Here is a 72,089-nt window from a genome sequence, read left to right as displayed (position 1 = left end):
TTGCACATCTCTAATTGTTAGGATGTTTTATCCAACCTATGTGCAGAGAGTCTCCTCAGCAATGCTATCCATTGTTTTTCTACTACTATCCTCAAGGGCCAAAGATAAAACCTCATCCCTGTTCCATATGAAGAGTATTTGAAATGGGATTGTGCTGGAACAACCTCAAAGTACATCGTGAGAGAGCAAATGCTACCAATCAAGACTTGTTTGGTTGTTTTGTTGAATGTCTAGCCTTAAACAAGTGATGGAGATGTTAAGTATGTCCAGATTCCTTTTTCCCTCCCAGAGAGTGAGTTGTTTAAAATTTACCAGCACGCCCCTGCTTGAAGACAAATATCGTGTTCCTTTCCTCTCTTCCTTCCCTCTAAGTTTTCTCTTTTCCAGGCACGCAGTCTCAGTTCCTTCTCTTATTCCTTGTTCATTATGGTCTCCTGTTCCCTCTTCTCTGAACCCATTCCAGCTTGTCAGTATATTTCTTAAAATGTGACACCTGAACTCAATACCCCAGATGTGTTCCAACTAAGGCAGAGGACAATGGAACCCTAATATCCCTTGCTCTGAACACTATAGTTCTCCAAAGGCACATTAAAAACGAATATCACATTAGTTTTCTGAATTGCTATAATTATACTGCTAACTTTGAACTGGCTGTACACTAATACCCCTAAATTTTTTTGACTTGAGCTGTTGCTTAGCCACACCTTCCACTTGGTTACCTGCATATTTCATTTTCTCCTTTTAGCATGTGAGCAAATATTTAATTCTTAGTGTGTTCCTTTAATTTGGTATGTGTGTGTATACCGATGGTTTTATGTGCCCAGATATAATGGGATAGATGTGGTTTCTTTTTACTTCCTTTCTGGCTTGCCAAGTATCGTAAACTCTTGATTAGATTGTAAATTACATGGAGACAAACTTTCTTCATTTTTGCCTAGCACAGTTCTTGGTCCATAGTAAGATTCAAGAAAAGATTATGAATGGGAATCATACTTGTTCCATCTTGTATCTCCCACAGCACTTGGCATATAGCCCTTCAGTTTGCTGAATAAATTACAAGTGTATATAACTAATTTCAGTACGTAATTATTTTGAATCTGAAGATATTTTTTGTTTGATAGAATCCAACAGCAAGCTGACTACTATGCCAGTGTTGGTAAAGTGAAATTCACTTTCCCTTTGGCATCCATTATAAAATCAGAGATGCATTCCAAAGGGAAAAATTCTGTAACAGTTTAGGATGAAAATTTATATATGAGAAAGTTATTGAGATAGTGAATGGCCTCATATCACGCCTGATATTATAATGCCCTAGAAATAGTGCATTATGGGAGTTGTACTTCCTACTCATCGATTAATGTTTCCTTTGAAGCATTTTTACCAATTTTAAGATCATTCTTCCACCATCAGCCAAGTGCCTGAATGATAAGAATTTCTTTTATACCCAAATATTCCTGGATTCCACACTCACAGCTACCATAAATTTGTAGCTGTCTTCCTTTAGGGTTAGTTGTAGAGGGTTACTGGAGGGGACTGCAATGTGACACTTTTCCAGTAGGTATAACTAGCTAATTCATGATTTATTCCATCCTCAAAATTCTTTAAGTTTGAGGTTTTGAGCCCTATCAGGTGAACCATAAAATGAAGTTAATGCCAACTTTAATCAACTCTTCTTCTCAATACTAAGAAGTAAGGGGCTGATATTCATTAAGCAAATATTCTTACTGGGCACTTACCCAGCAGTATGCCACTGGGGATAGAAAAAGCTTGTATAGTCTATATCTGCCCTTAAGGATCTTCCAAGCCATAGCCATAGGAAAAGTTAATTATAGGCTCATAAGACTTAGTGCTAGAAGTGACCTCAGGGATACAAGAGTTAAATTATACTATAGGAACAGCATATAGTAAGAGCCAAATACATATACACACAAATAGATGTATATATGTGTATGTATAGTAAGAGTACTTCAGGTAACAAATGCTATAAGATCAGAAGAGGCAAATAGCACTGTGTTTAGAGTGTGGGTTAGAGTGGTTTTAGTGTGGCCAGGGAAAACTTTGTGGAGAAGAAGGGACTTGTATATGAAGAAAGGTCCTTCTCTCCTGTGAATAGAAGAGTGATTTTTTTCACTCTTCTTTCACTTGAGTCTTAGATCAATGTCAGAAGGCAGGGGGATGGGTGAGAGAAGTGAGGAGGGAAGTATGGAAAGAAGCCTGACAGTGAAGATTCAGTGTTTTGATTGGGAGGGAGGGGGAATTGTGATGGTGGCAATCACCTTGGCAACCTAGTGATCTTTGTTATCTAATAACAGCTCAACTTTGATCCACTGGTTGGGCAATCCTAGTATAAATAGTGTTGGGTTTAAAAAAAAAAATTCTAGGTATGTATATATGTATACATATATACATGTGTGTATGTACATATGTGTATTATAATAACATATAATATTATATACAATTATATGTTGTATGTAATATAAGAAAAATTTATATACACTCATATCTATATGTATGTGTTTTCGACTTTTCTAAATTGGGTCCATCTGTGTCAGGTGTTTCATTTTTTTTTTTTTACTGTACTGTGTACAGTCCTGTTTTCCAGGCTCTAGCTGACAGTTTTTCTGTTCTTGCACAAATACACATATATACACACACAGGTGGCAAGCTCTTTCAGGTCTTGGCGGTAGGCATGGGGGGGGGAATCCCCCTAGATGCAAGTGAAATCTGACTTACCCTCTCTAGGTGAGGAAGAACAAAAGTCTAACAGGAGCTAAGGGCTTCAGAAGGGCCTACAAACAACTTCCTGAGCCCTTACCACAATCTCTCAGCTCCCCAACTCTGTTCCTACTCCTTCCTAAATGATCCTTTCCAGTCAATGCAGAAACTCACTGGGTTTAGATTGTGCTCAGAAATGATGTCATTTCAACAAGAATCTCTAACCAAATGGGTCTTTGGGAAGAATCATATAGGGAGAAAGAACCATAGAAGACCTGGAGAAGGACAAGGAATCTGTATTCCTCGAAGTGGTCAAAATAATACCTTGTCCATAGTAGGCATTCTATAAGTATTAAATCAATATCAGTCTGTTAAAACAAATGTGGTACAATGGAAAACCATAACATAAAACCCTAGAAAACCATAATAATAACAGACCATTTTAACATTGAAAACAATTAAAATCCATGAGTAGATGAATGTGAAAAAGCTATTGAAAATACTCGTGTTAAAAATATAAGAAAGCATAAGAATAAATGTGTCTTTCCTTGATACAATAAGCAGTATCTATTTAACCATCAAGTTGAATTATGTGTAAAGGAGAAATGCCAGAAGCCTTTCCAATAAAATCAGGGGCAAAGCAAAGGTATACTTCCTTGATAATAGTTCTAGAAATGCTAGCCAAAGCAATGACGTAACAAAAAGAAATTGAAAGATGAAACATAGGAAAAGAACAAACAAAATTATCACTATTTGCAAATACTATAATGCTTTACTTAAAGAACCCTATAGATTCAACCAAAAATTGAAATAGTCACTTCAGTAAAGTAGCAAAACAAACCTACAAAAGTTATCAGCATTTCTTTGTATTACAAATGAAACCTAGCAGGAGATAAAAAGAGGAAGTGTATTCAAAATAACTATAAATATATATAAAATATCTGGATGTTAACTTTTCAAGACACATTTAGGACTTATAAAAATACAACTATAAAACCATTCTACCAAAAAATAAAAGAAGATATAATTGGAGAAATTAATCCTTCTGATTGAGATATGCAAATGTAATTAAAATGATACTGCCTTCATTAATTTACAGATTAGTTTCATGCCAACAAACCACCAAGGTGTTACTTAGACAAAATCCATCTAGAGGAATAATAATTGGTCAAGAATCTCAAGAGAAATAAGGGGGAAAGGTAAAAAATTGAGGAGGTCTAGTGCATCAGATTTTAAACTGTACGCAACCAGTTATTAAAATTATTCAGCACTGGTTAAAAAATAGGGTAATTGATCAATTGAATTATTATATACACAAAACATAAAAATAGTCAAATGAAGTGATCTGATAAACCCAAGTATACAAACTCTGGGTATAGACTCCCTGTTAAGACAAAACTTCTGGGGAGAAAACAAGAAAAGAAATCTGGCAGAAGTTAGGTTATATCACTGCCTTATGTCATATACCACATAAATTCCAAATGGAGAAATACCTAAATGTAAAAATCACATGAATGAAAAATTCATTTAAAAAGCATGTATCGGGGCGGTTAGGTGGCACAGTGGATTAAGCACCGGCCCTGGATTCAGGAGTACCTGAGTTCAAATCCGGCCTCAGACACTTGACACTTACCAGCTGTGTGACCCTGGGCAAGTCACTTAACCCCCATTGCCCCACAAAAAAAAAAAAAAAGCATGTATTAAGCACTTCCTATGTTGTAGACAGTATGCCAAATGTTGGGAATACAAATATAAACAAGTGATAGGCTCTGACTCCTTGGAGTTCAGATTTTAAAGGATTAAGATACCACATAGAAGAGAGCTAGAAATGCAAATGGTTGCTGGTAGAATAGGGATGCATGTAGAATGCTATGACATAATTTGGAAAACGGTCAAGAAGCATACTCAAAACACTGTTGCTATTTGTCCTTTGTTTGAAGAGGATCAGTGACATACAGGGTGATGATGCTTTGATGGATGAGTGAATTAGATTTAAGCGAGGCAGATTGCACAAAGTCATCAGCTTCACTCTCTCTTCTGGAGTCATCGAAAACCAGTGCAAGACAAAAGGCATGGCAAGCTGATGATTGCCCAGGATTCAGCGGATGGCCTTGGGGTCTTCAATGCCTGATCAAGCTGTAAAGTGCTCCACAGTGCTTGCTTGTAGCTTTCATGGGCTTTGGAGGGAGTCTCCACATGCTTGGGGTAGACATCTCTCTAACTCATCAACAGGATTGTAGCCCCATTGGCTACCCTCCATAAAGGTTTCTCACATAAGAAATGCAAGCTATTACAAGTCAAATGAAAAAAAATCTTCCAAATCATTAATAATTAGAAAAATGCAAACTCAAATCCAGAGGTTCATTTCACAACCATCAGATTGGCAAAATGACAAAAGCAGAATATAACAATTGTTTGAGGATTGTGGGAGAACAAGCACTATTAAAGCACTGTTGATAGAGTTATGAATTGGTTCAACCATCCTGAAAACTATTTGGGACTATACCAAGCAAAAAGGGTCACTAAAGTACACACCATTTGCTCATTAATACTACTGTGAGGCAGCTTTGTCACTATTCTGTTAATGATATAGTACACATATGTATATGTGAGTATATGTACATATGGATGTAATTACACATAAATGTATAGAATTATGCATATGTATATTAAGCTTGTCTAAGTCAGTCACTTACTATTGTGACAGACTCTAGGCAAATGCTAGGACTACAAATATAAACAACAGATAGAAGAAAGAGATAGAGAAATGGAGATATTTTTAAAACTAAGTTCTGGAGTGGGGGGGAGAGGGAAAAAAGAAATTTACCTGATAATTTGTTGTATATTTGAAGGGAACAGCAAGTTGTAGTATAGCAGATTTGCAGTTTCACGTGCAATCAACTTTTTTATTGTACCCATACTATGGAAATGCCAGTTTTATTCGGTAACTTAAAAATAAAATTTTATAATGGAAAAAATAAAAACTGCCAAAAGATTAAAATAAACTAAGTTCTAGGGTTATGGACTGGATATAAGTGGAGAAACGCAAAGTGGGGCAGAAGTGGCAAGCCCTGCCGATCCACAATGAATTTATCAATTAATTTTGCTCAAAAGCCTACAATGGTTCCCCATTATTCTACCCAGTAAAATGAGGAAATTGGAATAGATGACCACTAAGGTTTCTTTCCAGACTTAAAACTATGACATCTGATTATTGTTGTTAGTTAGAGTCCATCGTTTTATTCTGACCGACCCAACCCCTTTGACCTCATCTGTGCTTGTTATCTTGGACCTTTTATCTGGGTGCTCTCCAAGCCACAGTGTGAGTTCAGGAAATGAGGTCGGTGGCCTTTGAACCTGTTTCTTATGGTCTTCTGGGCTTGATGTACAGTCCACATTTTGATTAACCAGAATGCTCAGGAAATGGGTGGTGGCAGTGGATTCTGGTGAATTGAGTTTTCTGAGTAGATTTGAGGGTTTATTGAAAACGTGCCTTGTTTAATCTCTGTAGGATATAAAGCCTAAATTACATTTAACCTGGAGAATAAAAATTCTTCTGCAATTTTTGGTGCTAACCCACCTTTTAAGCATCATGTTATTCTCCTTCGACGCTTTTTACTCTAGTCATCTGGATTGCTGAACATACCTGGGGATTTCCCATCTCCCTGTCTTTGATGTATGATCCTGGCATGTCCTTCCCCTAGAGTTCTGCCCCACCAATTCCTACTCCTTCTTCAAGGCCCAGTTCAAATTCTACTTCCTTTATAAAATCTTCCCTGATTTTCCCAAGCCAGGAATAAATTCTTTCTCCCCTGATGCTCTGGAGTATTTTGTTTGTAAGGGATTGCTAAATTTTTGCATTCTACCTTGTATTATATTTTTTTGTATAATGTTATCTTATTTCCGTTACTAGAATATAGCCTCCCTGAGGGCAGGGGGTGGTACCTGTTTCATCTTTGCATCTCCCACAGAGCCTAGCACATAGTAAGTATTTAATAAATATTTTTTAAATGAACAAAAGAATGAATAACAGGAGAGGAAAAAAACATCAAATAAATATGATTTAAATGCATGGTTGAGTGTAACAAATAGAAGCAAAACTCTCAGATAATTCATTTTCTTCCCTCTGCTTTTTAGAAGAACTGAACAAATCATAAGATATGACATCAGGCTGAGTATTTTCCTTAATGATAAATCAGTCAACAAACAATTATAAGTGATGTACTCTGCACCAAGCACTGATAATACAATACAAGCACAAAAGAGAGACAATCCTTGCCCTTAGGGATTTATATACGACTATGGAAGATAACATAAAACAGAGCTAAAAAGAGGAGAAGGGGAAGGTAACCCAGCTCAAGTACATGATGTTAAGTTCAGAAGAGTACAGCCTGGTGGGAAATGAAGAGTTGGCTGGCCTGGGCACCCCCTATTAAATGGAGGTTCTGGGAGAAGCCTTCTATCCTCCAATCAGAGGGCAGAGAGGAGGGTACTTCCAGGTTCCAGGGCTCACACATAGTAATATATTATAGCAGATATAATGTTATTCACATAATGGTGATAGATTAATTTTCAAGGTTCACAAAAACGCTTTCCCCTCTTGACATCCCTGTGAGGTAGGCTTTATTAATCCCATTTTATAGATGAGAAGCCTGAGGTTTAGAGAAGTTAAGTGGTTGGAAGGAAGATCACTAGGTGCAGAATGTGGATTTGCATCCAAGTATTCGGATTCTGATTAAGCAACTAGATGGAGCAGTGGATTGAAAACTGGCCTGGAATCAGAGACATCCGAGGTGCAGATCCTGCTTCAGACACTAACTAGCTGTGTGATTCTGGGCATTTAAACGATTTGCCTTCTCCTCTCTCCTTCCCTTCCTGCTTCACTTCCCTCCCTCCCTTCCTCCCTCCTTCCCTTCCTTCCTCCCTCCCTCCTTTCCTTCCTTCCTTCCTTCCTTCCTTCCTTCCTTCCTTCCTTCCTTCCTTCCTTCCTTCCTTCCTTCCTTCCTTCCTTCCTTCCTTCCTTCCTTCCTTCCTTCCCTCCATCCTTCATCTTTCACATCCACAGGACTGCACAATGATCATTAATTTCCCTGCAGACTGGCAAAACCATCAATCATCAGCTCTACCAGGACACAATGATGCCCAATAGTCTCATCTGACTCAGGATAGTAAGGAGCTCAACATTTCAGAAGGGTTTTTCATCATGGTTGAAAACAAAGCAGCTTTTCGGTGAACCCTCAATTACTCAGAAATTTTAATTTCTAGAACCTTCTACCACCTCCCCTTTCCTAAGTATCCTGGCTAACAGAGGTTTGACTATAGCATAGAATTAAACCAAACCATAAGAAATAGGTTCAACCCCCACTAACTTCACTTCCTAAATTAACAATGCTAGGAGATCCCTCAATAAAAAGGCCCAAGATAGCTAGCACAGATAAACCAAAGCAGCTGGCTGGGATAAGGTGGCAGCCTCTCTTCAACAATAATAACATTAGATACGGGTCATAGATTTAGAGGCTAATCCAACCCTCCCCTTTTAGACAAGGATACTCAGGCTCAGAGAGGGCTTTGTCACATTGCTTTCAGAAGAGCTTGCATTAACGAAGCTCTTATCACATTATCTCATTTGATCTTCACAACAATTTTGTGAGGAGGGGAGAGTTAGAATAAGTATTTCTTATTAAGCACCAATTAAATGCCAGGCATTGTGCTAAGTACTTTATAAAGATCATCTCATTTGATGCTCATAACAATACTGAGAGGAGGTGCTAGTAGTATACCCATTTTGCAGTTGAGAAATTGAGGCAGAGGTTAAGTGACTTCCCTAAGGACACACAGCTAGTAAGTGCCTGAGACCAGATTTGAACTCAGGTCTTCCTGATTGCAGACTGCAGGCCTGGCACTCTCTAGTAGCCTACTTCTGGTAGTAAAATGTGAAATGTTCTTTGCTGTGGTTGTTCAATCAATTCAGTCATTGAGACTCCATTTGGGGTTTTCTTGGCAAAGATTTTCTTGGCCATTTCCTTCTCCAGCTTCATTTTACAGATGAGGAAACTGAGCAAAGAGGGTGAAGTGACTTACCCAGGTGACACAGCTAGATAATAAATCTGTGGCCAGATTGTTTGTAAATGTTTGTAGCCAGACCTGTGAACTCAGGTCTTTCTGACTCCAGGCTAGGCACTTTTTTTTTTTTTACTGTGCCACCTAGCTAAGATAAGAATAAATATCTTTATCCCTATTTTTATAGATGAAGATATTGAGGGTCAGAGAGATAAAGTGACTTGCTTGAAGAAAGGGGGCCAGGGCTCAAATCCTGGTGTCCTGGAAAGCAGCCAAAACAAGCCCTGACCCAGGAATCAAGCAGCCTTGATTCCTGTCAATTCCATCCCTAATTCCCTTTGTAACTGTGAGCAAGTTATTTAGAGGCATCACAGTAAAGTGGAAAGAGCACTGATTCTTTCAGACAACTAGGATTCAAATCCACCTTTGACACTCCAAGCCACTTAAATAACTCGGGACTCAGTTTCCTCATTTGTAAAATGAGGGAATTGGACCAGACAGCCTCCAAATCACCTTTCCAGTTTCAAATGTATGAGACTATAAGGCATTCCCCCTCTTGGAGCCCTAGTGTCTTCTGTAAAATAAGGGTTCAATTTAGATTACTGCTAGTGCCTTCTGGCTCCAACATTCTATTATAATCTCCAAGTCCAGGAGAGTTCCACCGGTATTGAATGAAGTCTAGGGCCACTCCTGTCAGATATGTTCCCCTCTTCTATTGGGTGCAGACATACAAATCTCTAACACCTCTTCTCCTCTTTTAATAATATAGGATTGGGGGGCAACTAGGTGGTGCAGTGGATAGAGCACCGGCCCTGGATTCAGGAGGACCTGAGTTCAAATCTGATCTCAGACACTGACACTACTAGCTGTGTGCCCCTGGGCAAGTCACTTAACCCCAATTGCCTCACCAAAAAAAAAATATTATATATATGTATATATATATATATATATACACATATATTATACATATACATACATACATACCACACACACACACACACACACATATATATATATATATATATATATATATATATATATATATATATAATGATTGCTTGTAGAAGATCAACATCTCTGGCTATTTCCATTTCTGGGATGGTTGTCCTTTAGACAAGCCTATATGATGGACACCTGGTCCTAAGAAAGAGCCTCAAACAGAACCTTGGACCCTCCCCAAGAGGGAGCTTCTGGGAAGAATTCCTTGGGGCTCATTGCCAGAGAGAAGCTATTCCCCGACCATAATTTCAACTGTAGCCAAAAGAAAGCACCTGGTTTTCTTCTCTTTTTTGATAAGGCCCTAGCATCAAGGCTGACACTTGGAAAGTTTCCTGGACTGTGCTCCGGCCTCTACTGTAGCTGATGGAATCCACTTGCATTAGCAGCCACACCTATTTTTTTTTTTTACCACTTCCCCTTTCATGGTTTAGAGTTAATCTGAAAGAATGATTTCTAAACAAAAAAGGAAGGGCACTGAAAAGATGCTCCCACACATTGGGGGCAAGAATAGAACAGAGAGTAGGTGGTGCTTCTGTATATACACATACATGGGCATGTGGATATGCATGGCACAGATGCATTTATGTGTTGCCGAGGGCTTCCTGTCAAGCACAGGTGTCCTTGAATGGGTTTGTCCATGAGGTTTGCATTAGTTCGCATCCATATATGGAGTGTCCCAAGGGTCCCAGTGCCATGATAAGCTTTAATTGGCTTTTAGCAAGCCATTAAAGCTTTGAGCTGCAATAGGCCTTTTGGACACTATGTGTTTGTGTATGTGTGCATGCATGTACTCTTGCATTCACATAGGCTTGTGTAGAAAATCTAACTTTGTGTGTGTCAGATCTCGTCTTTGATGGCAAGCACCTTAGTAAAGGGAAAGAAGTAGTAGACTTAGAGTTAAGGGCGAGATGGGTTTCAAATTCTTCCTCTAACACATAATAACTGGGTGACCAGGGCAAGACTTTTAAGCCTGATGCCTCATTTTCCCTCTCTGTAAAGTGAGAACAATAATAAACATAATGCCTATTTTGAGAGAAATGGAGAGAGAGAAAGAGAGAGCAAAAGAGAGGGAGAGCGAGAGAGAGAGAGAACAAAGAGCAAAGGCTAACCAGAGAATTAGGAAGACCTGTATTCAAGTTCTTCCTCTAACATATCTAGCTGTGTGATCCTGGACAAGTTGATTACCTTGTCAGAAGGCCCGTAACTCTCCAAGGTGTTAAATTACAGTTGAGTTGATGATCAGCATGAGTAGAGGGAGTTCCCCACTGGACTTCCCCCCCTTCCCAGGAAACCACAGGTCTGGAACAACAATAGTACCTACCTCACAGGGTTGTTGTGAGGTTCAAATGAGATAATGTTCATAAAAGTATTTGTAAACAATCGAAAATGCCATCTAAATGTCAGCTCTTATTTCTAGGATTTGAATCTGCTTGCAGAGTCGGCTGGATGAAGTCATGTGGTCATATGTTGTCTGTGGGGTTAAGGCAGTCTTGCTAATGGTGCAGATTTTGTGCTGAGGAGGAGGGGAGGAGGATTGGGGTGGAGGCCACTGGACCTACAGGGTCCAGGTGTGCATTGCCCACTTGGGCAGATGAGCCATCAGCTACTACATTGCACACCTGTCCCTGGGTCAGAAATAGCTACTTTCCTTCAAGGTCTCCTTTCCTGGGAAGGATCAAAGTCCAAGAGTGGAGAAAGGGAGAGGTAGGTCACCTCTCTCACAACTGGGATGCATTACTTGGCAGCGAAAAATCCACCAAGGCAAGCGATCAAGGGATTCTGGGAGGATGGCAGAACATGCCCCAGAGCTGACAACACCACAGTCCACCTGGACAAGCCTGGGGTGAGCTCACTGACAGGGGCTGCCCTTTCTAACTCTTCTCCCTGGGGCTGGGGCTGTCTGTCATCCCCCTTGGATTGTGACTTGACGGCAGTAGCTAGTCATCTATATGATGACATGTCTCTGTTGCTTGGTGAGATGAATTTCATGAAAAGTACATCCCAGGATCCCCATAAGAGGGAATCTGTGACAAAGGTAGACCAGGCCAAACTAAGCTAACCTTAAGAATTTTATATATTTGAACCAGATCTTTCATTTCCTAGGTGTAGAGAGTTATAAAGAAGGAACTTAAATTACCAGTACAGGCCTGCACCAATGTAGAGAAGGGCTTAGGTCAATCTATGCTAAAATACTGTGTAAATGACTTTAGCTACCGGGCACACCCGGAGACTAGAGAGCCAAGGGACCAGCACTTTTCAAACTGATTTCACATTGGTTTGTATAAATAGGAAATTACGCTTCACTAATCTACTAGAGTAATTTGAAAGGGTGAGAAACAACAACAACAGAACAAAAGGAAACCAGGAGATGCGATCTATTTTCTGAAAACTTGCCAATAGCCTCTGACAAGATTGAGCCAAAAACTTTAATATTTGTTCATATTTGATTTATCAAAGAAAGGGAATTGGTAAAAGTCAGAGACAAAAGAGAGGGAAGAAACCATGGGTACTCTTCTGATAAAGAAATAGCTAAGTGTTGATGGAGGAAAGTGTACAAAATGTTGCCCCAATGTACTCATCTTTCAACTTATATGGGATGACTTTTGGTCAGGAAAGAGTTAACAGAATTCCCCTCTTTCTGATCCCATCTCTCTACTCAAAGATCCTTAGATACTTCTGTCCTCCAGGCCTCTGGTTCAGGACAGAGAAAGTCTCCCTCTTTCAACAAGCCAGGGGCACAGGGCAGAGTTGTCATTCCTTGTCACAGCATACAGAATCCTGGGTTACCAAAAGCCTCAGACATTGAATAGACAGGAGAAGGCCTTCCACCGACTTCTAGTAGATCCTCCATTACCTGAGGAGAACACCCCCAGGGAGATGGAGATGCCAAATCTCAAGTAGCTTTCTCTAGTGAGAGGAGAAACAAATCCATTTAAAGGCTAGGAAATAGAGACTCCCAAAAGAAAGAGACTTAAAGTCATCCATAGAAACGTTTGTGGAGAAGAGCTGTTAAGAGACCTCTGAATAAAATCCAGAATGAGTGCTGCTTCTGAAGTCAAGAGCACCTGGGCTCAAATTCACCTCAAGCTTACCATTTGTGTGACCTTGAACGAGACATTCATTCTCCCTGGGCCTCAGTTTCCCCTCTGTAAAATGAGGAGATTGGACTGGACGGCTTCTGAGGTTCCTTCCAACTCTATTCTTGTGATCCTTTGGCCACTTTCAGTCAATTCCCAGAAAGATCTTATTGATGTCTGCCAAAGGAAGGGAGGAGCATGAGACCAAAGACAGGGGCCTCTGTAGAGTCTGGGGTGTTTTGGGCAAAGCCCAGGGGGACTCGGTTTATTTCAAATGAATCTGCTCAATGCCTGGTAATAATTTGGGCTCTAGAGAAATATTGGCTAACCGAATTATTCTCTTGTTCTGAGCCAACTTCCCTATTTGAGTCTGTTAAAGCTGGGGGTGGAAAGTGCCTTCCTGTAATGAAAGGGTTAACCACTGAAACTCCCAGTCATTTGGAGTCTTTGACAGCCGCATTTCAGTGGCTCCCAGGGCATTTTAGGGGCCTTCCCCCCCCCTCCATTTACTCTGCACCTTCCTATATCACTCTGTCTCTTTTTGCCCACTTCCTAATTCCATCCCTCCTCTCTCCTCCCTTTCCTTCATCCCCTCAGTCTTTTTTCTTCTCCTTTCTTGTTCTCTCTTGAGATATTTTCTCTTTGCTCTTCCCCATCATGTTTTCTTTCTTTCCCAGGTGCACCCACCCCTGCCTTGGTTTTCCTTCATTATTTTCACTCCCCCTCCTTTCATTTCCTCAGTTGTTAGGTGTCCCTGGCTTATGAGGTAATGAGTGGCCTTGGAGAGGGCTCACAGAACAACCTGGGAGAACCTTTCCAAATTTGCACTCCATTTTATTTCTTTAGGTCCAGATGTTGAAAGATAAACCACCTGTCCCTTCCAGCTGCCCAGTCTGAGCCTGGTGATGTTGGGCAAAGGTATGGAGAAGGTTGCAGTGGGGTCATCCTTTATGGCCCCTAGAGAGCCCAGTTGATGCTAATCTCTACTGGGTGTCTCCGAAGCTTCCTTGGTCAGATTTGCAGTCCTGAAACCCCTCAGGGACATCCTTCCCTGGCTCATCATTCCTACTCTTTAAATGAACACCACAAACCTTTAAAATGAGGGCCCTGAGCCACCTCGGTATAGGAATCCCTTATTAGAGCATTCTGGACAGGTTCTGATTTATATACTTCCAATGAAAGAAAATGGCGGAGTGGAGGGAATGATAGACTTTAAGTCTGGAAGATCTAGATTCAAATCCTGATCCTGCCCCTTACTAGCCATGTGACCATGAGCAAATTGCCTGAACTGTTGTGGACGTCAGGCTGGTCATCTGTAAAACAGGAGGAATAACAATGGCTATAGCGCCCACCCCACGGAGTTGGTGTGAGGTTCAAATGCTCTAATGTTTGTCAAGTGCTTGATGAACTTTAAAGGACTATATGTGCTCGACAGAAAATTCTTGTTCCCCTGGCCTTAGGCCAGGCCTTACAGGTCACCTTTAACTCCCCCTCCCCTCCAGGGCCTCTCAGCCCCCAATTTCACTCTAAGGCAGGCTAATATTTGCAAACCTTAATTTCAACCCCCCAGGGCCCCTTGAGCCTTTGCCCAGTCTGTTATTTTGCAGAATTTCTCTTACAACCGCCCACTCTCTAGTTCTTCTTATTACTCCTGTCCCTGAGTGGGAGCTGACTCACAAGGGGGGTGAGGGGGGGAATTTTAAGTTGTTTGAAAACTTTTACCAGAAAATTAGGTGTTTCGTGTAGCTCTTGTTTATAAAAAGAACCTTCCCCAAAAAGTCATTAAGAATTCACATGTGTGTGGAAAGAGTTAATAGGTTGACTAGTAGGGACCTTCTAAGGCTGGAGAGGAGCCAGTCTCTCTACTCACACCTTGTATGTCTTGTTCAAATAGAGCAGGTCGTTGCAGAAGCTCCACTGAGATTCCTAAAATCCTCGACCAAAAAAGCATCTTAGAGGTTCTGTGGTCCAGTCTCTTCATTTTACACATGAGAAAGCTGAGGGACCCACAGAGATGAAGCAATTTGTTTAAGACCACAGAGTTAGCTGGACAGATGAGAAGCCAGGGCTCCCAGCTCCCAGTTCAGGGTGCTTTCCCCAAGCACATGCTGCCTTGATCTTGCTCATCCCTTGGGTGCCAAGGAAGACAGGATCCTAAGCAAATACAGATTAGTTTCTCCAAAAGTTTGTGATTTGGTAGGAGATTGGGAGACTGATTTTTTTAAGAGTCCTATCAGAACATCTCTCCATCTTGCCGGCTAAGGGCATAGCCTCGCCTCTTTTACCTGAACTCACATGAGGACTTATTAAATATTAGAACCAGAGTGAACAAGGGATTGGGGCTTTGAAATTTAGAGGAAATTATTTCCCTTTTCCCACTCCCCCCATCCCTATCAGCTGATTTTGTCTTAATGACTTCTGTTATTTTGATGATGTGGATTACAAATTTGATTTGAGGGTATCCCTTCTGCTTGCCCCAGGGAGCAAAATTGTGAGTTGACACCGATTAGAGCTAGGAAGTACTCCACAGATCATTCAACAGGTCTCGGAGTGAAATCAAAGCCAAGGTAATACATTTCTTCGAGCTCCCTGAGGGCTGGGAACATTGCTGTGATTTGTAAATATTCACCACCACTATAAGCTGAAATTTGGAAGGGAACCCAACTGACTGACACCCTGTACCAGAGAACTGAATTAACAGGCTATAACCTGCTTACTCGCTGTCTAGGATATTGCAAGGTTATCTAGTAAAGATATTGAGGTTTTGACCAGAACTCAAAACTAGAGCTGACAGTGATTTGGAATTTCAGAGTTGGAAGTATCCTTAAAAATCATCTATTCCAATTCCCTGACCTGATGCAAGAAATTCTTCCACAACCTCCAGACTATGCTTGAATATTTCCAGTAACAGGGTGTTCACTCCTTCCCCAAACATACCATTCCATGGTTGGACAACTCTAATTGTTAGAATAACCTTCCTCAATTGAACTAGGATCAACCTCCTCCTTGTACCTTCCACCCATTGATTCTCATCCTCCCTCTTGCTACTATGCAGAACAAATCTATTCCCTTTTCTATGCAATAGCCTTTCAAATATTTGCCTTGCCTAAGCCTTCTCTTCTCTATCGAAGCATTCCCATTTGGACCAGATAAGAAGTGCTGGGAGGGCCTATTCTCATGTAAATTTTACACCTGGCACACATGCAGCCCTATCTGTGGACTACAGAGTGACCCTGGCTGTGTAATTCTGAATGTAGAACCACAAGGTCCTACTCTTGACCCCCCCCCACCGCCAACTCCCATCCCCCATTTCCAGGAAGAGATCCCAAGCAACTTTTGCATAGCAAAATTCAGACAGTAAATTTTGATGATTTGCAGAGGGGAGAGAGGAGAATGGCAATCCTCTCTTTGCCAACTACTTCCCCACCCTATCAAACCTCATCCCACCTTTTAGTGGATTTGGGGTAAAGGTGGAAGGAGGCTACTGGCTTCACTGAGATCTAGACTCATGGTGGGCTTGGAAGGTTCTCAAATAAGATAGAGTAACAATGACCCATGTTCTGCCTCAACAGATTGATGGATAAATACCCGAAGTGAGGGAAGGACAAACCTTCAGGTAGGTAGCTGCCGTGTTAGAAAGGAAGTCAGGTCTCTCGGAGGATCTGAATTTCCTGCATGAAGTACTCATCTGACCAGTAGACAATTTGAAGCTATATACATCCCCTAGCACAGTGCCTGGTAAATTAATATGCTAAAAGAAATACTTGTTGGATCAGATTGAATTTTCAGAGGACAAGTGGGCTTGGAAGCCTCTGCACTTCCTGGAAGGATATATTAGCAAAATAGTGAGAGGAAATAATCTTGGCAGCTATGTGGCACCAGTAGATAGAACTCTGGGCTTGGAATCAGAAAGACTCATTCCATGATTCAAATCCAGCCTCAGGACATGTAGAGCTGTGCCTAAATGGGTAAAAATTTACCTGGAGGGGAAACTAGGTGGTGAAGTGGATAAAGTACCAGTCCTAGATTCAAGAGGACCTGAGTTCAAATCCGGCCTCAGACACTTGATACTTACTAGCTGTGTGACCCTGGGCAAGTCACTTAATCCTCATTGCCCCACCAAAACAAAACAAAAAAAATACCTGGAGAAGGAAATGGCAAACCATTCCAGTATCTTTGCCAAGAAAACTCCAAAATGGGGTCACAAAGAGTTGGATATGACTGGAACAACAACAAGGGGCAGTCTCAGAAAAAGAAATCCAAAAAGCCATCAATGAACTCCCCAAGAATAAAACCCCAGGGCCAGACAGATTTACAAGAAAATTCTACCCAACATTCAAAGAACAATGCCAATATTACGTAAACTTTACAAAGATAAGAAAAGAAGAGATCTTAACAAATTTCTTCTATAATGCAAATATGGTCTTAATACCTAAGCAGGGAGGGTCAGAACAGAGAAAGAAAATGATAGACAAATATCCTTAATGACATTGATGCCAAAATTTAAAATAAAATCTTAGCAAAGAGGCTACATCATGTTAAAATATTGTGCACTTTGAACAGGTTGGCGTTCTGCCAGGAATGTAGAGTGGTTTCAATATTTGGAAAATTGTAAATATAATAGACCATAATTAATATGACCTATTGTTCTATGGCCTATGGCTAGATCTTGTTGACATAATAAGATCAATAAAACCACATGATTGTACCAATTGTGGAAAGCTTTTTAAGAAAATACAACACCCATTTCTGTTCAAAAGAAACACTAGAAAGTAATGGAACAAAAGTACTTTTACTTAACACGGTCATAAGTATTTCCCTAAAACCAAAAACCAGCATTATGTATGATAGAGATAAAGTAGAGGCCTTTCTGAAATGATGAGGAACTGATGGCATCTATCTTTGGTTATAGTGGAAGATGACTGGCTTAATCAATCAAATCAACAAGCATTGACAAATGCTGTATACCAGATACTATGCTAGGCGCCAGGGATAAAAAACAAAAATGAAACAATTCTTGCCTTCAAGGAGCTTACATTCTGTTGGGAAGAACAACATGTGCAAATATTTTTTGTTGAGTTTTTTTGTAGTCTTGCCCAACTCTTTGTGACCCCTTTTGGGTTTTTCTTGGCAAAGATACTAGAGTGTTTTACCATTTCCTTCTCCAGATCATTTTATAGATGAGGAAACTGAGGCAAACAGGGTAAAGTAACTTGCCCAAGGTCCCAGAGCTAGTAAGTGTCTGAGGCTGAATTTTAATTCAGGAAGATGTCTTCCTAATTCAATACCCCATTGTCTATCCACTGTGCCACCATCTAAATATTAGTACATGTAAAATATACAGAAAGTAAGTATACAAGATGATTTTGGTGGGAGTAAGCTGTAACACCTAGAGGGCTCATGCACGAGGTAGTGCTTTGATGAAAACTAGGAATTCCCAGAGGCAGAACTGAGGAGGATGTACATTCCAGGCATGGCAGACAGCCTGTGGAAAGGCAGAGATCAGAGATGGAACGCTGCATGTTTGGAACAGTGAGAAAGACAATTTGTCTGGGTCATAGCCCATTGTAAAGGGAAGTAATTTGTAACAAATTTGGAAAGGTAGGATGGAATTGGGCCGTAAAGGTTTTTAAAGATCAAAAAGAGGAATTTTAAAATGTTTTCCAGAGCAGGAACCACTACAGCCTACTGAGCAGAGATATGATACAGTAGACCAATGCTTTAGGAATATTACTTTGACAGTTGAGAGAATGGATTGGAGACAGAAGAGATTGGAAGCAGGAAGACCAACGAAGAGATGGCTGCAAAAATCCAGCAAGAGGTGATGATGGTCTGCACTAGAGCAGTGGCTGTTTTGAATATGGAGAAGGAACCTTTGGGAAATTATAGGGCTGACAACTAAATGGAGATGTGAGGTGGAGAGTGAGGAGTCAAGTGTCCATCGATCCATCAATTAACCAAGTATTTACTAGTATCTACCATGTCCTGTAACTATGGCAATCCCTGGAATACAAATACAAAGAAAGATGGCTCTGCTTGGGTAACTTGGGTAACTGGAGAGGTAGTGGTGTCTTTGAAAGAAATCAGGAGTTAGGAAGATGGGTGGATTTGAGTTAAAGATGACCAGTTCTCTCTTGAATTTGAGATGCCTGTGGGACATAAGAGTAGAAATGTACATAAGCAGGAGACAGGTCAGAGCTGGATATATAGATTTGGAAATCATCTGCATAGAGATGATCACTGAATCATGGGAAGCTGATAATTCAGAGAGAAGAGAGACAGAGACAGCCAGACAGAGAGATGGAGAAAGAAACAGAGAGATAGAGACAGAGAAAAAACTAGGACAGAGGTAGGGGGGCAAGAGATGGATACTGATTTCAGTCAAAGAACCCTGAGAAGTGGTCAGGCAAGGAGAGAAGAGATCATGAGAAAGCAATGTCACAAGAACCCAGAGAGGAGAAAATATCCAGGAGGAGAGAGTGGTCAACATTGCCAAATACTGCAGGCAGTCAGAAGGATGACCCCAAACTTTTCTCTCCCCTTCCAGCCTCATTTCTCGTCCTTCACCATTCCAGTCCATATTCCCATAGTAGTCATTGGGACCTGGGGGAGCGCTAGTCCAACTCATTTTACTCACGAGGTTCCTGAGTCTGCAAAAAGGTGAAATACTGGACCCCAGGCCATACAAGATGAAAGTCGCAGACTCAAAACTCCAACCCATTTCCTCTGACTCCAGATCTAGCACCCTACTTGCCCCCAGCCTCAGTCTGCTTCGATGCCCAACTTCAAGGCATGTATTCCACCTTGTCCCCTCAAACCCTCAGCTACTTCATGATAACTCATTCATTCTGAAAGTGCCGGCTGAGGCATTTGGAGAGGGATGTTTTGACACAATGAACTCCTTGGGAGTTAGGCCTGATTCATGGAGAGAAAAAAACTTATGGCCTGATCTTAGAAAGCTTTGATGAGTGGGGAGAATATGTAGGAGAACCCTGTGGTGGATGAGCCTTAAGTCATAAGCCCATTGACTGCAGGAATACTACTGAGGCATCAGTGTACCTGTGGCTTTGTGCATGGATGGTGTGCGTGTGAAGACAATGAGAATGAAGAGGAAAAAGATGAGCTCAGGCAGAACCGCAGGGGAGAGGGTGTACCATACAGAAGGCAGCTCCATCCCACCTCTCCAGGCTCTAAGCATTTCAGCTCCAAATGGGATGTTTATCAGGAGTGGGTAGCCATGTATCCTACATCTCTTGGATACAGCACCTATATCCCTTAGATCCCTACTAATACCTCAGCTTGACAGAGTGGAGCTTTTGGGAAGTAAGTGTTCAAGGGGAATTTATCTTCCTAAAATCAAGATGACCCTGGTTCTTACGTTAGTAACCTTTCTAGTGCTTATCTGGAGAACAGGGCTTAGACTGGTAGTGATATCCTCTCCCTCACCCCCACCCCCACCAAAAGCCCAGTGTTCCAATAAAGAAAAGGTTAATTACAGGGTCTTGGATGAAGTCATAAGTCTTCTGCCTACCCTCTCCCAAACCCAAGTAATTCCCAGTGCTGTTTTTTAAAAAAAAAAAAAACACCTATTATTTGGGGGCAGCTTAGGTGGCTAGTGGATAGAGCACTGGCCCTGGAGTCAGGAGGACCTGAGTTCAAATCTGGCCTCAGACACTTGACACTTACTTAGCAGTATGACCCTGGGCAAGTCACTTAACCCCAATTGCCTCACGCAAAAAAATATTATTAAAATTATTATTTTAATATCAAAATCGATTCTCCATGTCACCTTCCTGACATCGAACCCCCCCTTTGAGAGAAAGAAAAGTAATATCAAATGACAAGCAGGTCATATAGCACAGGCAACATCATGTACCCATAGATCCCCGCCTCTCTATTGAGAGAATGTTTCATTTTCTCTTTCCCAGAACCAAGATGGACATTTATCAGAGTTGGCTACATTTTAATGTCTTTCTAGACAATTATTTTAATCATTATGTACATTGTTCTCTTGGTTCTGCTTTCCTTGATTATTATCAGTTCACACCAAATCTTCTCATGGTTTCTTTGAATTCGTCAATGCTTTACTGCCTTGATGTTCTTGCTGCACCTGAACCCCTCACTTGGTAGCCAGGGTTCTTTCAGATACAGATCTTTAGGTAATCAAAGCATAGTGCCGATTTGGGACAAAAGGTCTTATTGGCAAGACTCTCATAGGGAAAGGGTAGGGATTTTCCCCATGCTGCTGTCCCATAGCTGCCCCAGATTCAAGAATACCTAGGCATTATGCTCTAGTGGCACAGTAGATATAGAGGAGTACCAGGCCAGGAGTCAGGAAGACTCATTTTCCTCAGTTCAAATCTGGCCTGGGACATGTACTAGCTGTGTGACCCTGGGGCATGTCATTTAACCCTGTTTACCTCAGTTTTCTTCATGAGTAAAAAAATGAGCTGGAGAAGAAAATGTCGAACCACTCTAGTATCTTTGTCAAGAAAACCCTAAATGAGGTCACCAAGAGTCAGACATGACTGAAACAACACAACAACAATATTCAGATCCTGATGCTGCAGCCAGGAAAAAACAAACAAACAAACAAACAAACAACTGAGGATGAGGAGGAAGAGGAGGATATAAGTCAAGAGTACCGGCTCAGAATCAGAAGGCCTGGATTGCAATTTCAGCTCCTTCTACTTCTTACCTGTGTGACCTCAGGCAAGTCAATTTCTTTGAGTCTCAGTTTCCTCCTGGTATAGTAAAGGATTTGGATTACAGCATCTCAGAGACCTGTTCGGGCACCATAATCCCATGATCCTATGAAAAGGAAGTCTAGAAGGCTCCAGAGAAAGTGGTGGACCTTTTCCCCGCCCCAGCCCCCCCAATCCACCTCTCCCCTCCAACCAAACCACCATCAACACCCTGCAGTGCCAAGGAGGCTGGAAACAGCACAGGCAGCCTCAAGTTTTCAGTCCTTCAGAAAAAGATTGGCAGCTTGGGGAGGGTGGAATGCGAATTATGTCATTTTCTCCGGGGGAATGAACTTTCTTCGTAAAAACTAGGGGGGAAAGCGAATCTGTTTGGGGCTCGCTTGGAGCAACCGCTTTGGCCGTCCTTTACTCCCCAAGAGCTACACTGAGGAATTCACTCTTCCCCTCCCTTTCTCCAAAGCGCTGTTGCATTTCCAGACAAGTGCGCAGCTGCGCTGAGCTGTGACAACTCACTCCCGATGAAGCCCGCAGCTGTTTGGATTTCGACCCTGGAATCCGAGGAGGTGTTTGGAACACTGGGGAGCGCTCTGTCTTCCCCTGCAGCCAAGAAGGGCTGTCTGAGCGAGGCTCGAGCCGAGCTTTCTTCTCTATCCATTGATACACCTCTGTTCGATTCAAGAAAACGCACATTAAGCCCTGGTTTAGTGGATTACATAACCTCCCAGGGCTCGTGCAACTTTCTTAGTAAGTTTCAGAGGAAGGTACAAACACCTACTATCCATAGAGTTTCCTCACCTGGAAGTTCCCTCCACCAATGAAATCGCCTGTCCGTGCCTAGTCCAATCACTCTCCCTATCCCTGGCCTGTTATTGAAGTCTAGTCCTAAAACAAAAATCCAAAGTCCCTGATCTCAGAGGGATTATATTCTTCTCAAGAATATAACACATATGATTGTACATATATAACCTCTATCAGATTGCTTTCTGTCTTGGGGAGAGGGGAGGGAGAAAAATTTGGAACTCAAAATCTTACAAAAACAAATGTTGAAACTATCTTTACATGTAACTGGGGGTGGAGAAAGCATACTATTAAGGTTCGAAAAATTATCTCTATATGTAACATGTTCATCTTATAACATTGTGCTACAATTAAACAAAAAAGAATATAGCACATACACAAAGTGAGAATATCCACAATGGCAACTGAAGAGGATGCAAATCAGGGAAGGCCTGAATGGTTTTATCCTCCAGCCTGCTGTCTGGCAGAAAGGTAGCCCAATGGAAGACTGGCTATGAACCCCCTGCCCCTCACTCTCCTTTCTGAGAAAGTCCTCTTGTCCTTCAGCGCTCCCTGTTCTTCCTTTACCCTAACTAAGGTGACCCTGACTGTGACAGGGTTGGGGGTGTGGAGATACTTCAAACTACAAGTTAGATGAGACACTTACAAGCACTTCTGGGCCTCCCAGAGAAAGGAGGTTTGTTGTTGTTTTTTGTTGTTGTTGACTGTCTTCAGTAGTGTCTGACTGTGACCCCATTTAGGGTTTTCTTGGCAAGATACTAGAGTGTTTGCCACTCTAGTTAATTTTTTTTAACAGCTGAGGAAACTGAGGCAAACAGGGTTAAGTGACTAGCCCGGGGTCACATAGCTAGCAAGTATCTGAGGACAGATTTGAACTCAGGAAATGAGTCTTCCAGACTACAGGCCCTGGACTCTAGCCACTGTGCTACCGAGCTGGCAAAGAAGGAGGCTACTGGACTCAAAAGAAAAAGTGAGACCCAGAGAGCATAATCTTAGTAAATCATTCTCTCTGGGCCTCACTTTCTCCTGTAACTTTAAAGAGTCCCTTCTGGCTCCAAGATCCCATCAGGCAGCATGATGTATTGGGAAAGGGCTGGATTTAGAATCGGGGACCTGCATTCAAATTCTGACTCTGTTACTACTTGTGGTAATCAGAAGATTACTTCCTCATTTATGAAATGAAGGAGTGGATTAGACCTCTTCCACGTGTAAGATCCAAACTCTTTAGGGAAAGGGATGGGCAGACCCCACTATTCTCTGCCCCACTGCACCCCCATCCTCACTCCCCAAACAAGAGCTGTTCCTTTAAACCCAAATTCCTCTTTGCTAACACCAAAAGACTGAATCTGAATCTGTCTCTCCTCCCTGGGACAACTATTGACCCCTTGCCTCAGAACAGGACCCTTTTAGACCAGTTGGTTGGGGGGGAGGGGGTAGAAAGGGAAGCTCAGAGAGGGGGGTGATGGGGAGGTGGAAAGGGGCTGCTGCCCTCCCCCCTTCCCTCCCTTCTTCTCTCTGGAAAGTTTCCCAGGCCCCCCAGCCCCATCACAACTAACCCTCTCCCTTTCTGATGTAAGCCGATATTTTAATTCTCTTACAAGGAATGGTGTTTAGAGGAATGACTTAACTGGATTACTCCATCTTCTGTAATAACTTGGCCCCACTCCGATGCTATTCCTAGATGTGACGCTGGCTGCTTTGATTCTCATTCTCTCTCTCTCTCTCTCTCTCTCCTCTCTCTCTCTCTCATCTCTCTCTCTCTCTCTCTCTCTCTCTCTCTCTCTCTCTCTCTCTCTCTCAACCGAGAAATTACAGCCATGTGTATGACTGGCTCAGTCCCACCTCCGTTCTCTGCCGCCACACACCCCACACCTGGGGGCATTCTGGGAAATGTAGTCTGGTCCCAGCTCTGCTGGCTAGAGCCCATCTAGCCTGGCCAGAGTACACTGATTGCCCTTGCCGGGAAGATAGCAAGAGATGGAAGGAAGAGTGGGAAGGAAGGGAAAGTAGTGGGGGAAAGAGTGTCAGCTTTAGGGTTATAGGTCTGTAATTCAAAACCCAGCTACCTGTACCCATTGCTACCTGGGTGACTTTGGTCAGAGTGCTGATAGAGATTATTAATGAATAATTCTATGTTCTCTTCTACCTCCAAATTGGTGATTCTATGAAGGGTGGCCCAGGGTACATAGAAAGGGTAATAGGGGGTGGGAGAGAAACCACTAATTATTTAAAGGATGCAGATGTAATAGAATTTATAACTGGAAGGGAACCATCCAAGTCAAGCCAATAAGCAATTAATTAAGGACCTACTATGTGCCAGGTACTGTGCTAAGCTGTGGAGAGACAAAGAAAGCCTCCCCCCCCCACCCAAATGCCTTCTCCAGTGATTTTCCATGCCTCCATTAACATGGAGCTTTCAAAGGATTTGGAACTGAAAGAGACCTTAGAAATTGAGTTCAAGCCCCTATTTTGCAGAGGCAGATGGGGAAACTGAGTCCCAAAGAAGGGAAGTTACCTCGCCAAGGATTACACAGATAGTAAGTAGAAAAGTCAGGATTAAAATTCTGAGTGGAGAATAGATTGGAGTGAGGAGAGAGTTGAGATAGAAAGACCCATCAGCAGGCTATTGCAATAGTCCAGGTGTCAGATGATAAGGGCCTGCACCAGGGTGGTGGCAGAGTCAGGAGAGAGAAGGGGCATGGTGAAGAGATTGAAATAGCCAGAGTGTTAAAAGAGGAAGGAGAGAAAAGTGGAAGGCAGGTCTTATAAAATCATTAAGATTTAGAAGTGAAAGGGATAACCTAAACATCACCTAGCCCAACACTCTCATTTTACAGTTTAGGAAACTGAGGCCCATCTCTGACAACTTATAAAATGTGTAGAGGATTTTACGCTTAGAATTTGTTTATTCGACACAAATCCTGTGTGAATGCCTCCAAAAGAGGACTGTGGTTATACAGCAGAGATCACAGGATGTTAGAGCTGGGGAAATACCTTAGAGACTCTCTAATACGACTCCTTCATTTGGCTGGGGAGGAAATCGAGGTTCAGAAAAAGGAAGCCAAGGCCACATAACTAGTTGGTCACCACCCATAGCGTTTGACTAGTCCTAGAGGCGTAAGCTCAGGCATGTTGGGGGAATTGAGGGAAGGCAGGAGACAGTCTGCTCTAGTGGGCTCTAGTCACACCAGGAGACAGGGATGTCTGTCTCTGGAGCAGTGGGTTCTAGAGCCCAGGGAGAGGCAGGAGGTAGCAGCCGCGGGAAGGGGGCAAGACCTTCGTGGGGCAAAGCTCTATCGTCCCTCTCTCCTTACAGCTCTGCTCGGTCTTGACCCCTTTCTACCACACCACACTACATATTATGGGCAAATGAATCCTCAGAATTTTGCCTTCAGGACAAGTAGTAGAAGGGTTGATCCGGAATACTGTAGTGCCACAGGCCTTTCCTCCCATCCCCCAGGGCAATTGATGACCCTCTCTGTGACTCTCAGAGGGCCAGAAGCTGGGGGTGCCCCCCTCCCCCCGCAAGGAAGAGTTGGGGGTAGGATGGGGTGAGAGAGGCTAACCCTGCAAAGCAGATTTGGAATCCTGAAGGAACCCAGGTCAAAGCATCATTGGCCCCCATTCACCCCCAAACTTATGGCACATTGAGAACATTAGATTTCCAAATCCCGTTTTATCCTAGCTCTGCTATGTTTTAATTACGTGACTTTGGACATGTTTTTCCGGGATGCAATCTCCCCATCTGTGAAATGAAGGGGTTAAACTGTATGATCTCTAAGATCCCTCCCAGTTCTAAATACTAGAGAGATTTGGAAGATCACAGCAACTGGGGAATAGGGATGCCAGCTGGGAGAAGATTTTGAGGCAAGCTCTCCATGAAATCTCTGTGCTGATTGCATTGCACAGTGAGAAGCTGCCACAGGGGGTTAGTGTTGCAAACCTATTTTGAGATGTTCACTCAAAAATATCAAGTTGATTTGCATGGAATTTACCAGTAATGAGAACCTTTTAGGTCAGAATGAATTAGAAAGTCCAGCCATCAGCCCGTGTTCCAGGGTTGAACTTTTAACAGCTACTCAAATAAATATATTAACATTAGACTATTAGAACTTGAAGGGACCCAAAAAGGTCATCTAATACAATCCATTTCCTAATGCAATCCATTTTACAGATGAAGAAACTGAGGCAGAGAGTAGCTAGGTAACTTCCACTAGAGCGTAGTGGGAAAAGCACAGAATTTGATGCCAAAGGACCTGGGCTCAGATGCTGGATCTAGTGCTTACAACATTTGTAACAAATTTGTAAATTGTTTGCCTTCCTTCTCCAAGTCTCATTTTCCCTAACCATAAAATGAGGAGGTTGTACTAGATGACCAATGTGGCATCAAAGGACTCCAAATTCAGGATCACAGACTAGTAAATTGAGGTGTTGGAACTAAGGTCTCCAGACCCGCCCCCCTACCCCCCAGTTGTTTAATAGTAGTAAAGTCAACAGGTATTTGTTAAGCAGTAGTATGTGTTGGGCATTATGTGAAGAACTGGAATACAAATAAATTTAAGTAGAAAAAAAGACAATCCCTGTCCTCAAGGTGCTTACATTCTTTTTGTTTTTTGTTTTTAGTGAGGCAATTGGGGTTAAGTGACTTGCCCAGGGTCACACAGCTAGTAAGTGTTAAGTGTCTGAGGCCGGATTTGAACTCAGGTACTCCTGACTCCAGGGCTGGTGCTCTATCCACTGCGCCATCTAGCTGCCCCTAGGTGCTTACATTCTAATCAGGAAGACAACATAAAAAAGGAGGGTGAGAGAGAAGGGCATGGGGGAGAGTCTGAAAATTTCAGGAAAGGAAGCCAGAGAAGAATGAAGATTTGGCTGGCCTGGATACTTTCCTTAAAATGGAATAGACAGTAAGGTCTTTGAGGTCACAGACTGTTTTGTTTATGTCTTTGTATAGTGTGTGTGTGTGTGTGTGTGTGTGTGTGTGTGTGTGTGTGTAAGAAAATCTAGTATGTTAGTTAAGCATTGTCTTAGCATTTGCTTAACAAATGTTTGCTGAATTGAGTTGAATTCTGACTTTTGGACTAGTGTGTTGGGATATAAATTCATATCTTCTGGCTCTTTCCAGCACATTTATTTCTTCCCCTCAGTGACTGCTCTTACCCTTCCATATTTTTTTTGTTTCGGTTTTTTGGGTTTTTTTGTGAGGCAAATTGGGGTAAGTGACTTGCCCAGGGTCACACAGCTAGTAAGTGTTAAGTGCCTGAGGCCGGATTTGAACTCAGGTACTCCTGACTCCAGGGCCAGTGCTCTATCTGCCATCTAGCTGCCCCTCTTACCCTTCCATATTCATTACCAATGCTCCATTCTTCTTCATCCCTGGAAACAAAATGGAGGAAAATCTCTTTCTATCGAAGGATCAAAGCTCAGCAGGAGGGGGATCAGGTAGAGAGAAACAGGGGGACCCCGAAGGCAGCGGGGGTGGTGCTGGGGAAGTAGATCAGGAAATACAAAGAGTCCAGTGCAGCCTGCAGACTTCCCTGGTGATGAGGCTGGTTTCACAACCCTGGATTGTGAATTCTCTGTCGGGAAGTTGTGCAGCCTCAGTGATCTGGGCCTCACCCCTCTGCCCCTGCCCCTACCCTTTACCAAGTCCCCAAGGGCCACGAGATATTCTTGCAGCTTTAAAAACAACAACAAGCCCCCAAAAAGTCATTCGAACCCATGAGCCAATTTTTTCCCATTCCTGAGAGCTGATGCCTTCTATTCAGGGACTTAATTGTTTTCCATGAGCTGCAAATGCCTCCCGAAACTTGCCTTTCCTGGAGAGCGAGGGGACAGGCACACTGGGAGGGGCTGTTCAAAATATTTCCCTGGTTCCCTTTCTCCTTTGAAAAGAAAGTCCCGAGGGCCACTGGCAAACAAGCAGGGCCTGGGAACAAAGCCGCCTGGGGCTGGAAACTAGGCTTCCAAGTTCTATTTCCAGAGCACATTGGGTACTGAAGTGCAAGAAAAACATAGCTTCCGATCCTCCTCCCTGCAACGATTTCTTCCACTTCTCTTTTTCAGTCTGGGAATTGGGGTAGTTGGTGAAGCTTGAAATCCTTGCCTTTGGCATGGAAAACCAGTATAGATGGCTCTGCAGGAGGATCTCCAAGCACTAAATAGATAGGTATTACTATTCTCTTCTTCTTTTTTTGGGGTTTGTTTTTTTGTTTTTAGTGAGGCAATTGGGGTTAAGTGACTTGCCCAGGGTCACACAGCTAATTAAGTGTTAAGTGTCTGAGGCCTAATTTGAACTCAGGTACTCCTGACTCCAGGGCCAGTGCTCTATCTGCTGAGCCATCTAGCTGCCCCTACTATTCTCTGCTTAACAGTTTCCTAGAGACGGGGAAAGAGACAAGGGAAAGCATGATAGCCTAGAAGGCAAGAGTTTAGGGTTCGAGTCTCCACTCTGCCAAGTGCTGACTTTGAAATGTTGGGCAATAGGAGACTGGACAGCATGGTCTCTAAAGTCTCTACTAACTCTTGAGCTTATGATCGTAAGTCACTTCAACACTCAGCCTCAGTTTCCTCATATGGACAGTGACTGCTGTAGTAGTACTGTGTAGTGGAGAGGACTAGTTTCAAATTTTAGTTTTGCCACTACCTACCTATGTGACCTAACCTCTCTGAGCCTTAGTTTCCCCATCTGAAAAATGAGGTTATTGATATGATCTCTCATATCCCTTCCAGATCTGTGATTCTGTGGTTAGATCATCTTTGAGGTCCTTCCCTTCTCTAAAATAATGTCTTTCTCACCACTATTCAGTGGTAGAAACCAGGATAGGAGGTGACCGCAGGGACTTACCAGGACCATCAGCACTGTGGTGAGCAGAACCCAGGCCTGATTCTCAGACGGCAGAGCAGACTGTGCCTCCTTTCATCCACATTTATGAACCGAATGTAAAGTCGGAAGACCTGTGTTTGAGCCATGCCTCTGCTCCCTACTGCCCTCGTGACTTAGCTAAATCACACAAATACTCTAGATGCCATATTCTTCATTGTAGAACGGGGATGACCACACTTGTGCTAACAATCTTACCAGCAGCAATGAAGAGAAGAAAGCACTTTGTGGACCATAAAATGCTGTGTAAATAGGTAAGCTTTTGTTAGCTTTGTCTCCTCTAGGAACTTTTCTTAGTTCTTGACAACCCCTATACCTCTCTTGCCTCCAGGGAGGTGAAAGCACTCCTCCCTCCTGCTGTGATTTGTTTGAGTGATGGCAGAAGTCGGACACTGAATCCTAGAGCTGCCAACCTGCAACTTGTCCAAGGGGATGTACAGTCATAAGTTCTTTCACCAAAGAATTTATACACAGTAGATCCTTAACACCTACTGTACTGTGCTCTAAAGAAGACATTCTTAGAAATCCCACCAAACCAGTGCCTCCGTTCTTCTGTCTTTGGGTGTCCCGGATGTGACCAATATCTATAGTCTCTCTGTCTCTTCAAAGATGTCAAACCGTTATTACTATCAGAATGATATGACAACACAACAAACATTTATTAAGCCTCGACTGCTTTCAGAGCATCATGCTGAGCACTGGGGTAAATACAAACTTTAGGCAAGACCCTGCTCCTACCCGAATGGAGTTCCCAGTCTGGTAGAGGGATAATCCACAAATCTAGATAACTGTAATATACACGAATAGATTATATGTGCATCAGAGAGGTACAAAACAAAATGCTATGTGAGGTCTATAGAGGAAACCCATGTTTCACATTTGAGGGAGTGTTTAAAGGATGATGATAATAGTGAGAATAATTCTTAATAAGACATAAAGAGACAGCATATTTCTTCTCTTAGTGTAAATAATGGTAGTGCAAATTAGAGCACTAATAGGAGAAGGAAATGGTCATATGCCAACACCTATCCAAATGCTTTGCACCTACACAGTAGGGCATTCCAACAAATATTTGTGGATGATAATAAGCTTCAAGACTTCTACTTGGTTGGCTTGTTGTTCTGGAAAGGTTTCCCAGACTCGATTTTTAGAGCTAGAAGAGCTCTACTCCAAACCAAATCATGTTTCAGATACATTTAGTTCAGTTTAACAGCATTTATTAAGCACGTACTCTGAGCAAGTGAGGAGCCAAGGATTTTTGTATTCTCTTTGGGGTGGGGGACAATATATTCACAGAGACATAAATACAAAACAGACATAGGAAGAATTCAGAATAATTGGGGCAGTCATTAGTAACTAAAGGGGTCATGATAGGTTTTCTTTAGGAGCAGGTTTTAATGAATTAGATCTATGATGCTCAGGTGAGGAGGGAGTGAATTCCAGGCCTAGGAGGACAACCTGTGCAAAGGCAGAGATGAGAAATGAAATACATGTTTGAGGACTAGCAGTAACACTATGGCTAAGCATGTTATGAGGTGCTATTGCAATCTTACTAATGAAACTGTTCACCTCAAAGTTGACTTGCCAAATATATAGCAAATGCCTACTTATGCAGGACAATGTTTTGGGGCTTGCGGGGTGGGGATGGGGAGTGGGATACAAAGCTTAGGTAATAACAGGATAATACATACAACTTAATTCGGGTAGATCTATGATCTTATGTAGGTACCCTTTGCACTACCACAGATTGCAACCCATCCATGCCCCTCCATCCTGTAAGATTCTTCTTGCCCATGTTCAGTCCTAAGTTCACGATAGAGGGGCCCACCCACATGCTTGGGCTTTTCTTTACATTGAAGTGATGCCAATAGAGCTGTAACTTTCCACAGTGGGCACTTGTTAAGTACACGTGGCATTTCTCTGTGTTTGGTGGGACTTGGTCAGAGCTGTGGGCAACTACTTCTCCAAGGGAAAAGTAGAATCCGCTTTTCTGAGAATCTCAAAACATTTAAAGAATTAGGGCCCTCCCTAGCTTTGCAGACGGGGAAATTGAGGCACAAAGTGGCAATGGGAATTGCCCTTAGACATCGCCTCAGTCTCCTATGGATGGCCATTGTAGGAGTCTTGGCTCTGGCTCTGGTCCTTATTTAAGGAGGTGAATGAGAAAGGGAAGCTTGAACTACAACTCCCAGAGTTCTCTGGGCACAGAGGGTGGGTCTCAGCCCTGAAGGTACAGCAGGACTGGCCAACTAGAGTCCATAAGGCGGGGCCCGTGCCCGGACTCCTGTGCTAGGGGGGCGGGGCTTGCCAACGAGGCTGGCCCAGAGGGTGACTCGTTGCTGGGTCAGTTGCGCTCCGGAGTTGGTGGGTCACATGGAAGTGGAGCAGAGCGGGCACTGATCTGAGCCGAAAAGAGCCGAACCGATTCCGGTCATGGGTAAGTGGAGCGTCTCTTCTCCCTGAAACCCATCACAACTTCCCAGAGGGTGACCACCAAGCCTTCGGTCCGGAGTGGAGAAGAGGGAGAAAGTTTTCAGTCCGAAAAGTTTGGTGTAACTACACTTTTTATGGGTGTTGGTTCGGGGTGTGGAGAGAGAAGCGGACTTTGGGGAGTGTGTGTGTGTGTGGGGGGGCTGGACTGTGCCCCCGCTACCACGTGTCGTGTCCTGTTTTTGGAGCCCGGAGAGGAGAGAAGAGACATCCTTTGATCTGAAGTTGCGGGTGGTGGGGCTTATCTCAGCCTAGATTCTGGGCTACTTTCCCTCTGAGCTGGCCCACAGTTTTTGGTCTCTCGGGGGTATATCTAGCCAGGGACTGTGCGCTACCCTATTTCTCATCAGGCAGGCACAGTGAGAGGCGTGTGTGTGTGTGTGTGTGTGTGTGTGTGTGTGTGTGTGTGTGGTGTGTGTGCACGCGCGCGTGCGCGCGCCCGTACGCGAGTGTGTGCGGGTGTGCCCTTCCTTTCAAACAAAAGAAAAAAAGAAAGAAAAAAACTGGCAGCGAGGGGCTTCCCAGGCATTTATCTTGAAACTTTTTTTTTTCTGTCTCTCTACTGAAATTTACCAAGTACTGTACGATTCTGTCATCCCACTTCCTGCTGCGGTTTGAATCTCTAGCTGTTCTCAGCTAATTTGTTGTGACAGCTGTCAGCAACAGTTTCTCTGCCCCTTCTACCCCTATCTCTTCTAACCCCCCCACCTCTTCCCTCCCCCCCCAACTCTTCCCCCCACCCCTCCCCCGTCCCCATCCTCTCCTTCTCTTCTTCCTTCTCTCCCCATTCCTCTTCAAGCTCTGCCTACTCAGAAATCCCCACCGTTCCCCAGGGCACGAGAAGGGTTAAAGGGACTTCTTGCAGGGCGCACGCACGCATGATGCCGTTTCCACTGCAACGGGTCATTTCCTGAAAGTGACTCTGCGTGTGTTTTTTAAGAACTTGCTCAATACACTTTGAAGAATCCACTGTGCTTTCCTCAGCCAAGAAGTGTGCTGACCTTTTTGGCAATCACCATCTTTTCGCTCTCCATTCCTCCCCCCAGCCCCCCTTCTCTTTGAAGGCCTGGCCATCCCTGGAGAGGAGTTAATGCCATTTTCACTGCTGGCTTTAACTCACACGCATCCCTGCAAGGCTAAGATGCCGTCGAGGGACCGACCCGGGAGCAAGAGGAGGGAGGAAGGGGGTACAGGGCAGGAAAAGAAAAGGAACAAAGACACACTGAGAGAGGATGTTTTGATTCGAGTTTAAGTTCACCTGAGATTGAGCGATCACTGTTACGGAATCTAAATATACTATCTCTGCTGGCAGGGTCCGGAGCTGTAGCGGAGCCAAGTGGCTGGAACGCCAACTCAGCGCCCGCCGCCGCTGGGGGGCTGGAAGGGAACGAATTCATTCAGTGTCTCGTCCTTTAGCGGCTCGGGACTGGGGGAGTCCGACAGACTCCGGGCTGGGAGCGCAGGCAGTGGGAGCCAGGGTCCGGGCCGGGTCAGAGAGGAAAGGAAGGAGGGTCGCTCTCCTCCTTTCTCCCCCTTTCCTTTCCCCCTCCGCGTCCGGCCAGGCGCCGGGCTGGCACGGGTTTGCGGCAGTTCTTTGTTTTCTTGTCCCGGCGCCAGAGTTTCCCCAGCCGAGAGGAGCCAAGGGGAGGAGGAGAGGGGCGGGTTGGGGTGTGTGTGTGTGTGTGGGGGAGCAGCGGGTGAAGCGGGGGTGGAAGAAGAAGGGGGGCCAACAGGCTGGCTCAGGGGGTCGTGGCTCGCCAGGCGGCTGCGGAGCCAAAGAACAGGTGCTTCTCTTCCTGGAGACGAAGCCCAACTGGTGGGAACAATAGTCTTTGTCGCTTGTTTCTGGGCCGCAGGACGCTGAGGAATGGGCTGGGAGAGCTTGGGGTGGGGTGGGGTTAGGTGCGTGGGAGTGGGTAAAGAGATGCAGCCCCAACATTTCCTGGCTCAGGGGGGCTTCGTTATAGAGGAGGAAAGAATTCCATGATCAGGGGCCTCCGGAGCGGAACTTTACCATTTATACAGGCGCCCATGGGGTTTCTTCATTACCTGTTTTCTCAGATGGGAAACAAGAGTAGTGTTTTACATATATTTTAGAAGGCCAGCTTCTGAAAAGTCTAAAGAGAGAAAGTGCTTGGAGATCCTTATGAAAGTGCGCCTTGCTTGCTTTAGGGACCCCTGCACTTTGAAGCAGAGTTGGAATGGGGGACAGTGACTCTTCAGTTTGTCAGCCACAGCGGGTGGGAGGGATTAGGAAAGACTCCAGAAAAATGTAAAGTTGTAATTTCCTCATTTGGGTATTCCCTCCATCCTTTTCTTTCTGACTTCCTTAACAACTATGTGCCCCACCCCCACCCCTTCCTTGCCTCCCCGGCCCCAACACAGGGACACACAGACATTAAAACACAACCTCATGCTCATACCCCCAGCTCCCTTTCCATTCCTCACTATTCTCCATCAGTCAGCTTTTCCCTTTTTAGGGAGTGTATTTGGGGTTGGGTTTTCTTCCCCCTGAGGCTGCTGGGCATTTTACAGGCGGCCTGATAAATCTGGAGCCAAACAACCTGCCTTGACATTTCAAATCCCAACTGTCTTCCTATCTAACTGTGTGACCTTAAACAAAATCGTCCCACCTTTTCTGGACCTTGGTTGTCTCTTTTGGGTTGGAGTAGGTGATTTCAAAGTTCTCTTCCAGCTCAGTGATTCTGATTCCTGGGCTCCTGTTGGGGGTGTTTGGAGTTCTGTGATACACTCTCAACATACCAGGCTCAGCTGTGCACACCGAAGGGGGGGGGGGGGCAGCCGGAGAGTGGGGAGGGCGGAGGACCGGGTATCTAGCGTAGCCGGTTAAGAATTATCATAGTCCTCCCCTCTCCTGCCCAAGAGGCTGTGGTCATGGGGCAGCCCCAGGAAGGGGACTCCTGCAGGCTTGTCAGGGAGCTGCTAGCCTAAAGAATGTCTTTGTTTTAACTGAGGAGCTGGCCAAGAGGAACTAAAATCAACAGTCTCTGGGTGCATGAGGTGGGGGTGTGTGAGGGGAGATGACTGCTGGTATTATTATTGTTATTTATTATCACCATTAATTTGTCATCACTGACTCAGGGTTCCTAGGGGCTAACTTTCCAAGAAAGGAAGTATCACTTCCTTCCTATCATCTAAAGGGGAAGAAAAACTGGGAGGGTCCCTTAATTACAGATTAATTTATCAGGTTATTGCCTTCTACTTTAGAGAGCATAGTTTGATCTCAAGTGAATATTACAAGTAACTTTGATTCTAGGGAGATCCCTACTCTAATATTTTACAAGCTCATAGATTTAGAGCCAGGAAGGACTTTAGACCATCATCTAATCCAACCTCTCATTTTGGGGGGAAACTGAGGCTGAAGGATTGATAAAAAGATGGTTGCCAAAAGTCACATAAGTAGTAAATGGGAAAAGATAGGTTCATACTTGTATCTTCACATTCCAAATCCAGCACTTTCCCCACTCTATTATCTCATTAATTTTGTGCTTTAAGCAAATCACTTAACCTCTCTAGGACTCAGTTTCCTCCTCCATAAAATGGGGAACAATAATACTTGTTCTGCCTACTTCTTCAGGTTGTTGTGAGTAAATATGTAAATCTTAAAAGTCATAAAGAGATATGAAAGTCTCTTAAAAAACCTCTTGAAGGGGGCAGCTAGGTGGTGCAGTGGATAAAGCACTGGACCTGGATTCAGGAGGACCTGAGTTCAAATAACACTTGACACTTACTAGCTGTGTGACCCTGGGCAAGTCACTTAACCCTCATTGCCCCACAAAATAAAACAAAATCTCTTGAAAACAGTGAGGATTAGTGGAGAAAACCTAGACTAGGGATACAGGCACCTGGGTCCAAGTTATGGCTCTGTCTTTTTTACCTTGAGAAGGTCAATGGGCATTTGGTTATTTGTTTACTTGGAGAAGCTGTGCAAATCAGGCCTTGCACATAGTGGGTACCTAGTAAGTGCTTGCTTGATTAAGCTGGATTATTAAAGCTGGAAATGGAGCTTCTATGACTGGGGAAAGAAGTTCTCTGGTTTTTATTTCTTATCTTTTCCTCTTTAGGTCATTGAAATCTTAGAATGGCAGTTTGAAGGCACCAGAGAAATCATGTAGTCCACTGCCTCTTTTTACATCAAGAAACTGAGAGGCCAAGTGAATGGCTCAGGGTTGATTGTAAAATAGAGATTTTTAAGGAACCAGACTTCCTTTCCCATCCTAACCTTGGGATGCTTTCCAGCCTCTTTCTATTCCCTCATATTTATCCTTATTTAAAGTCGTACCCTACTAGGAGACAGAGGTTCTAGAATGTACATTGAGACTAGTAGGCTCTTTCACCCTTTTCTGCTGTCTGGACCAAAAGTGGTGCTGGGCAAATTATCAGTAGGTAAATAGAGACCATCCTTTCCCCATCTTTTGAAATCTCCCCTTCCTATATAACTCAATTTTTCCATGAAGGCTTCCCTGATGCATTGTCCCCTCCCACCCCACCCTAGCACACACACAGACCCCACCTTCAAGCTGTATTTGACCTCTTTCCAGATTCCTCTTAAAATTTTTTTTTTGGGGGGGGATCTAACCTTTATACTTATCACATTCTAATATGTATTATAGTTGTTTATGTATCTTATCTTCTCATGACACAGAAATCTCCCTGAAGGGAAGAATTGTGTTTTGTTTTATCTTTGTTTTCCAAGTAGCTCTCAAAGAGCCTTGTAAATAATAGGTTCTTCATAAATGTGTGTTAATTTAATTCATTGGTTCTCTCCTCTCTCATATGCTATGAGGCAATTCTCCCTCCCTCTCCTTCCTATCCTCTACCCCCCCACCCATGCCTAGCCAGCTGGGTGGCACAGTGGATGAGGTCCTGTGCCAGGAGTGAGGAGGACCTGAGTTCAAATCTGGCCTCAGACTACTTACTAGCTGTGTGATCCTGGGTAACTCACTTAACCTTTGTCTACCTCAGTTTCCTCAAATGTAAAATGGGGATGATAACAGCACCTATTTCCCAGGGTTGTTGTGAGGTTCAAATGAGATAATATTTGTAAAGCCTGGAGCACAGTGCCTGGCACATGGAAGCCGATTAATAGATGTTGATTTGCTTTCTTCTTTCGATCTCCCACTGGGCAGTATCATATTCTCCAAACCACCTTTTCCTGGCCTGTCTCTATCATCTTTCCACCCTGTCTCCTTCAATCTCCCCCAACAAAAATCATTTCCCTTCAGGGCTTCTTTTCCAAGGTGATAACTGATATTGGGTAAAGTAATCCATACAGCTATGTTAAGGTAATTTGCATTTTATCAAGTGGCTTTTAGAGAAAATCCGCTCCCCCCCTCCTCTCAACTTTTACTAATGAACCTGTTACTAATAATTACAGCTGTCCCCAAATAAAAGAGTTTATACTATAACTGCAGGTCTTCAAGAAGAAAATGGATGAAAGTGATGAGTTAGACTAGGTGACAAAGAAGGGAATTGTAGGTTAGGAGTCTCCAGCTCTGTAAGCAGATGGGTTGTTTGAAGGTTACTCTTAGGGATCACCCCATTTTCTTTGATTTCTATCTTTGAACCTCTGTGGTCTATATCTTTTTGTTTGTTTTTTGTAGGGCAATGAGGGTTAAGTGACTTGCCCAAGGTCACACAGCTAGTAGGTGTCAAGTGTCTGAGGCTGGATTTGCACTCAGGTCCTCCTGAATTCAGGGCCGGTGCTTTATCCACTGTACCATCTAGCTGCCCCCTGCAGTCTGTATCTTAATCACTACCCTCAGACCTAGCCATTGGCCCATCCCTGGACGCCCTTTTGCTCCCCTGACTCCTATCCCTTTTCTTTCCTGCTAGCCGAGGGAACTCAGAGGATTTAGGAAAAGTTCTCCTGTTTTCAAAGCCAAGAAAAACCTTGTTGCACCCTTCAAAATATACTGACTAGGGAGACAGCTGGCCACTCCTCAAATATCTGGTGGGTCCAGTTCTGGCCTGCTGGTCATTCTAATGTTGCTCTCAGTTTAGACTCCCCCAGCTGACCTGCAAGCTGGAGACTGCCCTGGCTGAAACCTGGTTGGCTTGGGCTGCTGATGTGGCTGAGCTGATGTTTGTGGGGAAGTGAGAAATGTGATTGGAGGATATAGACCCTATCAGTGACCACTCTGGACAAATGTGGGGGAGGAGGCCAGATTCTTGGAACCACTACATGGTGGGTGGGGGTGGCAGGGGGTTATTATTACTCTAAGAGGAATTCAGGCTCTGTCTGTTCTCACTGAAGGCTTTACATTCTTTGCATGAATGTGACTGTGTGTGTGTGTGTGTGTGTGTGTGTGTGTGTGTGTGTGTGTGTGTGGTGGGGGATGGGAGGAAAGGGGAGAGGAGGGTTGGTGAGGGTGGAAGGAAATTAGATCCAGGGGAAGAGCATGTATAGATGAGAAGTATTTTGATATTCCTTATAACCCCTGTCAATTATGGGTCCTGAGCTATTCCTACACTTCCACCAATGTCTTCAAAGGTTGTATATGAAAAGTCAAGGAAAGAGATTTCTGGTAGCTGTAACCCTTTGTAGGCTAGACTAATTTTACCATCCTCTATAGCTCTTCTCAGAGTAATTTAGAGAATGTATATGGAATGAGGAGGTTTCTCCATGCCCTCCCCTCTTTCCCCATACACACACACACACACACACACACACACACACACACACACACACACACACACAAATGGTGCATCTTTGGATGGGATGTTATTGAAACCAACCTCTTTAGTACTTTGGTATTAGAATCTTGGAAACAAATCTCTCAAGTCTTAGAATCAATCAGAGAATCAGAGACCAATCCCATCCTGGAAAGGACCCCGCATTATTTTATCTGTAAAAAGAGGAGATCAGAAGAGATGCTCTCTAAGATCTCATCCAGTTTTAAATCTTTGATCTTAAGATCCCTGTGCCTTGCATAAATTCAGCAAAGTAACCTAGATTATGCAATGGAAGCTCAGCCATGGTTGGGATGGGGATTTGAGGCAGCAGCAGAGTGGGGTGGGGGGAAAACTTGGCTTAGACCTTAAACTTTCTATGGCTCTATTGAAGACTTTAGTCAACTTTAGATTCCCATCTTATCTGAATTCTAACTTTCTCAGTGCTTAGGACAGTGCTCATGGTTGTTGTTTAACAAATGCTTAAGTAAGTAGGTGCTTGATAAATTATATTATATTATAATTTCTCTGTGCCTTGGTTTCCCTTCCTGGAAAATGAGGGAACTCTGGAGATTTTTGGAACTCTATCTGATATGTTTGTAAAGACTTTTCTATCCAATTCAGCAAATATTTATTAAGCAAGACACTCTGCTGGGTGGTCAGGGGTACAAAGACAAAATAAAACAAAACAAAAATGATTGTCATCAAGAACCTTACGGGCTACATCATTATTTTAATTGTCTTTGTTCCCTGGATCTTGAAGCACAATAATCTAAAGTACATAACTCCAGAGCAGAGCAGAGCTTCTTCTCTCACATCATAGATGAGGAAATTGAGACACTAAGACTAAGAAGCGGTGTCTAATGTCACAAAGCATCAAATCAGCAGCTGGGAAGAGAAGCAGTAACTGGACCCAGGAGAGAATTTTTTTCCTGTTTTATCTGTGGGTGAAGCTGGGGGACTGGATTCTCTAAGCTTTGGAGAGTTGGCTCTGCTCACAAACTTTAGGGAGAACATGCTACCTTGTCTAAGTCTGAAGGCAAGATGGGGGGGTCAGGGATTGATGGGAAGAAAATGAGGAAAGAGTTCAGATATAAAACCCAATAGAAACAGAATGCCAGAGCTGAACAGGATCTGAAAAAGAGAACTTCCTAAAAATTTAAAGTTGTTTCAAAATAGAAAAGCCTGCCTTGGGGAGGTAATGAGTTCCCTATCGCTGGAAGTCTCCAGGCAGAAAGAAGGTGGATGAATACTTATTGGGGATGCTATAGAAGGCATTTCTATTCACGCTATGAGTTGGACTAGTTGACTCTTGAAGTCCCTTCAGAGATTCTGTGATTTGAACCGAAACCCTTTTGTTTTTACAGATGAAGAAACTGAGGCTCCAAGAGGTCGAGGGATTATATAATATCACATGACTAGTGAGCTGTAGAGCTACAACTTGTACCCAGAGCTACCAACTCCCAGTCCACAGATCAGTCCCACATGACTGGGCTAGCTCCAAAGGAAAGTAAATCAGTAACGGGCAAAGAGCAATTTATCCTTGGCCCTGGGTAGGAGAGCTTGATCAGGGTGTTAGGTGTTATTTGGTCCTATGCACCGGAACTAAAGCAAGATTTTTCCCATTGAGTTCATTGACCATCCAGCAGCTGATATCAATCACATCAGTGTAAATTAGTGAGCTCACTTCTGAGTGACTTGAATTCTGAACTCCCACATTGTTCTCCAATCAGATGGATTAATAGATTCATAGAACATAGGATATGAAAACTGAAAAATACTTCAAGATTTGTTCCAACCCCTTCCTCTTACAGATGGGGAAACAAAGGCTCAGACAGATGAAGTAATTTGCCTAAGGTCACCCAACTAATTAGTGATAGTGCCTTTAAGGAGTAGCATGAACCATATCATACCCATGGGTAACAGGTGGGACAGAGGCTGAGAGTCCCAGTTTAGCTCAGCAGTAGCTATTTGGGGGGAAAGAGGCAGAGGACATTCTGGGTATGTGAGGAGGAGCAGAAGCAAAGGGGCAACCAGCAAGAGGTCCAGAGGCCACATGGAAGGCCCCAGAAGTCCACCAATACATGTACAAGAAACCCAGAGTTTCAGAATCTTTACTGCTTCATTTTGCAAGGAGAGTCTGAGGAATGGAGCAAAACTGCAACTTGGTTGAAAGTACCTCAAGTTCAGAAATCAGAATCCAGGAGTGTTGACACTTGATTCCCCATGAACATTAACTGGGCAGGCGGAGAGGTTGATCTTCCATGCCTCAGCACCTCAGTTTTCCTTTCCCTCTCGAGCCTCTGTACACATTTCCCCTCCAAGTTTATTTTGGCATTTCCTCTAGAGTTTGCAAATGTGATTTTAAAAATAGTAATAGCAATTATATTTACAATAATAATATGAAAAATTATGGGCTGTGGGAGAGAGAAGGTTCTTTCTCCACTAGTTCTTCCACCCCATGAATCTGAGTGTGTGTCCAATATTCTTACCACATGGTGATGTTTCCCTAAAGGATTCACCTCTTGCCTAGTGTGGCATGATGATAGGGCAAGTTCAGGGAATTTCACAGGGGCCAGGAGATTCAGTGGCAAGAAATTCCCAAACTGGAATAATTTAGGGGTATGAGCAAGAGAAAGGTAGTAGAAAGAAGAGAGAGGATATCTGGATGGAGAATTTGGTAAAAGCACTTGACTTGGAGTCAAGAAGACCTGAGTTCAAATCTTATCTTAGAAACTCAACTAGTTGTATGATCCTGGGCTCAGTTTCCTCATTTGTAAAACAGGGATAATAATAAAACCTATTTCATAGAGTTTTTCTTTTCTCTTAAAGTAATAAACACTTTTATTTATAGTTTTGGGTTCCCTTCCGAGGCGGTAAGCAGATATAGGTTATACATGTACAGTTATGTAAAACATTGCCCTATTAGTCATTTTGTATAAGAGAACTTGAATAAAAGGGAAAAAAATGAAAGAAAGTGAAAAATAGCATGCTTCAGCCTGTGTCCCATCAATATCAGTTCTTTCTTTGGAGGTGGATAGTATGTTTCATCAACAGTCCTTTGGGATTGTCTTGGATCATTGTTTTGTTGAGAATGGTCAAGTCTTCCACAGTTCTTTTCCAAACAATATTGCTGTCTCTGTGCACAATGTTCTCTTGGTTCTGCTCTCTTCACTATACATCAGTTCATACAAGTCTTTCCAGGCCTTTATGAAGTCATTCTGCTTATCATTTCTTATAGCACAATAATATTCCATCACCATCATATACCACACCTTGTTTAGCCATTCCCCACTTGATGGGTGGTCCTTTGATTTCCAATTCTTAGCCACCATCATAGAGTTGTTCTAAGGATCAAATGAGGTAACATTTGTACAGTGTTTTACAAACATATAAATGCTAGCTATTGTTATTATTAGTTCCAGCTCTGCTACCAACTTACTGTGTGACCTTGGGCAAGTCAACTATTTATGGCAGTAGTTTTATTTTTGCAGTGGTCACCTCCTTGTGTTTGTGAAACTCCTAGCCAACATGAACTCTTCAGACCTCTGTTTATTCATCTGCAAAATGGGGTTAACCTAACTCACAGGCTTCCTGTGATAGAAGTGTGTGACAAAGCTTTGAAAAAGTTAATCGTGCCCTAAAAATACAGTTATTTCTTTTGGAATAACTGCTTCTTAAACAGATATTATAGTGTTGCTGCTCAGTGGCACCGTGGATAGAGTACTGGGCCAGTAGTCAGGAAGACCTGAGTTCAAGTATGGCCTCAGATACTTCCTAGTTGTTTGACCCTGGGCAAGTCATTGTATTTCTGTCTGCCTCAGTTCCCTCAACTGTAAAATGGCAATAATACTAGCACCTATGGCCCAGGGTTGTTATGTGAATCAAATGAGATATTTGTAAAGTGCTGTAGAAATTCTACAATGATGATGATGATATGACATTTTCTATAGCACTTTAAGATTTGCATAGTGCCATATAAATATCTTCTTTGAGCCTTATGAGAGAACTGTAGGGCTAAGTACTCCAGATATTAATATTCCAATTTTATAGATGAGGAAACAGGGTCAAAGAGCTTTAGTGCTTGCTAATGGGTGGCAGAGGTAGCATTTGAACCCAGACCTTCTAGACTCTTAAGTCTACTCACTATGCCCTATTCTCTGAGTAGAGGGCCAGGACATTTCTGGGAGGCTCAAATCTGTGACTGACCTAGTATGAAGGGTCCCCTGCTCTAGTGCCCTCAGGGCTGGGCAGGCAGTCACTAAAGGAGCCCATGGAATTGGGATTTCCCCTCATTCTACTCCCCAAGCCCTACTTGCTGATGCTTGGGCTTTGGGGGTGGTTTGAGGTTTCAGTTATTTCACTCTCTGCCCATTGTAATCAGACTAGAACAGCCTACTAGCTGTTCCTTGTACCCAGCATTCCATTTTCCATCTCTTTGCCTTTGCATAATTGGTCCCCCACATCTGGGATGCACAGCCTTCTTACCTCTGCCTCAAATCACCCCAAACTTCCTTCAAAGCACAGGTCATATGTCATTTCCTAGATGATGGTTCTTCTGATCCCCCAAGTTATTAGTAATTTCTCCCCATTGACATTACTTTGTATTAACTTGTACAGTCTTTGTATTTATTTACTTGTGTACAAGTAGGTAGCTATGACAACCTGCTTCCTTTCTTGTCCCTTCCCTTCCCCTCAACAGAACATATGTTCCTTGAGGGTAAGGACTTTTATGTTTTTGTCTTTCTGTCTGTAGTCTCGTATGTAGTAGTCATAGTGACTGGGGAAAGGAAGGTTTGAATGGAAGGGATGAAAATGGAGGGGAAGATAAATTGGGGGTGGGGATTTCATTTAGAGGGACAGTTGGTTTGTAGGTATAGAGAAACAATGAGAGCTTACTCCTGGAAGACATGGTGAGGTAGGCTGGACTAGACAAAGTAATTCTATAAATGTGTGTTTGGGGCATTGACTGTAGTGTAGCTTTAGGTCCTAGAAAACAGATGATAGCATGAGGTGGGGGAGTCAGAAAGAAAAGAAGGTCCTGCCATACTGGGCAAGGCCTAATCCCATGGCTTTGGAATACCAGCATGACCTAGTGAGGAGCAGCTTCCGCCTCTGTTCCTGCCTTTTCCCTGGGACCCTCTGAAGACTCCTTCTCACCTCCTTCCTCTATCTATACCCCCCTCACCTCTGCTCCATCTCATGCTTCTCCTTGCAGCGCCCCCCCTCAAAGGGAAGAGGAAACGGTCGGAGGGGAGCGACCCCCTGGACCAGCCGTCGTCTCCGAAGCCTGACAGTGAGGAGAACGGGAGCTCCACAGAGCCTGTGGTAAGTTAACGAGTTAGTCTTGGGAATGGGCCATGGTAGGATTGTTGGAAGGCTTCTCTCTGGGGTCCCCTGCCCCACTTCTCTGATTCTTACATTGGAACCTCCAGAGCCCACATTCTTGCAGTTGTCCTCAGCCTTTGCTCCTTACGGACCTTCTTTCATTCCCTTAATTCCCATCCCCTGCTTCCCAGATGGTCTAGTAAACTCGGAGAGTCCCACAAAGAAAAAAAAAAAGAAACCTAAGGCCCAAGAAGAAGTTCTTCCACTTCTGTGATAATCCTGGATATGGGCAGAAGGATCAGCACGGTCTTGCTACCCACTTTACTTGGTGCCTTTCAGAAGTAGGAACAGGGCAGAGGACAAAGCTGGTCTCTCTCCAGTAGGCCTCAGCCTAGGGTGCTACTGCCCAGGGACCTCTCTGGAAGATCACTTCAGTCCATCTGGCCCCAACCAGCTGTGGCTCCAATGTCTCCCAATGGGATCACCTGGACTCTTCCTGCAACCAAGACCAAAGTGGAGGAGACATTTGCCTCCTAAGCAGGAAGCACATACCCGGTGCCTTTCTGAAGCCAGGACCATAGCTCAGCCTTCGGAGAAGAATGGGCAGCTCCCTGAGTTCCTGGCTGTGGCCAGAGCCCCAGCTACTCAAGAACCAGGCAGAAGGAGGGTGGTGATGAACGATGTCAGCAGAAATATCCCCTCAGGGAAAAGAAACTGAAAGTCCTGAACGTCTGATAGAAATGTGTCAGCGGAAACCCAGAGATTAATTTTGCCTCCAGGAAGTCATCCAAGCTGGCCTGGCCAGGTCAGGAGGGTTGGCCACAGCCAAGGTTGACATATCCAGGGGAGGTGTCAGAAGGACTAGGGTGCAGGAATGATGGGGAATGTGCTGTGGCTTCACCTGTCTGAAACAGACTAAATGGATCCCTACTGAGCCCGGGCCTGCGCCATGTTGATACAATCTGGGCCTGGCCCTTCCCATCATCTCTTCACTGATGACCCTACAAGTGGAGAAGGCAACTCAGACTCCCAACAGCAATTACAAGATGGAGCCTCGGGCATTCCCTGGGGTCTGCTTAACAAAGCTTCCCGAGGCTGGATTGGCCGTAGATGCTCCAAAGAAGTTCCCTGTTTTACTCTCAAACCAATTTTCCCCCTCCAAGTACAGAATTAGAGAGCCTCAGCCAAGTTGTCTGAACCACCCATGGGAATGATGGGTGCCCACAGCAAGCTGTGTGTGTATCCTCTTCAGTCCCCACCTCAGCTAGTGCAAGGTTTTTTGCCAGCTGGGGAAATGACTAGTCAACCCATCTTTCATAGGCAGCAAGGTTTCCCATGGGATTACCCTCAGCCAAAATGTTTTCTTGCTTCCTTGCTTGGACCATCCCACAGGGTTAGCATCTCCATAAGAGGTTTTTGGAGATGTCCCTGTTTAGGTCTTTCCGATACCATGGTGATATCAAAGTACCTTGTTCTTGATGTCTGATCACCCCAGAAATGGGAATCTCAACAAAGCACACCTTTCTTTCTCTCATTTATGTTCCCAAAATATAAGGAGAGAGTTTATTAAGAGCTTCCTCCATTGAACAGGTCCCTGGAGGCCCCAAACTTACAGTTGTCTATTTATCTCCCTGCCCAGAGATAGAGGGAACTAGCGGCTTCTCAGCTAAGACCTGAAACAGGAAGGAAACATTAAAATCAATCTCTTCTCCCTTGTGCCACCCTCCACCCCCCATGATCTACTGAACTTGGGGCTCTGCCAGGCAGGCGGATTCCATTGGAGGACAAGTCACTCCATCCCGACACCTCCTGTTCTTTCTCCAGGAGTCCCCAGAAGCAGGCGGGGAGCGGGAGCAGGAGCAGGCCTTCCTGGTCAGCCTCTACAAGTTCATGAAGGAGCGACACACGCCTATCGAGAGGGTGCCCCACCTTGGCTTCAAGCAGAGTGCGTCCCTGGGCCAGAAAGGGAGGGTGGGAAGCAGTGGGGAAATCCCTGGGGTGGGGGAGCTCCTGGGCACTAGACAAACTCAAAAGCCTTGGGCACACACAAGCCCCTGAGCTGGGTAGGGACTGACTCTAAACTGGGTCGATTTCTCTGGCTCCCAATACCTGCTCTTGGGGGTGATGGGAAAGGGCCGAAGAATACCCCCCTCTTCCCCTAGCAAGACTCTGACCCCTTGGGCATATCCCTCTGTTCTGTCCAGTTAACCTGTGGAAGATCTACAAAGCTGTGGAGAAACTTGGAGCCTATGAGTTGGTAAGGAAGGAGCCTTCCTGGGTGGGTCTCCTTGCAGGTCTTTCCATCCTGCTCCCAACAAAAACATTTATCTTAGAGCTTGTTTGGTGGGGGAGGGAAGGAGGACATAGAATCTGTTGCTAGCCTTGCTTTCCAACCCAGATCTTTTCAGAAAAATCACAGTGGGCTTCCCTGCTGGAACTTGGGAGTGGGAAGAAAGGGGTTTTAAAGATGGCCAGAGGGACTAGGGAGGGAAATATTTCCCTCTGTTTTGTGGGGATTGGGAAGGCCAACTCGATTGGCTCCATTTCTACCCAGGATTGAGGGGTGGAGTCGGGGAGAGGCAATCTTCAGCAGACAGGTTCTTAGAACCTGAGTCCTTGCTCTGCTCATCCTGAGGGGCCTGGGGCATGCTGGGTAGGCAACAGCTTGACTTATCCACTGACACTTTGCTGGCCAAAGCAGCTTTTTCCTTCATTCCCCCATCTGTTCCTTCTCTCCCCATGCCCAAGAAAGTTGCTTGTGTCAGCATTCTGGTTGGCTCCTCTGAGAGGGGAGCATGGACTGGCTAGGGCCACAGCTAACCCTCTTCTGCTATAGAAATAGGCTGCAATTTCAGCAGTTTTCTCATTAAAACTGAGAGTGGACAAAATCCATCCTGCCTTTGACCTGTGCTTGGGCAGGCAGGCAAAAGCCAGTTGATGTAATAAGCCCTTGGTGCTTACTGCCCTTGCTGATAGCTTGGGCCCCCTCTGCCTTCCTATTTCATAGTCACTCAAATCCTCTGACTCCCTTCAGTGGAGGGAGATGGAAAAAGGTACATGATTTGTTGCAGATCCCAAGGGGACACTAGATTGAGAGAGATCAGCCACATACCAGCTTTTGTCCACCCATGGAGTGGAACCCTACTCCCCAGCAGGAGAGGTCCCATTACTCTGGTGGGTACCTGCCTGCCCATTAGGGAACACTGTCTTCTATGGGTCCCCTTCACTCCCTTCCCCTTGTTTCAGGTGACCGGGCGCCGCCTCTGGAAAAATGTCTATGATGAACTGGGTGGAAGCCCTGGCAGTACCAGCGCAGCTACCTGTACCCGCCGGCACTATGAGAGGTACCGATAGCCATATTGGCCAAGGAATGTTGCCCTCCAAACAACTCCAAGCCCTAAGCCCTGGCCTGTTGGTCTTTGGCTGAGGAAATTTGTCCCTTAAGAATTAGAGACTCTTGGGGGCAGCTAAGTGGCATAGTGGGTAAAGCACCAGCCCTGGATTCAGGAGGACCTGAGTTCAAATCTGGCCTCAGACACTTGATACTTACTAGCTGTGTGACCCTGGGCAAGTCACTTAACCTTAATTGCCTCCCTCCCCCCCTCCAAAAAAAAGAATAAGAGACTCTGGGCTTAGGAATACTCACAGAAAGGCCCTTTTCATATATGGGAGGGAAAGGGGGTTTCGAGAGAAGTGGAAGATACGGTATTTTGTTTTTTAGTACAAGGTGGTCCAGTTTGGAATGGTGTTCCACCAAAGCCCCTTAGACAACCAATTCAGTTCACCAAGTGAGTTCATCACTGTGAGTTCATCCCTGAGCCAGGGGCTTCAAGGCATCCATGAGAAATAGAAGACACAATCACTGCCCACCATCTGTCAAGCCATCAAAAATTGAGTCCCTGAGATTCCTTGAACTCACTGTGTGAGAGTAGCTACACACTAGAGATTGCATAGTAGTAGTAGTGCTACACACTAGAGAGAAGATGCCTGCCCCTAGGACCTTATATTGACCTTATATTAACACTTTGCTGTTACCAAGCACTCGGTAATCCTTTTCACACATGATACATTCTTAACAGCCTTGTGAGGTGGGCTGTGCAAATATCTCCATTCACTCTCTGTGCCTGTCACCTGGCTCACCAGCTCTTATTGCTCCCCGATCTGTGTCTTGGTGTTTGTCTAGGATGTACTTCATCCTCACTTGTACCTCATGTATTCAAAGTATAGCTCAGGTGGCAGTTTCTGCATATTACCAGCTCCTGATGCGCTCCAGGTGTTAGCAGTTGTCTTTACTAAGGCATTAGAGTGTTTGCTCTTTGTGTTGGTGGAGAAAGGACCTGCTCTAAGAAAAAATCACAGATCCCTGGAAGATAGAAGCATCTGCAGGGTGCTGTGCTGTGCACTGATCACCCACACTGAGCTGGCCTTGATGGGGTTCCAGTCAAGCGAGGGAGATGAGACGTAAAGATCCAGTTCCCACAACTATGTATTAAGTGCCTACTTATGTGTGATGTTCTGTGCTAGACATTGGGAATACCCATTCTGCTGCTCTCGAGGGGGTTTACAGTCTAAAGAGAAGCCCGAGGAAGAAGAGACCATTTTTACGTGGGAGGGTCAGGGAAATCTTCATGGAAAAGGTGGCATTACTTGGATTTTGAAGGAAGTGAAGGACTATTGGATTAAACAATTTCTAGGATTCCTTCCAGCCCCCAAATCTCATATCTTAGATTCATATGGATTTGGTGAGATTGCTGTGGGGGGTGGGGAGTTGAGTGACAAGTCAAGCAGTGCAAAAGACAATATTCATTAAGTGTCAAATGAACAGTAGAGGCAGAAAATCCTCCAGGAGTTCAGAGGAGGGAGAAACCACTCTGAATCAGCTAGGTGGCCCAGTGAATAAGAGTGCTGGATGTGGATTAAGATAGACCTGAGTTCAAATCCTCACCTGAGTTCAAGCACTTACTAGGCTTGTGACTCTGGGCAAGTCACTTAATTCCTATCTGTCTCAGTTTCCTCATCTGTAAAATGGGGATAATAAGAGCACCTACTCTCAAGAGATATTTGCAAACCTTAAAGTGCTAGTTTTGCATGAGCTAAGGCAAAGGAGGCTTCCTGGAAGAGAAAGGCCTCAAGCTCACATTTCCTGGAAGAGCTGCTAGTTCCATTGGGAAATAAGATTTACAGACAAGCCCCAGTTAGAGAAGGAGACAGGATAATCCACAGCTGAGTTTCTAAGTAGGCAAACCAAGCAGTAAGGGATCGGGTAGGTTGGGAGGAGGAGAGAGGAACAGAGTGGGTCTGGATTCTGGCTGTGTGACAGTACAAACTCATCTCCACATTTCCACCCCTCACCCCAGGCTGGTCCTTCCCTATGTGCGACACTTGAAGGGAGAAGACGATAAGCCACTGCCTCCGACCAAACCTCGGAAACAATACAAGGTCTCCAAGGAGCCCAAGGGGGATGAAGCTGCGGTGGAGAAGCCAAAGAAAGCCAAGGAGGAAAGGAGTGGGGGCCAGGTGAGAGCTATTGCTGGGCTCAGGGACCCTAGGAAAGGCCCTTTGCCATTTTCCACTTTACCACTCACCCTTTCCTTCATTTACACCACTTCCTGGCCCTAGACCGGGACTCCTGTGACCTTCTTCTTTGCTGGGGAGAGTGGTGAGAGGCCCAGGGCCCACATCCACTGCCACCCACATGTAATGCATGCTTTCTCCTGCCACTACCACTTAGAGCCATCCCAGTCTAGTGGGAAGTCTCCTGGGGGTTCTGTGAGCTCCTTCTCCAAACCCTAATTGCTGGTTTGTTTTGGTTCCAGATCATAGCTGATAAAACAAAACCAGAAACAACCCCTTCAGCTCGGCTTCCAGGCCAGGAGGAGCTGGAGAGCAGCACCAGGCCCCCTGGTCCTTCCCTAGGGATGGCCACTCTGCCCTTCCCAGCAGGAGCAGAGGCAGCTGGGGGCTGTGCTTACAAACGCCTCCTCTCTAGCTTCTACTGCAAAGGAACCCATGGCATCATGTCCCCCTTGGCCAAGAAGAAGCTCCTGGCCCAGGTGAGCAAGGCTGAGGCCTTGAAATGCCATGATGAGGCCTGTGACCACAGGCTGAGTGGTTCAGAAGCGGGTCCAACACGACCCTCAGTCATCTACCCAACAGAAGGGCCAAAGAGTCCAGGCCTTCAAGAGGAGAGCCCCCGGGAACCTCCTTGCTTGCTCCATCGTCTGGCTAGCCTTGAAGAACCCCTGAAAACAACTCACAGTCCCAAGGAGGACGTTCAGCCAGGGGGGAATGACAGGGGGCCAGTCCAGCCCCATATTTCAACCCCAATCTTTACTGGCTGCTTCCATGCTTACCCTGCAGAGGTGCTGAAACCAGTTAGCCGACATCCACATGACTTCTTTCCTGGCTCTAAGGATGAGGCTGAAGCTGGCTCCCCCTTCAGGCCCCCCGGGAAAGAAGGGGGGAAGCTGGAGAGTCAGCCACAGCTCCTGTGGGGTGGGGATGCCAGCCACCCCTCAGCATTCCACAAAGGTGGGGCAGGGAAGAACAGCCCTTACCCCCGGCCCAAAGCCTGCTGGGTGCCCCCTATGGCTAAAGCCACTCCCAAGGGGCCTTCAACACCCCCCACTTTTCCCAGCAGCCCAAGCCCTGGCTCTGGCTCTGGCTCTGGCTCTGGCTCTGGCTCCCGCAGCAAGCGGAGCTTAGAGGAAGAAAGCTTTGCTCTTGGCAAAAAGCTGAGGGCTGTATCCCCCTTCCTCAAGGAGGTAGAACCCAAAGACTCTGGAGTGAAGCCTCCTGGGCCCAACCTGGGCTTCCCACACCTGTTGGGCCCAACCCTTGGGCCTTCACCCCAGGAGGCCTACAAGGGGACCATGGTGCGGTTCCCCCTAAACTTCGCCAATATGTCTGACCCCCTGAAAGGTCAAGCCTCACTCCCCTTTAGTCCTTTGGTCATCCCTGCCTTCCCTGCCCACTTCCTCACCACTTCATCCCCATCCCCTATGGCAGCAGGCCTGGTTCACTACCCTCCCACGTCCTTTGATGGGTCTCTCCGCCACAGACTCTACCCAGTCTCCACGTGGCACATGCAGCCGACATACCAAGCCCCTCATCTCTCCTCCTTCCACCTCAACACCAAGCTGTAGGCAGGGCCTTGTTCATGAACAGGCCTTTTCTTTCCCTTTCCTTTCCTATTGTTGAGTATATGAGCACTCCCAGACATAGGCTGGGCCCGCACGCACTTCCTAGGCTGCTGGCCAGGGGCAGCTGTGCTGCACTTCAAAAATATATATATGTGTATATCTCCATCCCATATTGAGTCTGTATATGAGGTGGACTGTTGTAAAAACTATGGGCATATTCCCTGAGAGGACTTGTGAGGCAATCAGCCCCAAGCCAGAGACCAAGGAGCTGCCAAATTGGCTGAGCTGGAGAAGACCCTGAACATAGCAGGTGTAGACCAGGTGGCTCTTGCCCACATCTGCAACAAGTGACTTCTTAATGTGATACAATGCCTTTGAGTTTCTTTTTGTCCTTATATCTGTTGTGTCCAAGTGTCCGTCGTGACATCCAACTGAAGTGTTGAACAAGGAGGGTTTTAGACCGTGGAATCCCACTGGCACAAGGGGGCACTGGCCTGAACCATCTGGATTCAAACAAAACAAAAACCCAATAAAAACACCTCTGCTTGCTCAATTTCCATGGAGCCAGGGACTGTGTGCTTTGGTGGTGGTTTCTTGCTGGGTCAGCCAAGGGAGCCAGGGGGTTGGAACACACTCAGCACTTGCCACTTTGGAAAATTTCTGCCTCTCTAACCCGAACAACTGGCTGGTTCAAAACCAAAAGCTTAGCTCTGTGGGGAGGAGGAGAGGATGGCTCCCCTCAACAGTGTCAATGGGTAACCAACTGTACTCCAGGGCTGGTGCAGCAGGCATCCCCAAGCTAGAGGCTGGGTGAGGACCAGAGAGCCAAAGTTGGTCTGTACTGGATATTAGAATAGAGATTTGTAGACTCATCTTCAGCAACTTTATAGAATCTGAGTGATAAGGCACAGAACCCCGCCCCCCCCCACCTTGAAGGAAGTAAGAAAGCATCATACAAATGTCAGCTGTCCTCATCATTGCCCCTTGTGTCTTAGCCGGGCAGCTGACAAAGTCTTCCAAGCTGTCCTAGTGGAAATGGTGGGAAGGTACTTTGGGAACTGCTTGAGTACAGAACCTGGACATCAAGGCTTTCAGGTTTGAGTGCCAGATGAGTGACTTGGGGCAAACGCTTTTCCTTCTCTGATCCTGTTTATTGATAAAATGAAAAGGTTGGATGGATCTCTAAAGCCTCGAATGACCTATGAAAATCTTTAAGACCAGACTCAAAGAGAGGGCAGTGTCAGCCTGGAGAGAGGTTTCTAGTGGAATGATCTCTCATGGCTTTATTCTGTTCAACATTTTTTTTTAATCAGTGACTTATATGAAGGTAGAGATGGAATGTTTATCAAACATGCAGGAAGTGTGATAGTTAAAATTCTGGGTAAAAATATCAAGATCCAGATAAAGTATGAAATTTAACTAGGGACAAATGGAAAGTTCAATTCTTGACTTCAAAACATCAACAGCACAAACACTAGATAAGGGAGATGGTGATAGACAAAAGTTTGTTTGGAAAGGACTTGGGTAGTTAAATGAGACAACAGGTTCAGTAGGTGCCAATTGTGGGACATGGCATAAAAAATGCTAATGTCATCCTGAACTGCATTAATACAGTCATAACCCTTCAGCACTCAAAGGGACCTCATCAAGCCCAAACCATATGGGAATGAGAATACTGTCTATGTTATTCTTTTTTTTTTCTTGGTGAGGCAATTGGGGTTAAGTGACTTGCCCAGGGTCACACAGCTAGTAAGTGTCAAGTGTCTGAGGCCAGACTTGAACTCAGGTCTTCCTGAATCCAGGACCGGTGCTCTATCCACTGCACCACCTAGCTGCCCCTGTCTATGTTATTCTTGGCAAGATCCTTCTATAGACCTTGAGGAAGCAGCATGGTGTGTACTAAAGTTTGTCATTGTTTATTTGTTTATCAGTCATGTCCAACTCTTCATGACACCATTTGGGGTTTTCTTGGCAAAGATCCTCGAATGGTTTGCCATTTCCTTCTCCATCTCATTTTACAGATGAAAAACTGAGGCAAACAAGGTCAAGTGACTTGTCCAGTGTCACATAGCTAATAAGTATCTGAGGACAGATTTGAACTCAGGAAGACCAGACCCAGGGATCTCTCTACCGTACCACCTAGCTGTCCCTAGTAGCCAGGGCTACATTAAACCCTACCCTTATCACTTTCAACCTATGTGACCTTGGACAAGCAACTTTGCCTCTCTCCTCAGTTTCTTCATTTATAGGTCAGGAGGGAGGTTGGGCTAGGTGTTCTCTAAGGTTCAGTCTTTGATCTAATGAATCTCCAGGCAACAAAAACTTTCTACCTCCCAAGAGAACCCATTCCACTTTTGGACAGTTCCAATCATTAGATTTGTTTTCTTCTTCTTGAACCAGAATCTACCTCTAACTTCCGCTCATTGCTCCTGGTTCTGCCCTATTGGGCCAAGTAAAGCAGTCTCTTCTGCATGACCAACCCTTCAAATACTTGTCAGCTGTCTTAAGCCTCTACGATGTTCTTCTACTTCAAGAAGCTTCCGTTCCTTCAATGGATCCTCAAAAACAAATGGTTTCCAGTCTTCTTCCTACCATCCTGTTCCCCTCCTCTGTGCACTCTCTGATTTGTCAATGCCCTTCACACTATGTTGTCAGATGTAGACAGGGTACCGTGGGATAACAACCTCCACAAATCTGGGAACTGTGTTACTGAAACATGAAATTATTTTTGGCTGTCATGTCATAGTCTTAGCCAGTGGTATGCTGGAGCCACTTAGCCAGTGGTGTACTGGCTCAAGAAAGCTGAGTGTTAAAGCTGCAGTTAAATTGTTGGCTTGATTTATTGTTGTGTTGATTGTCTACACTTAAGAAAATGAGGAAGAAAATGTTAATAATGTAGATTAAACTTAAAAGTGTGCCATTGTATATGGATCCCCCCCCCCAAAGAGCTGGTTGTTAAACTTTTACCAGTATACCCTTTCTTAATTCATTAAACTTGCAGTGTACTGAATCCTCAAGGTTTTTTCCACATGCACTATACTTGACAAACCATACTTCCCTCATCATTTGTATGTTTGTGGTTGACTTTCCATCTTTCTCCATTACATTTCATCTTACTGGATAGAGTCTGTTGTCCTAATGTGATCACAGTCTTTGTGATTAGAAGTAGATAGACCCTGGTCAGACTCTATCTAGGGTCCTGAATTCAGTTTGAGTCACAACATTTTAGGAAAGATGTCAACAACTTAGAAGAAGGTGAGCCAGATGGTAAAGGGACTCAATATCGTGCCATGCATGGACCAGATGAAGGAATCGGGGAAGGTAAACCTAAAGAAAACTTTGGAGGATAGGGTTATGGTAACTTTTTAGGTTACCATATAGAGACATAAGGGATATAAGAGAGAATAAGGATAACACTTGTTCTGCCTGGCTCTAGAGAGTAAAATGAGGACCAAATAGAAATTAGAGAAGATCCTGGCTAGGGAGAAAAATTCCTAATGATTAGAGTTGTTCAAGAGTGGAAGGGGTTGCCTGGGAAGCCCCTTCTAATCGTAGGTCTTCAAGCAGAGGCTTGATTGGCTCCTTTTTGCGGGATAGGGAGTATCATAGAAGGAAGTGCTACTTCAAGTGGAATAATACCTCACATTTCTCACCTGCTTGTGAGGGAGGAAAGTGCTTGGAAAACCACAAAGCTTTATAGAAAAGTAAGTTGCTATTATTGTTTACATATGGTTCAGACTAAATCAGTGTTTCTCAACTGCTTGTCTACAAAGTAACCACTACTCCACGGCAAATTGTTGCTTCTGTAAAATGTTTAATCCCATGGGACTTTGGAGAAGGACCCTTGGAGATCATCTTGTCACCTCTTCCACTGCCTCCTTCTTTCTGGCTTACATCCCTTGAGATGCTAAGGATTCTTGGGGTAGCACAGTCGTTGGTAGAAAATGTTGCTATTTCAGTTACCAGCCCAAAGTGTAGTTTAGGTGGGGAAATGCGGGATGATGTGACCTTGAAGTCTCTTCCAATTCTGTGATCCCATCATTTGTTCAGCCACCTCTGGTCCTGCCTACTTTCCAGTTGTCCCCAAACCAAACCACACTATATAAACGTTCTTCTTGGATGATTAGTGCCGACTCTCCCAACCCACACCCCTCACCCAAAAGCCCTCTCTGTTGTGATGTGTCCATGATGTCTCATGTCTCTGCCTTTGGGATTTTCTTCGATTTAAGTTTCTCCAATTGTAAAAAGGGTTTCTAACTGGGAATTCATGAACTTAAATTTTTTTTTTTAATTTTTAGTGAGGCAATTGGGGTTAAGTGACTTTCCCAGGGTCACACAGCTAGTAAGTGTTAAGTGTCTGAGGCCAGATTTGAACTCAGGTCCTCCTGACTCCAGGGCCAGTGCTCTATCCACTGCGCCATCTAGCTGCCCCAGGAATTCATGAACTTAAAAACATTTTATAACAGTATTTCAAGATAATTAGTTCCCTTGGCCACCTTATGTATTTTATTTTATACAGTTAAAAACATTCTGAGAAAAGAGTCTATGGGCTTCACCAGACTGTGCAAAGGGTCCCATGACACAAAAAGGTTAAGGATCCCTGAACTAAATTATTTCAAAGGTGCCCTCAAGCGTTAACATCCTATAAGATTGTAAACTCTGAGGAAAATTAAAGAACTTACGCTCCTTTGAGAAATAACATCTTTCTTTACACACACACACACACACACACACACACACACACACACACACACACAGTCTCTCTCTCTCTCTCTTCCTCTCCCCCCTCCCTCCCTCTCTCTCTCTCTCTCTCTCTCTCTCTCTCTCTCTCTCTCTCTCTCTCTCTCCCTCCCTCCCTCCCTCCCTCCCTCTCTCACTCCCTCCCCACCACATTTACATAGTAGCTTTTCTCAGAAGGGAAGGACATTGCCCCCGTTGTTCTGCTCTTTCAGCATTTTCCTGGAAAGGCTGAATTACAGTTATCCCAACGAAGCTCGCCTCAGATGGTAAGACAGAAGGCACTAGTGCCCTACTCTCTGAATGGCTCAGGCTGCTCACTTCCTTTCTCAGACTGGTTAGGAAGCAGCCATTGATCTACACTGTAAGGAGAGAAGGTTCTCTTTGCTCTTCACAATGTCTCAGACCCTCCACTGAAGTGTTACCATAGGGAGAGGACATTCTTCCTCAGTCTCCCGAATTCCCTTGTTTTCAACAAAATAAACAAGTTTTATAGACAATCAAAACTTTGGGATGATTCATTTGCCACTGCTAAGGGCCTTTCATTTTGCAAAATAAAAAATTTTAAAGCCTCAGACTTATGGGTTGTTTTTATGTTTAAGTTCCTGTCAGTTCATCAGTTAACAAGTATTTATTAAATACTTACTATGTGTCTGGCCCTGATAAGTGCTTCAGATGCAAAGGTAAAACCATAGTCCCTAGTCTCTTACATTCTGATGGGACACTCACTGTGACTATGAGAGTCTACCCCTCAAGGAATTTATACTTGGGTTGGGTAGGATTGGCTAAAGTCACATTAAAATATAACCTATGCCACCTCACAGTGATGCAAACATGGTGTCTGAAGTCAGAGGAGGGAAGTTAGGAATATCCAGGGAACTAGAAATGCCCCAAATGTTAGCCCTGGTCCTCCTTCTTCCTTATGTTTACCTCCTGGTAACCTTCACCTTTTAGGGTAGCTAGGTGGAAGATATGCATGTCTAAACATTAGTCTGACCTTCAATCGAAGGCAGATAGCCATAGTTAGAATGAAAGAAGCCACTAGGTGGCACAGTGGATAGAGTACTGGGCCTGGAGTCAGGAAGACTCGAGTTCAAATCCAGCCTCAGACACTTACTAGCTGTGTGACCCTGGACAAGTAACTTAACCCTGTTTGCCTCAGTTTCTTCACCTGAAAATGATTTGGAGAAGGAAATGGCAAACCACTCCAGTCTCTTTGCCAAGAAAACCCTAAATGGTGTCACAAAGAGTCAGACTGAAAATGACTGAACAACAACCTCCACAAATAGAGGCCCTGGCTCCACAAATTCAATTTAATTCCACAAGCATATATTGAATATTCACCTACTGTGTGCCAAACACTGTACTGACTCTTGCAATGCAGAAAAACCCAACCAGTCCCTTCCCTCACAGAGTTGTCATATTTCAGGGATATAACACAAATAAATACAAAATATATGCAAAGCAATTTTGAGAAGAAGGAATTAACAAGGGCTAGGAAATGCCTAAGGGCCAGGAAATGCCTTGTAGCAGGTAGCACTTGAACGAGACTTGATGAGAATTGGGAATTCCAAGATGCAAAGGTGAAAAGCAAGAATATTTCAGTCAATGGTGGCCAGCAGCTGCAAAGGCATCAAGGTGAGAGATGAGATGTCATGTATGGGGAGCAACAAGGAAGCCATTTGGCTAGAATGTAGAACACATGAAGATATGCAATGCAAAATCAGTTTGGAGATTGAAGTGAGTTTATGAAGGGTTTTATATGCCAAGAAGAAGAATTTTTCTGTTATCCTAGGGTCAATTGAAACTTCTCAAAGTAGAGAGTGACATGATCAAACCTGAGCCTTAGGAAAATCAGTTTGGTGGATTTTGAGAGGAGAGGCTGGATGTGGGGAAACCAATTATTGCAATAATCCAGGCAAGAGGTGATAGGACCTTGAACTAAGGGTGTGTGGGTGGAAAAAAGCAGATGGGGATGCTATAGAAATGTTAGTCACCATCACCACCACCACCATCATTATGGACCTTTTATTTCATTAAAAGAGATATAGTGTTCAGAACATTGGAGGTCATAGCTGCACCATACTCAGATCACAACAATATTGTTTGCAACTAATTTCTAAATGTCACATTTAGAAAGCAAGAGTATAGCCAGAAGAGGGCCACCAGGGCAGTGAGAAAATTAGACATTATGCTACGGAGAGGCTTAATTGAATGTACTCGAGATGTTTAGCCTGGAGAAGAGAAGACTTAGTGGTGTGGGGGTGGAAGGAAAGGAAAAACACTCTGGGAGAGAGAACACATATGCTATTTATCTGGGGTTGACATGAGGACAAATGATTAAATTTGTTCCACCTGTGCCCAGAGGACAGAATTAGAAACAATGGATGGAAGTGATAGGAAAATTTAGGCTTGATCTAAGAAGATTTTATAACATTTAGAGCTATTAGAACATGGGATTGGCTACACTGGAAGATACTGAGTTGCCTTTCTCCAGAGGTATTCAAGAAAAATGATATATGAATATCCACTGTAGATATTGTAGAAAGAAATCAGCACATTATTTCAGTTATCTGGGGTTCAGTTTTCTCATCTGTAAAATGGGAGAATTCTACTCACTGATCTCTAGGGTTCCTTCCTTTCCCAAATTTCTATGATTCTACAGTCACCACAGTCCAAAGTCTATGAACCTATGAAAATGATATTATTTGACCTTTGCCTGATGATCATGCCAGAGTCTGACCTCTTCCCTACCCTTACATTTTTATCTCCTCCAGCTAGCAAGCAGCACGTATAGCTCAGGGCTCTAAGGGAGAGGTGGAGGGTGGAAAGTGGGAGGCAGGACTGCCTGCTCCCATAGAATTTTGAAATCTCAGTACCCAATGGGACATCCAAGGCCCTTGTATGATAGGACACTCTCTCTCTCTCTCTCTCTCTCTCTCTCTCTCTCTCTCTCTCTCTGCCATGCCCAGCATAGAGAAGAAAATGATCATTCAGGCTTTGCTGATGGACTTCTGGTGAGGGGAAATTCAGTACTACCTGCTGAGGTAGCCCATTTCACTTCTGGACAGTTCTAATTACTAGGAAGTTTTCCCCTTATATACTTTTTTGTTTGTTTTTTGTGGGACAATGAAGGTTAAGTGACTTGCCCAGGGTCACACAGCTAGTAAGTGTCAAGCATCTGCTGCCAGATTTGAATTCAGGTCCTCCTGAATCCAAGACTGGTGCTTTATCTACTGTTCCATCTAGCTGCCCCCCCCCCTTAGGGTATAATAATTTATTTCCTAGAGGGTGAGATCTGTTGCTGCAGGAATTCCCTTGTAGATGCTCTAGATAGAGAGGGGGAGAGTGTTCATATTCTCCTTAGGGCCTTGTAGTCATCTCTTCCATGAGCCTACATCACCTCCTACACTCCACAGTGTTTAAACTTGCCTAAATGCTCAAATCCCATTCATTTCAGGTTATATGGGTTTTGCTGGGTTATGTGATTGTGTCATTTTTTACAATTATTCCTGGCAAACTGCCTTGATACCAAGGTAATAGGAAAGGGTTTCAGGCCAGTAGATTACTGCTACTACCTCTCTCAGCCTCCTGTTTACCCACATATAAGCTTACACTCTGAAATACTGTTAAAAAAAAGTCAAATAACACAGTGCAAGTATCTGAATGGCCACTGGGGTACCATTCCAATATGGTAGTCTTGTATCATTATACACTGAGTTAGTGGGAGAGCCATTCTGAAAATCACCAGACTATACTGGAGGCATTACATCTAAAGAAGAATAATGGAGAGAGACCTAAGACTAAGATTTAAATTGTATTTCCTAAAATAAGGGATATTTAAACATAATAATACACAGTAATAGATGAATAGCTTAATTAGAATCCTTAGAATATTAGAAGGGGGAAAAGTAGAAAAAGAAGAGGCAGGGAAGACTTGGGATACAAAAGAAAAAGTCTCAAAGACTTTTGAAAGGCTGCGTGATGAAGTAGAAAGACTTCTGAATTTAGGGTCAGAGGATGAGGGTTCAAATTCTGTTTCTCCTACTTGTTACCTTTGTGATCTTATGCAACTCACTCCCTGTCTCTGGGTCAATCTCAGTTCTATCACTATCTGTGTGATGTGGGAAAACCATTTAATTTCTCTGGGTCTCTGTTTTGTCATTTGTAAAATGAAGAAGTTGCACTGGATGATTTGTAAGGATTCTTCCAATCCAAAATCTATGTTCTCACCCCCTCTTTTTAGAAAATTTGCCTGGGGTTTCCCCTGCTTTTTCCCCCAAAGACAAGGAAGAAAGAACCAGATCTATGTTGGAATATCAGTTCTGCCACGTAACTGCCTGTATAATCTTGGGCTAGTTTCTTTAAATCTCTGGCTTTTAATTTCCTCATCTTTAAAATGAGAGGACTGGACTAGCACTACTTAAATCCTGTGGTCCACTGATGGGTGATAAGTAACTGGCATGTCAGAAAGAAAACTGGCTTTGGAATCAGAGGACATAGGTTTAAATCACAGCTTTGATATGTCCTATCTGTGTGACCTTATACAAATCACTTAATTTCCTTGAATCCCAGGAACTAGCTCTTCCAAAATCTAGATCTATTTTCCTTCCTGCTACAAATATAGAAAGATGGCTAGGGGTGAACTTTCAAAAGTGTCCAGAGTTGACTACCACTATTGGTACCAAAGGAAAGAGAAGAAGAAGAGTAATGGTTAACATTTAGATTCTTTTTATGTTTGCAACATTGTTTCAAGTTTAAAGAGTAGATTAAAGGGCCAGGAGCCTTTGGGCTAAAACTTTCTAATCTCAGTGTGGTCAAGGAAGGATAATTGGTGCCCTCTAGTGGTATTTTTGGAAAAATCAGTTCATCTGTTGAAAAGGTCCTCTTGAAACCAGCCAGAAAAGTTTAAGTACTGTCTCAGTAGAGATTGGTGGATATTTTCCAAGGACTCCAAAAAAAGGTCCGCAGAGGAATTTTAAACAAAATCAGGGCATCTCCAATGTAAAAATAAAACCTCAGTTGGAGTTGTGTTTTAGGTTTCCGTCACTAATATTGGAGGTGGGGAGTTATTACCCTTATTGTTACCTGAAATATGAAGGCTTCAGCTGCTCCTATCTCCCTCTGATGAAACATGCCACTTGTGGAGTGCAGATAGAACTTCATTAAATGACTAATGGTCTGATACATCTAGACTCTTTGGATGGACAAAGTGGAAAGACCTGGAGCAGAGAGAGCACCTTAGCCAAACCTCCTTATCTTCCAAAACATAATAATAACTGAAGTAATGATAACAATAACAACAGCAATAACAATAGCTGTGTTCCTTCTCTCTAAGATGACTAGATTCCCTGTTCCCTTTCCTGTTGTGTTTAAATCATGTATAATCATCAAGCATGGCACAACTGAATACAGTTTAAATCTAATACATGAAAACTGCTTGTAGACTGGCCACCTGTGGCTTTTTCTCTGATGAGCCAGTCAAAATCTATTTGGGCCTGCAGACAAGCTGAAATACAAGAGTATGAATAAAATTAATTAGGGTACTTAAGAATAAAGTCTTCTTGAGGGCAACTCAAAATGCTCCAACAGTGAGCTGGATCAAATGTTGATTCCTTTCCTTTCCCATACTGCTTTCTCTGCTCTGAACACACCTCCAGACTATCCCAGTTGCACAGATCCTTAAGTGAGGCAGTTGGGGTTAAGTGACTTGCCCAGGGTCACACAGCTAGTAAGTGTTAAGTGTTTGAGGCAGGATTTGAACTCAGGTACTCCTAACTCCAGGGCCGGTGCTCTATCCACTGTGCCATCTAGCTGCCCCACCCACCATTCACTTTTGAACCTGTTCCTTCAGAGCACAGAATCAAAGTCTTACCAAGATAAATACCTACAAAGCAACAGTCTACCTTACTCTAATGGATAACTATGTTGTCTTTCCTTCTTTTTCTTTTAAAACTCCACCAGGGGCAGCTAGGTGGCGCAGTGGATAAAGCACCGGCCCTGGATTCAGGAGTACCTGAGTTCAAATCCGGCCTCAGACACTTGACACTTACTAGCTGTGTGACCCTGGGCAAGTCACTTAACCCCCATTGCCCTGGAAAAGAAAAAGAAAAAGAAAAAAAAAAAAAGAAAACTCCACCAAACTGAATTCTGTTTCACTCACAGGATTTTAGATTTAATACTGAAAGAGACCTTAAAAGTTAACCCCAGGGCAGCTAGGTGGCGCAGTGGATAGAGCACCAGCCCTGGAGTCAGGAGTACCTGAGTTCAAATTCAGCCTCAGACGCTTAACATTTACTAGTTGTGTGACCCTGGGCAAGTTGCTTAACCCCAATTGCCTCACTAAAAAAAAAAAAAAAAGTTAACCCCCTCATTTTACAGAGAAGGAAACTGAGGTTGAGGAAGATTAAGTGACTTTCTTAGGTTCACTCGGTTAATAAGCCTGCTTTACCAGGGTTAAGTAATTAAACCAAAGTAAAAAAAGCTCTTCTTTAGACTTGACTCTTCTCAGCAATGCAATGGTCCAAGATAGTTCCAAAGGACTCATGATGGCAAATGCTCTCCAAATCTAGAAAAAAAAGAACGGTGGCATCTAGATGCAGATTGAACAATACTATTTCTATTTTTTCTTTTTTGAGGTTTTCCCCTTTTGCTCTAATTCTTCTTTCACAGCATGACCAATGCAAAAATATGTTTAATATGATTGTACACATATAACCTATATCAGATTCCTTGTTGTCTTGGGGAGAGGGGAAGGAAGGGGAAGGAGGGAGAAAAATTTGAAACTAGAAATCTTATAAAAACAAATGTTGAAAACTATCTCTACATGTAACTAGAAAATAATAAAAATGTTTTTATGATAAAAAATACATATACAAGTTATCCCAGAAATCTTAGAGCAGTCTTAAGCATTGATAGTTTAGTTGCTTTTTTTTTTGTGGGGCCATGGGGGTTAAATGACTTGCCCAGGGTCACACAGCTAGTAAGTGTCAAGTGTCTGAGGCCTGATTTGAACTCAGGTACTCCTGAATCCAGGGCCAGTGCTTTATCCACTGTGCCACCTTGCTGCCCCATAGCTGCTTTTTAATAGTTAAAAGTCCACTAAGAGTTTTAGGAGAAATTCAGCTATCTCACCCCAGCAGGGAACCAGGAAGAAATCTTGAGCAGTGGGAGACCCAGGTGGAAGAGGGGCATAGCACAAAACCACAGCACAAAAATTTTGCTGACCAGTTAGCAAGTTGTCTTGAGGTTATCTTTGCACCAGAGAACAGGCCAGGAGAGAGAAAAACCTGCCCTCCCTCAAACCAAAACATCTGGGACCCACTGAAGCTTGGGACAGTGTAGCTTGGAAGTAGGACCCCACTGTAAGAGGGAGTTAAAAGTCAAGTAAAAGATGACAAGATGAGCAAGCAAAGAAAGTTGAAAACTATAGAAAGTTTCTTTAGCAACAAAGAAGATCAAGATGCATGCTCAAAAGAGGATAGCAACCTCAGGGCCCCTACATCCAAAGCTTCCAAGAAAAATATGAATTGGTCTCAGGCCATGGAAGTGCTCAAAAGGGACTTTGAAGAGAAAGTAGGAGAGATAGAAGGAAGATTTAGAGAGGTGAAGGAAAGAATGGAAAGAGAAATGAGAATGATGCAGAAGAGTCATGAGAAAAAAGTCAACAATTTGAAAAGCCAAATGGGAAAGGTGATACAAAAGCTCTCTGAAGAAAATTACTGCCTAAGAATTAGGATTGAACAAATGGAAGCTAGTGACTTTATGGAAAACCAAGACACGGTAATGTAAATCCTAATGAATAAAAAAAATGGAGGGCAATATGAAATATCTCCTTGGAAAAACAGCTGACCTGGAAAACAGATCCAGGAGAGACAATTTGAAAATCACTGTACTACCTGAAAACCATGAGCAAAATAAGAGTTTAGACAGCATCTTCCAAGAGATTATCAGGGGAAAATTGCCATGATATTCTAGAAGCAGAAGGTAAAATAGAAATTGAAAGAACCCACCAATCAACTCTTGAAAGAGATCCCAAAAGGAAAACCTCCAGGAACATTATAGCCAAATTCCAGAACTCCCAGGTCAAGGAGAAAATATTGCAAGCAGCTAGAAAAAAGGAATTCAAATACTGTGGAGTTACAGTAAGGATGAAACAAGATCTAGCAGCATCTACATTAAAGGGCCAGAGGGCATGGAATATGATATTCAGGGCAAAGGAACTGGGACTATAGCCAAGAATCACCTACCCAGCAAAACTGAGTATAATCTTTCAGAAGAAAAAATAGGACTTCAATGAAAAAGAGGACATTTAAGTATTTGTGATGAAGAGACCTGAACTGAATAGAAAATTTGACTTTCAAATGCAAGACCCTAGAGAAGCATAAAAAGGTAAACAGGAAAAAGAAATCATGAGGGATATTAAAAGATTAAACTGTTTACATTCCTACATGGGAAGATAATACTTCTAACTCATAAGAACTTTCTCAGTATTAGGGCAGCTGAAAGGAATACACTTAGACAGAGGACACAGGTCTGAACTGAATATGAAAGAATAATATTTGTAAAGCATTGATGTTTTTGTTTATCCTTGTTTTATGGGGCAGGCAGGGTGGGGTGGCTTATGTCTGGGGTCAGATTTGGGCTCTGGACCTCCTGGATCCAGGGCTGGTGCTTTGTCCACTGTGCCACCTAGCTAACCCATGATGACATCTTTAAAATAAAGTTAAGGAGTAAGAGAAATGCACTGGAAGAAAGGGAAAGGGAGAGGTAGAGTGGGGAAAAGTAGCTCAAATAAAAGAAATAAGAAAAACTTATGGAGGGGAGGGAGAAGGAGTGGGGGGGTGAGTGAACCTTATTATCATCAGAATTGGCTCAAAGAGGGAATAACATACATATTCAAGTGGGTATAGTAATATATTTTGCCCTGAGGGAAAGTGGGAGGGGAAGGAGATGGGAGGGAGAGAAGAGGGAAAGAAAGGAAGGGCAGATTTGGGGAGGGAGCAGTAAAAAGCAAAACACTTTCAAGGAAGGTGAAGATGTTCTGCATAACTGTACATGTATGACTTATATTGAATTGCTTGGTTTCATAGAGAGGGTTGAGGAGGAAGGGAGGAATAAAATTTAGAACATAGAATTAGCTCAGAGACCTTAATCTCATCAGAGTTGGCTCAAGGAGGGAATAACATACACACCCAATTGGAAGGAGTAATCTATCTAACCCTACAGGAAAGTAGGAGGGGAAGAGGATAAGGAGGGAGGAGTGAAAGAAGGGGGAAGAGTGGGGGAGGGGACAGTCAGTAGCAAAACACTTTTGAGGAGGAATAGGGTAAAAGAAGATAGAAAATAAAAGTAAATATCATGGGAAGGTAATAGGATGGAGGGAAATAGTTAATGATGATTGATTATAATGGCAAAATGTATGGTACCTACTTTGCTGGGCTAATGTGAAGAAAATTCTTTGTCAAATTAAAGGTACTATATAAAGGTTATGATGAACAGGATGCTATCAGAAAAACCTGGAAAGACCTATATGAACTGAAGCAGAGTGAAATGTACTGTACACAAAATAACAGCAATAGTGTAAGATGATCTGCTGGGAAGGATGTGGTTATTTTCAGCAATACAATGATCCAATATAACTCTGAAAGATTTATGAAAATAGCAATGCATCTACAGAGCAAGAACTGATGTTATGTGAAAACAGACTGAAGCATATTTTTTGACAGTTCCTTAATCTGAAGTTTTATTTTGTGGATGTTTTTTTTTTTGGTGAGGCAATTGGGGTTAAGTGACTTGCCCAAGGTCACACAGCTAGAAAGTGTCAAGTGTCTGAGGCTAGATTTGAACTCAGGTTGTCCTGAATCCAGGGCCAGTGCTCTATCCACTGCACCACCTAGCTGCCCCTGAAGTTTTGTTTTTATCTGTTTATTCTCACAACCTAGCTAATGTGGAAATGTTTTCCATGACTATTCATGTATAACTTAAATTGAATTGCTTGAGTTCTTGGGGGTGGGGGTGGGAAGAGAGGGAGGAAGAGAAGTTGGAACACAAAGTTTAAAAAAAAAAGCTGTTCTTAATTCAGTGTGGTTCAAAGGTTAGGGACTTGAAAAAATATTTTTTCTTTGCAATTTTTACACATTACAAATAATTTCAGATCTTAAACTATTTTACTACGAAAGATTTTAAGAGTAGTGCTATCAACAACTGTGAGATAGCTACAGGTCATTTCTTCTGGTCTATGCAGTGAACTAAGAGCCCATAGACTAGGAATTTCTCACTGAGCTGTATGGCCATAGAGATGTCAGTAACAGGGGGCTGGCCAGTCTCTGATCCCCTGAATTCTGAATCCACAGGGGACCAGACTGCAAGGAGCTGGGTTTTCACTCAGCCAACCTCTTGGGGGCTGCATTGGGGACAAAGAGTTAGGGGAGGTGGCCTCACTTTTGAGGAGTGTGCCCCACTCCAGCATCCCAGATTACTGCAGTTGTCAGGATCTCAGCCATCTGGAGATCTGCTTATAGCAGACTTTATGGCCACTACTATTAGGGAGACTTGCTCAATGAAGTGGACACCATCCTTCTTTTCTCTCTCTTTGGCTACCAAAAGATCCCTGTTATTAAAAATCTTAAAAGAACAGGATTAATGCAGAAATAGGATTAATGTTATTAAGTGTATATATATGTGTGTATATATATATCTATATGTATATGTATAGATATATATAGATATAACCTATATCAGATTACCTGCTGTCTAGGGGAGGGGGGGAGGGAGGGGGAGGGAGGGAGGGAGAAAAATATGAAATTGTAAAGCATGTATAAACAAAAGTTGAGAACTATCTTTACATGTAACGGAAAAAATAAAATATCTCAAAAAAAAAAATCTTAAAAGCAATATTAAGGAGTTGTGAGGGTGGAGTTTGGGGACCCCAGTCTAATTTCTGGAGTTTTTTCCTAATGTCAGGAGCAGAGACAGACAGAAACAGAGCAGAGTACAGATTGGCTAATAAAATGTATATTGAGGACTGTTATTCCTACATTCCTTTCTGGATCTAGATTAGTATATTTTTTCTGAGAGTCCACAAGGCAACTCATGAAGAGAGTTGGGTTCTCATCAGGGCCCTGGGTGATCTCCTTCACTTTCTCATAATTGACCTGTTTCTTAATCCTCCTTCTCATTCCTTCAACAAGGCAAGTGATCAGGTGGTTTCTATGGGCCCCGTCTACTCTATCATGATAGTCCCATCTTGGGTCCACAGTCCCATCTTGAAGTTCCAGGGACCCCCACCCAATTTCCAACCTGTGAGTATTCATCACTGTGAGAAAATAATGGGTTTTGCCAACACCCGAAGGCCCCAGCTGGAGCGGATTGATTTGGATTGATTGGATTGACTGACTCTGCTGATTGACTCACTTGAAGTTAACTTGATTGAAACCACACATGCCTGACTCTCAAGAGGGTGTGTTCTCTGACCTCAATATGGGACCACCCTCAAGTCCAGTAAACCAATGGATTTGCGTGATGCTAGTCAATTAGCTTGAAGCAGTGTGTAAGGACTGCCTCTTCTCGAGACAAAGGAGGAGCTTCAACAGTCAGTTCATCTCTTGAATAGGCTGGTGGAGGAGGGCTTGAGAAAGAACCAAGACAGGCTGGAACACTAGGTTAGATAGGCCTTTTCTTAACTTTCTGACCCAGGTGTTCTCTTAACAATACCTGGTATGCTTTAATAAATGCTTAATGCCCAAAACTGGTGCTAAAGCTCCTAATTTATATTAGAAACTCAAGCTAATTTTCCTTACACTTGGGACAGGAATGGCAACCACACAATTTAATTTTAAACATCACAGCCAGGTCCTAAATCTGTTTTTTCTCATGGGGGTACAACAGCTGACAAGAATAATTTGCAAGTCCACCCAGGAAAGGTTGAACTGCATTTTCACAGACTTAAAGCCATCTATGAACTTTGTGGGGTTCTCTAAGTAATGCCCCAATTTCTCTTTAATCTGAGATAAATCACTCATGAAAAAGGAGCATGTATTCTGGGTTGTACCCCCCCCATGGGAACTTCCTGTAATGGAAGCAGGGGAGCAGTGGAAGATTCTGGTAGGGACCTGGGTGAAACCAGTGGAGGAGGGGACAACGGGGCTGATGGAATAGGTATAGTCACTTGCAGAAGGTCAAGTGAAGGCGGAGCCAGGAGAATCGGTGAAGGAGCCCGGGAAGTAGGTGGAGTGGGTGGGGGAGGGGTAAAGGGGATTGGGGGAATGGGTGTAGGTACCTGCAGATTAGGTAAAACAGATGGGAGTGGCTGCTGAATGGAAAAAATAGGAGAATGGGCAACATAGTGGAGGCCTCCCAGATTGTGACAGGGGCACAACTGGATGGATTGTGGAGACAACTCTTGGGTGGGGCAAATAGAAGAGGACTGCAGTCCACTCCAAGTGTGGCAGGAGCTTGGCTGTGAAGGGCACAGGAAATTGGTTCTGAGATCAGCTGGTGGGCAAAGAGGAGTTCCAGCCATAGAGTGGTATGATGGTGCCTGGCCCATAGGGATGTAAGCAGACAGGCTGAGCAGCAGGAGGAGATGGGGTCTCAGAGGAGGAGGCTATGTCAGAAAGTTTAGCTAATTGCTTGTGCCGATTTCCTAACAGCAGGAAGAAGTCATTTAAGAAATCATGGAGGTCCTGTGAAGAAGGAGGCTTCTTAGGGTTATCAATAGCCTCCTTAGGCTTGGTTAGTTTTGCCCGGTGGCTTAAAGTCATAAAGGCTAGCACATTTGGGACTTCTATCCATCTCCCTTCACACCTGCAAAACAGATCCAATTTAAAAAATGGTATTATAGTTAAAAGTTTCATGTAAAGGCCAATTTTCTTGGGATTACAACTGATATTTTGGCCAAACAGTGTCACAATAATAGATCGTGCATTTCTTTTTCAAATTTGTAAGTTCTGGGGCAGCTAGGTGGCACAGTGGATAAAGCACCGGTCCTGGATTCAGGAGGACCTGAGTTCAAATCTGGCCTCAGATACTTGACACTTACTAGCTGTGTCACCCTGGGCAAGTCACTTAACCCTCATTGCCGCCCCCCCAATTGTAAGTTCTAATTTACTCCAATTTCTTAGGATGCACCCCAGAAGTGAACCTTTCAGAACACTCCCCCTCTGCCCCATGGGTGTACCCATCTATTGTCCTGTCTAAGGAGACATTAAATTTGATGGTCTGAACGTGGTTCACATGTTAGTTTGAGCTTTCTCAAGGGAGGGAGACACTGGCTGCCCTTCTCATGGAAAAGCCAAGTACTGACAAGGGATAGACACACAAATACAAAAGTTCTTACCCAGAAACATGGAGTCCAAGGGTCCAAGTGTCGTTCAGATGTCTTGACGAGCTTTTGGTGAGGGAAGGAGACCCAGGCTGCCTGTCGCTGCCGCATGCAAAAGCTGACCACCTCTACCTCTCTGTGACTCAGATGAGAGGTCGAGTTAGGTGGGGGGGGGGAGAGAGAGAGAGAGAGAGAGAGAGAGAGAAAGAGAGAGAGAGAAGGGAGGTTCCTCCCTTCTGGTTTTGTGTGGTAAGAGGAAAGAGGAATTTCCTGTACCCTGTAACATTGGCCACTAATTGTTTTAGGGGAAACCGGTGGGCGTTTGGGGTAAGTGTTCTTAGGAATTCCTCTTTAAAGAATTACACCCTCTTGCACACAAATCCAATTAGAATAAAATAATAGTTTATTTAGGTGCTAGGGAAAGGAAACCAAGAGAGAAATGTTTGGACTTCTTCTCATGAGGAGAAGGCATGGCACAGAGGCATGGCTCTCTGAGATACCTTTCTCCTTGAGCAGGAGACAGGTAAATACTTTTATAGAGGACCGATGGTGGTCTGATGGGGTGGTCATCTGACTGTGGAAAGTTCCTTTATTGGGGGAGGACCATCCCCCACTGGTGGTGGCTGGGGGAAGTTGAGTGAAAGGCTGCTCCAATCTCTTGAGCCATCTCTGTGCCCCTCATGCCACAAAGGCAGCAGCCATACCTATACCATATCTTTCTGAGGAGTGGGGGAAGACTAGAATGAAGGGTGGTGGTTTTGGAGCTAATTCAGTCCAGATGGGGTGCTGCTTATCTCTTTAGGTGTGTCTGTCCTTTGGTTTAGTTTCTCAAGAAGGTTCCTTGACTTCCCCCAGCAAACTTCTGAGGTACCCCAGATCCATAACAGTAAGTATAACTCCCTTATTTATTGTCAGCACATTCCTCAAACTGTAAATGGTGGTCAAAGGCTCAGTCCCAGATAGGATCTGGAAGAGAAAGGAGCCATAGAGTGGAGAGAATAACACATTTGCCTATTTCAGAATTGTGCTCAAGGTCATCCACATTCCTGACTCTCAGTTGAGGGTCTCCAAGTTAGTCTGAAGACTGGTAGCTTCCTTTCTTGCCAGCAAGATAAAGGACATATTATCCTGGGGAATCCTGGGGGGATAAGGGGATTTCCCTTTTGCTTAAAGGCAGAACTTCTTTCATACCCACTTTATTTTTTAAAAAATAAAATATTTTCAGGGGCAGCTAGATGGCACAGTGGATAGAGCACCGGCCCTGGAGTCAGGAGTACCTGAGTTCAAATCCGGCCTCAGACACTTAACACTTACTAGCTGTGTGACCCTGGGCAAGTCACTTAACCCCAATTGCCTCACTGAAAAAAAAATCAAATACTTTCAATTAGCAAGCATTTATTTTTTTCTCATACAAAACAAAACAAAATCCTCATAATTATGTACATAGTCAAGTAAAACAAACAAACTTCCATCACTTCATCATTGGTACTCTGGAAATGTAATTGGCCATTTCATTCATTTGAATTAAGTCTTTCAGAGTAGTTTGTCTTGATAATATTGTTACTATATGAATTGTTTTTCTGGTTCTGCTAACTTCACTGCATCTGTTCATTTAAGTTTTCCCAGGTTCCTCTAAAATCATCTCTTCTGGCACAATAGTATTCCATCCAATTCCATTTATATACCATAATTTATTCAGCAATTCCTCACTTCACAACTACTTTACTTGGCGCCCTGCCTTCCATCTTCTTTATTGCTCTCCTGGGGGAAACTCACCTTTCTGCCTTCCCTGGACTGTGATAACATTTGAATCACAGAAACTTAGAGTGAGGTGGTACCATTAAGAGAGACTACTGGAATATTAGAGATAAAAGAGACCTGGGAGATCATCTAGTCCAACTCTCTTAGTTTATAGATGGAGAAACCAAGGCCCAAACACATAAAGTGACTTGTCCAAAGTCACACAGTTAGTAACAAATGCAGAACTTGAGTACACATCCTCCAGACTGCTATTCCAGGGATCTTTCCACTCTGCTCTTTCTACCACAAACTGCTTCCTCTCCATCATATACTCCAACCAAAGCTTCTATGATGTTTTAGGAAATCCCCAGGAGGACAATTCCATATCCAAGCATTAGAATTTATGCTTTGATCCATCAATACCACTGCTAAGTTTATATCCTAAAGATATCCCCCAAAAGAGAAAAAGATCTATTTGAACAAAAATATTTATAGCACCTCTTTTTGTGGTAGCTAAGAATTGGAAATCAAAGGAATGCCCATCAGTTGGGGAATGGCTAAACAAACTGTGGTATATGATGGCAATGGAATATTATTGTGCTATAAGAAATGACAAGCAAGATGATTTCAGAAAGGCCTGGAAAGACATATATGAAATGATGTATAGTGACATGAGCAGAACCAAGAGAACATTGTACACAGAGACAGCAATATTGTTTGATGAAGAACTGTGAATGACTTGACTATTCTCAATAATACAATGATTCAAGACAATCCCAAAGGACTATTGATGAAACATACTATCAACCTCCAAAGAAAGAACGGTTAATGATGAAACAGACTGAAGCATGACATTTTTCACTTTCTTTCATTTTTTTCTTTTAATTAAGTTTGCTTGTACAAAATGACAAATATGTTAATGTTTTACATAATCTTACATGTATAACCCATATCTAATTGTTTGCCACCCGAGGGAGGGGGAAGGGAGGGAAGGAGAGGGATAAAAATTGAAACCCAAAACAATAAATTAAAAAGTTTATTATTAAATTTTTTTTTAATTTTAAAAAAGCATTTATGCTTGGTGAAGTTGCTTGAAGGGAGGAAAGGAGAACAGAACAGTAAGCCTTAATTTCATCTTTTCCTCAAGATAAGCAAAGATCTTAGCATGGTTAAGTGGAAAACACCATTGATGTAGATTCCTAACTCTGCCACTTATTAGCTATGTGCCTTAATCTTTCCACAGCTCAGTTTACTCATCTGTAGAATATGGATAATAATATCTGTACTATATGCTTTCCAGGGGTGTTTAAGGAAAGCACTTTGTCCACTATAAATAAAACTCTTTAGAAATGTGACCTCATGATAAGTCAATAGGAGATGTCTGGCTGTCTCTCTACA

At 43.6% G+C, this 72,089-nt stretch overlaps 1 protein-coding gene across 4 annotated transcripts; it reads left to right on the top strand.

Moving 5' to 3' along the window:
• Positions 1 to 31,538: 31,538 nt before the first annotated feature.
• Positions 31,539 to 52,918, top strand: ARID5A (AT-rich interaction domain 5A). 4 transcript variants are annotated; one of them, XM_043988343.1, is made up of 7 exons: positions 31,539 to 31,674; positions 43,639 to 43,748; positions 45,573 to 45,693; positions 45,953 to 46,005; positions 46,995 to 47,092; positions 49,106 to 49,265; positions 49,565 to 52,918. In XM_043988343.1, the coding sequence occupies exons 1-7, from the start codon at positions 31,671 to 31,673 to the stop codon at positions 50,891 to 50,893; spliced, it is 1,875 nt and encodes a 624-aa protein (XP_043844278.1). In that variant the 5' UTR covers positions 31,539 to 31,670; the 3' UTR covers positions 50,894 to 52,918. The 4 variants fall into 4 exon arrangements, with proteins under 4 accessions (XP_043844278.1, XP_043844279.1, XP_043844281.1 ...); XM_043988346.1 differs by lacking the exon at positions 31,539 to 31,674 and adding an exon at positions 31,696 to 31,789; XM_043988345.1 differs by lacking the exon at positions 31,539 to 31,674 and adding an exon at positions 31,709 to 31,782.
• The last annotated feature ends 19,171 nt before the right edge of the window (positions 52,919 to 72,089 follow it).

Source organism: Dromiciops gliroides, chromosome 2 (assembly GCF_019393635.1).
Source record: "Dromiciops gliroides isolate mDroGli1 chromosome 2, mDroGli1.pri, whole genome shotgun sequence".
In the NCBI taxonomy this organism is placed as follows: Eukaryota; Metazoa; Chordata; class Mammalia; order Microbiotheria; family Microbiotheriidae; genus Dromiciops; species Dromiciops gliroides.
This window is presented reverse-complemented; position numbering and strand designations above follow the sequence as displayed.

Coding starts and splice junctions, on each gene's coding strand:
- ARID5A (XM_043988343.1), top strand. Junction 47,093..49,105: donor ACCCGCCGGCACTATGAGAG/GTACCGATAGCC, acceptor CCCTCACCCCAG/GCTGGTCCTTCCCTATGTGC. Junction 49,266..49,564: donor AGGAAAGGAGTGGGGGCCAG/GTGAGAGCTATT, acceptor TTTTGGTTCCAG/ATCATAGCTGATAAAACAAA.